The sequence below is a fragment of the Watersipora subatra genome, chromosome 7 (genome assembly GCF_963576615.1).
Source record: "Watersipora subatra chromosome 7, tzWatSuba1.1, whole genome shotgun sequence".
Classification (NCBI taxonomy): Eukaryota; Metazoa; Bryozoa; class Gymnolaemata; order Cheilostomatida; family Watersiporidae; genus Watersipora; species Watersipora subatra.
In genome coordinates this window covers 62,612,669-62,684,757 of record NC_088714.1, presented here as the reverse complement: position 1 = coordinate 62,684,757, position 72,089 = coordinate 62,612,669, and the positions used below count along the sequence as shown (strand labels likewise).

At 33.0% G+C, this 72,089-nt stretch overlaps 4 protein-coding genes across 4 annotated transcripts; 1 reads left to right on the top strand and 3 right to left on the bottom strand.

The window, feature by feature from the left end:
- Positions 1–2,628: 2,628 nt before the first annotated feature.
- LOC137400263 (growth hormone secretagogue receptor type 1-like) lies at positions 2,629–10,864 on the bottom strand. Its single transcript, XM_068086590.1, has 3 exons — positions 10,124–10,864; positions 3,917–4,126; positions 2,629–3,001 (listed from the first exon to the last, which is right to left on the bottom strand). The coding sequence occupies exons 1-3, from the start codon at positions 10,805–10,807 to the stop codon at positions 2,882–2,884; spliced, it is 1,014 nt and encodes a 337-aa protein (XP_067942691.1). The 5' UTR covers positions 10,808–10,864; the 3' UTR covers positions 2,629–2,881.
- A 5,047-nt stretch (positions 10,865–15,911) lies between these two features.
- On the top strand, positions 15,912–16,283 carry LOC137400971 (uncharacterized). The gene has a single exon (XM_068087309.1). The coding sequence runs from the start codon at positions 15,912–15,914 to the stop codon at positions 16,281–16,283; it is 372 nt and encodes a 123-aa protein (XP_067943410.1).
- A 16,732-nt stretch (positions 16,284–33,015) lies between these two features.
- LOC137400970 (somatostatin receptor type 1-like) lies at positions 33,016–42,325 on the bottom strand. The gene is made up of 4 exons (XM_068087308.1): positions 41,642–42,325; positions 36,753–36,962; positions 34,983–35,161; positions 33,016–33,178 (listed from the first exon to the last, which is right to left on the bottom strand). The coding sequence occupies exons 1-4, from the start codon at positions 42,323–42,325 to the stop codon at positions 33,016–33,018; spliced, it is 1,236 nt and encodes a 411-aa protein (XP_067943409.1).
- A 26,508-nt stretch (positions 42,326–68,833) lies between these two features.
- On the bottom strand, positions 68,834–71,940 carry LOC137400123 (substance-K receptor-like). Its single transcript, XM_068086435.1, has 3 exons — positions 71,223–71,940; positions 70,393–70,602; positions 68,834–69,268 (listed from the first exon to the last, which is right to left on the bottom strand). The coding sequence occupies exons 1-3, from the start codon at positions 71,928–71,930 to the stop codon at positions 69,107–69,109; spliced, it is 1,080 nt and encodes a 359-aa protein (XP_067942536.1). The 5' UTR covers positions 71,931–71,940; the 3' UTR covers positions 68,834–69,106.
- Between the last annotated feature and the right edge of the window lie 149 nt (positions 71,941–72,089).

Genomic DNA, 72,089 nt, shown 5'->3' with positions numbered 1-72,089 from the left:
AACGCAAAAACTAAAAGTTTACTTTTTTCGCAATAATTTTTCAAATATATATATATATATATATATATGTATATATATTTATACATATATATATATTTATATATATATATATATGTATATCTATATAGACTTGATAAATATATATTAATATATATATTTATTTATTTATATATATGTAAATATATATATACATATATATAAATATAGGTCTTTGAATATCTTATCTTTATAGTTGTCAAGAACTAAGCAACTCTAATATGGTTTACAGTAACAGACTAAATAAAAAATATATTATTAAGAGCAATTGCATAAAAGAACTCTTGTCATGAGAGGCTAAACATTTACTACCTACATACATGTATATATAGCTAAAGTTGGTAATCTAGAAGCAACTAAAGAGCTTGTACAACCAGCGGTTTTGCAATATTATTTCAACAGTTGCTTATTGTTAAGGACGTAGTATTGTCTATATTTATTTTTGTTGTTACCAATGCTTGGTCATTCATACTTTTACTTTTTGCCTATACTATTTAATTTTTAACAAGAAAATGCTATAGAGATACATTCAGAAACTCTGGAGTCATTTCCTATATTCACGTGACCATTTAATGTCAGTACACCAAATGACCACTTGCCCAAAAGAAAAAACTTTTGTTCTACACCAGTATAATTCTATAAAAGATTATAACTACATCTATTAGTTTCTAGATAGCCTAACAAAGCCTGCTAAAACAAAAATGCCAATTTTATTTGAAAGAAAAAGAGGAAGTAGGAGTTACCATGACAGTGAAGGTCTGTCAAAGTTATCCTCTTTCTTATTTCTCGCAAGCGAAGTAACAATATAAAATGATCAACCTGAATAAATTTATGACAGACAATATAGTGCTATGGGCAGAGGTAGTTAAAGATTAACTTTCACAATATTTCTAAGAGTTTTTTAGATTGTGTCGGTATTTTTCCAGCATTTGCAATTGTTTCTTTTGTTTGGCGTGGTCTGATTGCCAAGAATATTTAGGATTAAAAATGATAAAACCTGATTAATTTTGCAACATTATTATCAATCGAAAGTACAAATGTGATGTCAGTCACTGCAAAGAAACCTACAGAATTGATATGCGTAACGCATCAATTTGAATGCAATAGCTGATATCAGGTATTGCAACCATAACAAATGTTGAGATCATTTTGCATGTGTTCATTTTCTAAGAGTTTTGGTTGTGAAAAAGTTTTAGCAAGTTTAATCTAGAAAAATTTTGGCAATCCGATCACTTCAAACATCAAAAATCATGACAGAGAACAGAGAAGTGTTAGTTCAACTTTAAAGTGAGAAAGCTCTGTTTGCAGCTAATTATAACATAAGGAATTTAGCAGATGAATGGGCATGGGCACATCGCCAGGCATAATACCTATCTGCACAACTACTAAGAAGTGCTAGAAACCAGTCCCTTGGCGCAGGTGTTACAGACCTCGTCTAAAATGTTGAATGTCTGGATTTTAAATCGAATATAATCGCATATGTTCTTAAAAATCAAACAATGGCTTTGTGGAGGCAGACGGATGGACACACATTTTAATATACATGTAGAATAGGTTGTTCCTAAAGTATTTCTTGATAGCTTGAAGACAAAAACAAGATCTTTGATGCTATTGAACAGCATTGCTGGAGATACTGCAACGACATAAACATACTCACCTGTTAGAAATTGACACCATCTTTTGAAAACAACATATTTGTTTAATGTTTTACTGTCACTAATGTGCAAGATTCCAGGCCTAATAGTGCTCACTTCATAAAAATACGTCAATTTTCTGATTGAAACTGTCGGTATGTTTAGAGTGGCACATTTTATGACCTTATACCATATTGTTTGAGACAGATTATCTATGGTTAGATGGCATGCCCATTAGCAAGTGCATCTAGAACTGCGCTGAGTTTGTTGTTGAATGTTACAATTCAAGAGTGATTTATTAATGTTTTCCTTGAGCTGCTTCTCATTACTATAATGACCAGAGACTTATAATTTATAAACTGTATTTTTGCTTCTAGTCGGTTAAACAGTTGTTTGTCTATCTGGCGGTTATTAATTATTTGAGCAAAAACAATGTTGAGCACGAATGATACTGCCTTAGAAATCAAATAATTACAAATAAAAAAAACTGAAAGAATAATCAAAATGTAAGTCCAGAGATAGGTTTAGGTATCATGTAGCTTATTGGTGAACGGTGAGTAAGATGTGTGATTCCATAACCTAAACATAACTGCTAGAGCAAAATAGTTGGATATGAACTATGAGCTGTCACGAGTGTTTACTCTATTAGAATTGTGATTGGTCAAATTGTAGCCTTTAGGGTTGCACTTGAGACATATTTGGTTACAATAACTTATTTGAGATGGTAATCATGCCACAGAGCTGCGAGTTTTAGTTTACGCTGTCTTTTGGCAACAAGCAAATTACAAAAAATTGACTTAAATGTCAACTGTTTTCGTAAGAGTTTGACTCAATTGTAAACATACATTTTAATTTTAAGCACATTTTATTCTTCTAGCGCAGTAATGCACAAGAATCAAATCACCATACAAAAAATTATATACTTTACAGTTATAGCAAATGCAACTGTGTTGTTAGATTAAAAATAAAGAGGCAAATTGTCTACAGCTTTTGGAATTAAACTGAAACTGGCTGTATCAACTCTTTTGTGTTCTCACTAAAAAAGATTTATCACAAAATATATATTTTTCTTTTTTCATAAAGAACAATAGTTAAAAGTTAATGTGCCCAGAGAGTTTGGACTAAATAACTTTGATATACTTTGTTATGTGATGACCTTTGGTCACACTTGTGGCATTTTTAAACTGGTGTAATACAGTCAAGTTCAATATTTAGGTGCTCCTTGTTTCAAGCTCGCTGGAATTCATCTGTTCCGGCTTTTCCAGTGATTGAGAACTCTTAGTTGCTGTATTGTAGCAGCAAATCTTTCGGAAAAGTTTTTTCACATCCATCTGAAACAGACCCAAAAAAATTCAACTTCGTGTTCTAAAGAGTTTTTTAAAAATTCTGTAAATATTTTACAGACAGTTTTTTATCAGTTAGCAATACTTGACATTTATTGTAGGTCAAACAATGATGGTTCATTTGAAGCAACAAAACACCAAGTTTGTACATATTATATTCTCTTATTCTGTTGCATATTAAAGTCTTGGAATCTTATAGTTGAAAGCAGAGCAAATTTTCTTGCGGAGGCTAAAATGAAAGCTGTTTAGGTTGAGAACATGTAAACTTATTTGTAAAGAATATATTTTAAACAAATATCTTTAAGAGAAGTAAAATGTGCAATAAACATAGTTCTTAGAGTTTTTGCGATTGCAAATAGTCTATTTTATTATTCATGAATTTGTCTACTGTAAAATTGTGTTACCACAAAACTGTGAACACTTTTTTATAATTGATTATCCCAGCTATATCTTCTCTATAGTTTCGTGATTTCATTTTATAAAAACCTCATTCTAATCTCCTTGTACTACTGCCACCATTAACAATAACCTCAGAAATTTTGAGCATCTAAAACTCAAAATTCAGGCATGAAGCACTGTTTAATACTATTCGAGCAACGTAGATCTCATACATACTAAGAAAAACAGTGTGTATAAATACATACTCACAAAACTTTATGAAACAAAAAAGTTTAGACAGCCAGTTTTAACATTTACTGTGCATGCTGACAAAAAATTTCATTGTATTGCAGTTCAACAAAAAACAAAAAGAATCCAACAGTGATAACAAAATACTATAGAGCAGAAATCACCAACTATTTTTTTTCTTAATTACAACAATTTAACTGCGTAGTTATAATTTTACAATTGCTTTCACAATCATCTATGGAGTACATGTATACGAATAAATTAGTTTTAACATACTCGGAAATATTTGTTGAAAATGAGATACACTACAGGAGTAGAAAAAGCATTGGTGCAAGTGAGAGCGGCTAGAACGACATCTGTAGTGAGAACATCAACGCTGTATGTAGATAAATCAAGCCCAGACGATTGTCGGGCAGCATAGTACAGATCATGAGGAAGTAGTGTCACCAAAGAAAGAAAAGCGTCAACACTCAGCATCACCTGCAACTGTGTGCCATAGTTTTGTTACAAGTCAGGCTTAACCATATCTTAAGATTAAAAGTAGCAATTCATGAGCTATAATTAAGGATATACTGTAATATTACTAAGTACCCACACTACCCATACTACCCACACTAAGTACCCATAGCATTGTCCCCATATGCAACCAATGCCTTTATGCAAATTACTGTGTTGCAGTCTCACTTGTTGGGATGTGAAACACCCACGTGATGTGCCATTTTTGTGCTGTGGAAATCAGCCCAAGTTACGTTTGTGCAGGCAAATAAGTTTTGGTTTCTTATTGCTTTTTATGCAGGTTTTTTGCATTGGCATAAGGAGTCACTCAACTATCATTCTACTATTGCGCCTGATGAAAACATGATGGGCTTGTCGGCCCAGCATAGCACTTTGGTACAGGAGCACCGGGTTTTGCTACACTATCGCTCTATAAAAACTTAGTTGATGTTTAAAATTAAAACCTTCTTTCCGGAAACATTTTAAGCTTTAACTGCTACCTATATTAAAAGTAGTTTTGCTTTTGACTGAAGTTTCCTGATAGCCAGAATTTAGTTTCAGGACTTACTATGTGTGCGTGTGGCTCGATAGCTTGTGGTTAGTTTCTTCATCGCTTTATTATGTTATAGAGTTAGTGTAGTAAAACAACATTTTTCACTAATCGCGTTTAACGTTGCCTGATCGCTGTTCGTTTGGATTAAAGTTGGTAGATGTACAGTTTTTTCAAGTTTTTGGCCGAGGGAATGAAATCTTGAAATACATGATGAATAACTCAGTAAAAAAATACTAAAAGCCTATTAAAATTGTCAAAACTTGCTCAGTGTGCATTAACAGCCAGTAAAACTGTGTGCTCTAGCTGAGGTTAGCCTTTGAGCAATTTTCTATGTAACGGCTAATTTATTTTGTGGAAAGAGCACATCAACCGACTTAGACTGCTGATCAATAGTGCTGGCACAAATATATCCGGCATTACCGTTGAAAAGTGAAGCCAAAATATTTCTGCTAAAGTAAATGGAACTACACATTATCTACCTTTGTTGGTTGCAGTGATTACACTACCACCTGCCATTTGGATAAGATCAAACCACATCGTGGCCATTTTGTTAAAAGAAGTCAATTTGTACGATGTAACAATATTTTTGTCACACTGTGCAAACTGTTTTTGCTTTTAATGCTATTACAGTTAAAATTTGTAGACTGTTATAGCAATAAAAGGGAATACAGGAGAAAAATGTTGCTGAAAAGAGAGGTTAATTACTGGTCTTTTAAAACCTACTTATCTCCTCATAGGAAAAACAGAAATAACAGTGTTAATCCCAGTAACTCGCTAAACATGGTAAGAGTAAATAAAGGCAAGTGCGTTCTTTTGAAGAAATAAACAAGATTTAGCATCATAAAGACAAATAATTTTCTCCTGCTTAAGTAGTATTTAAACCCATCTAGTACGCTTATAACTAAGCTGCTTTAGATACTTGATTCCTAAAACAGAGTCATTAAACCTTCTCTTGATGTCGAGTTTAGTGCTTTGCGAGCGCATGAATACACAATGTACAAAGGATACATGCATGTCAGTTTTTAAAGAGTGCTCAAGTGTTTCTGTAACTCTTTCAGTGTCAGATGCTATAGCTTGTTGATCTTTCATAATATTGCCTTGCTATGGAACTGAAGATGCTACCTTTGTAAATTTACTCTTGTGGACGTTAATTTGTAATGCTTACATTCTGTTGTTATAAAACTTTAGCGCTGTGCAATTGTTGTACTGCGCAACTTTTGTTTGTTGCAGCTGTAGCAAACTAAACACCCAAATATATTGATTATTGCTATGAATCAGTCATTTGTTACAACAGCTTTTTAGCAGTCAGAGTTATTTAGCTTTCAAATGAAGAATTAGTTGTTTTATAATTGGAGGTATCTTACTTTGATGAAGAATTAGAAGAATTTAAAAGACAATTCTGCACTGCTTCATCATTGTCATAAATCAGTAGAACAGACAGACATCAGCTCACGTAAAACGTTTTATTTACTACTTTTGTTTTCTAACTATTTTTCACACCTACCAGCAGATAGATGTTTAGTTCTTTTTGAGTCAAACTTAACAAACTTTTTGTTTACTAAAAGCTTTGAAGAAACAGTATTACACTAGTGCTTCAAAAAAGGGACCGGTGATTTTTTTTGCAGCATGCGTGTGTGCGTCCGTGCGTGCGTGTGTGTGTGTGAGTGCGTGCGTGCGTGCGTGTGTGCGTGTGTGCGTGTGTGCGTGTGTGCGTGTGTGCGTGTGTGCGTGTGTGCTTGTGCACGAGTGAGCATGTGCACGTGTGCATGTGTGTGTGTGTGCGTGCGTGCGTGCGTGTGTGTGTGTGTGATTTATTTCATCAAATACATAGCACATACCACAGCATACATACAAAAATAAAACAAAAGAAACAGAAGAAAACAAAGAAAAGTTTGAAACAATTGTATATCAACAATAAAACAAAAGTAGAGATGATGAAGCCAGTGCGAAATAGCTGAGCTAAACCAGTCGCAGGCCCAAGTCAACAGCATAAAGCGTAGACACTAATGTTCGATAAACAGAGCTAAGGTGGAACCTTATCTCCGCCTTAAACTCACCAATAGGTTTTATTAATTTTAACGACGCTGGCAATTTATTCCACAGTGCAGACATCAAAAAGTTAGGTGTTCGTTGACCAGCAAATGAAGAATAAAAAGGAGTAGAAAATGAGGATGATTGAAATTGGGTGTTATAATGAGAAGGTTTTTAAAAGGTTTGTGAATGATACAGTTTGTGTGCTCTAATAAGTGATTTGTAATGATACATTCTATCAGCAGTCAAAATCTTAGTCGTGAAAAAAATCAAAAGTTGGGTAACCCAAAGGCTTTTAATAAATAATACACAAAAGTTTCTTTTGAAACTTAATTAGTTTGTCAAGGTGAACCCAAGAAGCATTTCCCCACGATTTTATAGAGCAGCATAATTTAGAGTGAATAAAAGAGTAGTAAAGCATTATCAGGATCTTTCTTGGAACAGTAGTGCTTAATCGAAAAAACAGTCCTGGAACAGGTCTTAAGTCAATCAGTAAATTGCGTGTGTGTGAGGACCAACTCAGATTGTTATCAATTGTAATGCCTAAAAATTTAATTTCATCAACTTCAACAAAATTTTTATCATTTAAAGTTAATATGTATTCAAATCTAAATCTGTTTTGGTAATTTTTGAAAACAATTTAAGCTGTTTTTTCACAATTAATTGTTAGTTTGTTTACTTTTCACCAGTGGCTCAGTCTTTGAAGATTAGAATTAATTTTTGTGTAAGATTCATGTAGATCAGAAGAAGAAAAATAAAAATTTGTGTCTTCAGCATACACAATTGGAGTTAGATACTGCAGAGATTGACAAAGATCATTTATATATAGTAAGAACTGAGTTGGCCCTAACACAGAACCTTGAGGCACACCGCATGTTATATTGCTGGAATTAGAATATGAATCATTTATTTGTGTGACTTGAGTTCTATTCGACATATAACTACGTATCCAATTCATAGTCAATGGATTAAAATTGTTATTGTTCAACTTGTTAAGTAATATATTATGATCAAGGGTGTCAAATGCCTTACTGAAATCTATTAAAATTCTAAGTAAACATTCACTTTTATTGAAAGACTCAAGAATTCGATCAGTAAAAGATAAAATTGCATTTGATGTGCCTCTTCCCCGCCTAAAGCCAAATTGATTTTGATCGAGAAGGTTTTTGGATTCTAAGAAATCAAGAATTTGCTGATTACAAGTTTTTCCATTATCTTACTAAAAATAGGTAAGATAGAGATAGGACAATAATTAGCAAATTCATCACAAGATCTTTTCTTATGTGATAGAATAACTTCCAAAGTTTTTAATTGTGCAGGTAATTTCCCAGATTCAAATAAAGAATTTATTATTTTACAATGTAGATAGCGGCTCGGCTAGAGCATCAGATACAGATTTAGTAAATTTAGCAGAAATATTATAAAGTCCAGAAGGTTTATTTAAATTCATAATTGATATTTGTTCTAAAACTTCATTTTTATTTGCATATCTAAATTGGAAAACTAAAGAATCGTTATTGACCTCAGCTTCAGGACTGCTTTTAAGCTGCGTAGCAAGGCTATTAAATTTAGAAGCCAAATGCTTTCTAATGCTACAGAAATATAAGTTAAATTCATTAGCTATAACATAATCACTTGAAGCTATACAAGAAGTATTTTGAAAGCTAATCAATTTTGATGGTAGTTTACGTTTTGCACAACTCGGTTTATTTAAAAGATTGTTGTTTATAACATTCCAAATATGCATAGAATTACTACTATGATCAAAAGCTTGTGAAAAATAGCTAAACTTAGCATTCTTCAATTTTACACTTACATGTAAATCATTTCTAAGCATGGTATACTTCCTTTTCAAATCAGGGTTTAGTGGAGCATTTCGTAATCTTCTATGAGCCTGATAATTCTTTTTAATCATCCAAGAAAGATCCCTAGTTATTCATGGGTTATCAGGCTTTATATGTTTGCTGGAATTTATGGTACCGTTGATTGTAGAATCTTCTAAACATTCATTTAACTTTTTCATAAAAACATCGGACAAACAAGAACTATCATCAGCAATGAACAAGGAATCCTAATTAACATTCAGGAGTGAATTACAAAAGTTTATATAGTTTTTAGGAGGTAAGTAATTAGAAGTCTTAGTCATACTAGCATCAGCTACATTTTTAAAGTTATGTATCACCGTAAAGGTTGGTAGATGATCGCTTAGATCTGAGAGAATAGTTCCAGATGAAATGCTGAAGTCAATTAGATTTGTTAGTATACGATCTAGACAAGTCAATTTATTAGATGAAATAAAATTATGAGTAAGAATATAGTAATCGTATTTGTGAAACAGTATGTTGCGAGCAAATTGAGATAATTATCATTAGGAAAATTATAATTATCAATGTTAATGGCGCCAGCGATGATATGGCTACTTGCGTGTGAGGTAGATATAAATTGCTCAAATTTTTTTAAGAACATGGTGATGTCTGCACCTGGAGCAGATTATGTTCACTGCACACAGAACATAGTGATGTACTGCAAGCATATATTATTTAGGCATATTATTTAGGCATATTATCATTCTATTAAATTAGGCATATTTAATATATTAAATGTACGACTGGTAAAAACCCAGTTTATTGCTAGATTATTGAAAATGCGCTGAAGTTAAATAAAGAAGAAACATAGTTTGTGTGAAAATATTGAGTACACATTTTCAAAATTGTAACAAAAACTGTAAAATGGTACCCAAAACTGATGAAACTTTATGGTGTTTAATTAATTTAAATTTATTGGATGAGTTTAAAAACACAGCTAGTCAAACTGCAAACATTTACAAGTAAATTGCCTTCACTCGTTATTCCTTTTTTTCAAATACCAGATATGTTCTTCATAAATATAAAAATCAGTTAGATACTAAGAGCTTTGTTTAAAGTTTTGTTTTTGTATACCACTGTTCAGAATGTCTTTGTGAACATGACTTGTATAAAATATTTAATTTAGATGTTGTATCCTTGAAAGGTCTCTATTTTTTCTTTAATAATTTTGGTCTTTGTAGTGAGTGGTAGTGAATTACTTGTTATAAATATTCATGAACTTTGCAATGAGTAAGTTTTACACAAATTAGAAGGCATCTTTGGAGGACACCAAAAGTGTTTTATGGGCAAAAACTAAAAGTAAACTCATAACATTTATTGCTGAATCTATATATGACGGTTGACTATTTTTTACTTTGAAAAGATAAACTAAACTTTTTTGTATATCTCAACTTGGTTTGAATTGAAAAAAACTTTGCAAGTAGATGACCAAATGCAACAAAAAGTTGAAACATATATTATCTCCTAAATGAAACAGTTCAATTGTTTAAAAATTAGAATTACTCAAACATAAAACTAGATCTAATTGCAACTACTAACCTTCACAATGGTGTTGCTATCAGCACTTGATGAATGCTTCAGCACAAGTTTGCTTTTCTTCCTTACACACAACTTTACGAGTACAAGTGTGTAGGATGTCACTATTATAGCAGTAGGTATAATAGACTGCAGAGCTTCCAACCATTGATAATAAGTCAAAGTTCTTACTATTCCAATTTCACAGAGAGTTGTGTTATCGGGTCTGTTTATTAGCACACTATGGCGTGCCGTTGAAATCTGAGGCACGGCAGCGCATGTCCAAATTAAAACGACAACCAAATATTTTTTAGTTTTAGTGTATCCAGTAGCTTTGAAAGGAAAGTATACAATAACCACCCTTTCCAAGCTTATTGCCGCATTGCAAAGTAAACTGGCATGAGCTGCAGATGCGGAAACAAAAAATGACACTGCGCACCAAGATAGTGACCCACGAAAAGGAAGAAACAAAATACTGTCTGACATCATTGTAGACGGAAATAATGCTGCCATTGCCAAGTCCGCTGCTGCCAGGTTGATGAGCTGAATCCGTACTTCTTTGCTGATATTACTTCCAAGGGCCAAAGCAAAAATAGTGAGAAGGTTTAAGAGGACTCCGACTATTGTCACTAAGATAAAGTAACTTGAGATGAGAGCCACCGTCTGATAAGGCACTGTCAATCCTGTAAAGTTATCTGTTGCGTTCATGGTGCAGCCAGTAAGTTAAAATGCTTAGATTCCGTGTAGGTGATAAAGGGCTATTGTACGGTGACTATTCCATGATTCAGTCTGCTATTCAACTAACTATGGTTACAAACCGACTTCTAATTATGGTGATTTATGATAACAGGGAATGTCTCATATAAACCAATTATAATTACCTAAGTATATGCCAACAGAAATGCAATCAACCGCAACGTTTTGCTTTAACAACTAAATCACCATTTGACTGTGTGGCTTGTTGCATTACTTCGCAAGAAACAGGTATTTAAAAGTTAAGAAACAGTCTGCAGTTTGTGTATTTTAGCTTATATAGCTGACATTTGCAGATGTTACACGTGTAACTACAATCATGTTTGTTTGCATCTGGCAATCAACACAGTCACTGTGTAGCAAGAAAATATAAGCATTCATCGTTTGGCTTCATTCTTTCATAATGGCAAGTAATTATTTTTCAATTTCTGGCTCCTAATTCGATGCAATGGAAAAAATTACCATTGGTGCAAGAGCAAATGTGGCTACACAAGCTTGAGCTTTTTTTGCCTATGAAGGTTGACACTACCAATGTGGTGATGTGTATGTATGTATGTATGTATGTATTTTTACTGCATTAATAGTGATCAAAAAATGATTTTGTATTACATGCCAAAATAAATGAAAAAAATGGAAAGACAGAGATCAGGACTTATTGAGTGAGATGAACAGACGTATTTTGAATGTTGGTAATTTAGTAGTTTTGTGGAGGAGTCAGGCAGGATAGGGTGAATTGAAGGGTGTAGTAACAAGAACTTCATAACCTTAAACATATGATGGCAGATGTAGTAAGCTGGTGTCACAAAAGAAAAATGAAATTGCTCATATGCGCAGAAGGATAACTACACATATTCTGGTCACCTGAGTTATTGAAACTATTATTGAAGCCTGTAATAAATACATGTAGATACTATTTTTTACCTAAATATGTAATATTGGTTAATACTACTTAAATTTTAATATTACAATTTGATTGATAGTATTCAGTGCTATGAGTGTATCTGTATCTCTCAGGCTCAAGGAACTTGACACAAAACTGTCATAAGCCTATAAGTTTCAAACGCTAAACTCTCCCTTATTTAGCTAGTAAGTGCATTAGACACGCATTTGGTGTTGGCAATATATGGATATGCTCATTTTACCTAACACGACATGCTGCTGTTGTGCCAAAATTAACTTATTACTTAATCCATAGTCTAATATAGTTCATGCATAAAGTTTGCTTTGCTGGTAGATGTTGCTGCTAAATGAATAATTAACTAGAATCCAATAACGATGATTGGAGTTTTTTTGTTTAAAAACCACTGCTTGCTACTAAGAGTGTGTTTGAGTATTACCTACTTGCACTTGGGTGTTTTTGTATGGTGTTACGAATTCTAGGTCAAACCTTTCCTTTGCAGAAAGTTGCTGTTTTCAGCAATAACTTGTTATGCAATAAAACATGAGACCGACAGGCTCTATTGACAACAAATAAGCTCTTGTACTCATTATAGTTAATGTCTGGGACCTCTGCAGCCATCGGTATTTCATGGTGTTGAACCACAGCAATCAGCCTATTTTTGTGTGAGATTTCCCTCAAAAATTGAACATGATGTATACTGAGCTTTTTGCAAGCAGTGGATGCATCTGTTTTAAGTGCACTGCTGCACAAACAATGGCTCTGTTATTTTGGTTTGATATGTTGGTGTGGAGTGGCAAGGTACCCTTAATGACTAAATACCTGCCTAGATATAGAGAACCATTTCAAGTTGGATGTCATTTCTTTCACTAACAGTAGTTTTTTCTAGCAATTCAACTCCATCTTTTGGTTTACAGGTTAGGCACTCTAAACCGCTAAGTCGTAAATGCTCTCCAATCAGCCTCTTGCGGTATAACAAACTTATTTCGTGAATGCTGAAAATGTTGTTATTGAATTTTTTTTGAGGTCTTCCTTTAACTAACAGAACATTTAATCACATGTCATGAAAAGCTCCTTTTAGTTCCTGGTTAATCAGTTGACTGATAGTAAAACTCAAAAATATTACAAAGTGCATGTATTACAATGATGATAGTTGAAAGCAAATTAATAATGCAACGGAACCAGGAACAATGATAAAAAACCCATTGTGAATCAGATATAAGTATTAACTAGGACCACCGTGATAGGTTTTCTAGAGCCAGTCAGTTGAGCAACTTACAATCTTACAAGTAACTAACTTAGAATTAACATGTTACCAAAAGTAGCATGTGTTTAGTTTTCTCATATTTTTCTCTAGCTTTATTAGTATAAATGGCCTTTGTGCAGCTTCAAAATATCTTTAGGTGAACACTGAGGCATGTCTTCACTACACCAAGCTGTTGCGTATAAGTTAATGACTCATCGTTATTATTCCACTGCCAAGGTCAAAAGACTATTCACACATTTTCATCCTGGCAGTGTGATCTCTTCATAACTTCTATTTTTCCAAGTTGCAAATAAGGCAGCTCCATTCTATTTTACCAAAACACTATCACAATAAAGTACTTTCAAACAAGCTAAGAAAAATACTTGTTTAAACACTTTTGAGGCGAGCCTTTTTGTAGAAGGGGACCACTTCCAAAGATGTGACACTAAAGATTGAAGGCCCTGTTAGTATCAATCAACAAGAACTATAAACCGCAGGTAACAATTGGTATCCACCACTGCATGAGCTTTGATTATTTTAAAAACATTGTTAAGAATTCCCTCACCTCTGTATCGATGTGTCAAGAGTAAACCACACACGATTTAAAATTTAATCTATGTGTGCTTTAGAATATCGTAATGCATTGAAAAATGACAAAACTGGTGAATTCAATAGCTTAATTAAAGCGTACATTTGTAAGCAATTGCTGATACTTCTAGTTTAATTCATATAATCATGCATTAATGACAACCTTGAAATTGCTTGGTGTAATGTGAGTTCATTGGAGGGCGCTCGCAATTGCAAACAAAAAATGTTTTGATCTTGCAAAATATATAAATATTGTTGTTATAGGTTTGCCCAGCAAGCATCTATTTCTAGTTTCTGATCCCACCTAACAACAGCAAATGGTTTTACACATTTGTCGGAAAGGGTGTGTATGGAATGTACATACATTCAAACTGGCTGGTACTTCTTTCTAGTGAACTGTCATAATAAAACTAAAAACCTATGCACTAAGCAGGACTTTTAACTGCTGACAGAAATTGAAAGAGTTTAAACACTGTTTGACTTCCAAAATTTAGTAGATAGTTAAAGGTTGACATGAGATATCATTACCAATATGAAAACATACTTATCAATTTTTCTTCTATTAAAAATAAACAGTTCGTAAATGACTTTGTTGGTTCTTTAGTAAAAGTTATGCCATTAAAAGTGTAAGCCAATTGTTTAACTGATTCAATACAATAAATTTGATTTGCATAATTATACTGTTTTATTGATTTGTAAAAGTAAATTGATGAGCATGTAGAAGTTGCTTTACTTTTGCTGCCAAGAGCTGATAATTTCAATGTCAGTAACAACAGAGGATGTGGAAACTGCATGTGTGTATCTGTGTGTATCTTACAGACTTACAGGTTTATATGAAAACAACAAATATGAAACTTACATGTATACAGAAAGATTTGTAAGCTATTAGCTGCATTGACAGCCTTCCACATTATATTATTCAATAATATGTCAGTTGATGTTTTTTCTTTTACAATACGTTGGATAAAAGCTTTTATGGAATATTTTTGCAGCATATCAACAGAGTTTGACTGGCGAACTCAGATGATGCACTCTAGCTAGCAATGGGTCATGAACCAGACCAGCCAAATGATTTTGAAAGAGGAATTAAGATAAGCTGGAAGGAGAAAGAGAAGAGGAATTAATGCAAGTTGTGTTGTGACTTTTCAAAGCAAGCTTTACACGTAGAGCACAGGTTTAAAGATCCTTCTGTTTATTACTAAAATTACTAATTCAGCATAACTAACGTTGAGTTGCCTCATTAACAAATATTTTGAAACCCATAAATCAATCGAATGATACTTGTATAAAATTGATTAAGGTTTTGCTTTTTTTCAAAATCCTTATTGTTGAGAGCAGGAGGTGCACATGTTTTTTAATTGAAAAGTACTTTTACGAAATATTCAGCTACTTGCCAGACATAATGTAAGGATTCTAAAAAGTTATGGCTTGTTTTCTTGTAAAAAAGGCGAGACGTTTGGAGTACCAATACTCAAAGGCTAAAAATGCGAAACAACTCAGTAAAATGATTGCTAGCTAGTGACGAAAAGTTAATTAAACCAAAAATGATATATTCAGAATACTCTTGAGATGACCTTTTTTTGTTTATTTCTCATGCACAATTTCAAAAGGCTAAAGTTTTTCAAGAAAACACTCAAAAATTTTGGATATTGTCAGATCTTAGTCAAATTTAGCCAAAGTCTCCTTTTTTATTTTATAAGCAGTAAATAACCCAGTTTAATGTTTAAACTATAAACTATATATATATATAGTTTTATAAGGTGTTCCATTTATTTTTCACACCACTGTATATATATATATATATATATATATATATATATATATATATATATATATATATATATATATATATATATATATATATATATATATATATATATATATATATACAGTGGTGTGAAAAATAAATGGACCACCTTATAAAACTTGATCATTGCTAGCGCTCAGCAATCAAGGTGATTAAATCTCTCATTAAGCTCTTGTTATTGAGTAGAACCTATACATAGTATACATCAAAAAAAAGCTTAGAATGAGTAGAACTTGATGAAATTAATTTAGCTTAAAACAACAATGTTAGATAAGTTTTAGAGAGAGTCAAAGTTAGCAGTTATTTTTGCCATTTTCACTCATTTTGAATAAAAATAAACCTCTATTTTATTTATGTTCAAACTTAAAGCAGTGATGCTACTCAGATCAAAGACGTTGTGTGAAACAATCCTCATGTCGTTATGTTTTGCACAACAGAATAATTTGTCTTTGAAGTTGCTAACTTGCTATAAAAGTGAACTTCTAGCGTTGGTAGATTCATTCAGTCAAACATCGACATCATGCCTCGTCATCTTAAAGAAGCAAAGCGAGCAGTCATCGTACACCTTTACCAGGAAGGCAAATCACAGCGGGATATTACCAAAGAAGTAAAGGTTGCTAAAAGTACTATTTGTAACACCATCAAACGGTTTGGTGAGCAAGGTGACTTACAGGAAAGAAAGGGTAGAGGACGGAAAAAGACAGTTACGCCACGTGCAGAAAAAACATTAGTGCGGCTTAGCACAAGAAATCGGCGCCTTAACAGTGTGGAATTGTGTAGAGAACTGAAGGAGTCTACTGGTAAAGACGTCTGCCCTTCTACAGTCAGAAGAGTTCTACTAAGAAACGGACTCAAAGGCTGCAAACCATGCAAAAAGCATGGCCTCGAGTAATCACTCACGACCGCTTGACGCGATTGGTGGAGAGCATGCCAAAAAGGTGTAAGAAAGTTATCAAAGCTAAAGGCATGCCTACCAAGTACTAACAGCATCCCAAAACCAACCCCAACGGCCCTTTTCAGGGCCACCAACTTATGCAGATTTTGCTCAGAGCAATTTATATCAAAATGAATAAGTTAAAATTGTAGCAATGTTAGTACGCTAGTTGACAAAACTATTCTGATTTTTAGTATTTGTGCTACTAAGCTGCCCAAGCCTGAATTTTAAGTGTTAAACTACCTCAAATAAGTTTTTATAGCATATCTGAATAGAGGAGAGAGACTCTCAGCTTGATTTTGATATATAAAAAAGTTAAATTTGAACACATTGGCTGGCAGCTACTACAACATATTTTTTGAAAGTGCTCAAAATTCTAGGGCGGTCCGTTTATTTTTCACACCACTGTATATATATATATATATACATATATATATATATATATATATATATATATATATATATATATATATATATATATATATATATATGTATATATATATATATATATATATGTTGAAAGCTCAGCCAATCCATTTCTTTATCACTACTTAGTGCACTATGAACTTGGTGAGCAAACCCTTGTTTGACATTCTATCTCAAGCCGCGAAGAGCTTGTTGGAGGCGAGCAACAGTCACGGTCTCATGGCTGATGAGATCTACAGGTATCTGCCATTCTCCATCTATTCTTGTGCAACTGCCCATACGACTATAGGATGTAAAGCCGGAGGAGGTCTTTTGGTGAGTCAAAATGACAAGAATACCATCTTAAGGATGCCCTTTTTGGTAGCACACAAGAGTGTGGTAAAATTTCAACAGCTCGCTGGGTCTGTAGATAGTCCACCTTTACCTGCACAGAGACCCATGTTGTTGATCAGTATATTCCAGGTGTTACGAGACATGGTGGTGCAGGCAAGGACCAAAATAGTCATTTCATGTCAAATGAATACGATGAATTTCCACCCATTACGTGTGATAGAGAGAAGGGTTGGTCATTTTTACCCAGAAGCTTAAGTCAGCCTAGACCAAAAAGAAGCAATGGACCAATCCCTCATGGACCAATTCTTACATTTTCTAGCAGTACACGTACACAGGAGTGCAGGACTACTAAGTGAAAGACAAACCCCTTTTCTCCTTCATGAGTGTCACACTTCAGAATGTAAATACGGTAGATGTGAGGGTGCCAGCTTACTTGGAGAACATACATGTATTTACAGCAGCTCGGTGATCCTGCACAAAACTTGAGCCGGCTGAGGGTCTGGCACCGCAGCTGACACACTACCAAGGCACATTCAATACTGGCAAAAAAGATTTGGGACAAACCTCCAAGGTAGAGCATTAGAACTGGCATTCAAGGCAAGCGTAAGAACAGTGTAGTCTTGTGGTTAGATGCATGTATAACAATGCATGGTTACTATCTTCATGAGCTCAAATCCAGCACAAACCAAGCTCTTCATTACAAAATTTTAATAGCTATATCTGGACAGACAGTTAATGACATACAAAAAAAACAATCTCAAAGGTTTCTTTTTTAACTTGATTTATCCTTTTAGCTAAGGCAATGTCAAATAAACCATGGCTCAATAGATAAAAATAATTCTTCGAGGTGTGAGCTGTGTTCAAACAATATAACAAAGGAAACAAGGGAAAAGTTGACACTTATTTATAATTCTATCTCTGATCCTATATACTTTTTACTGACATTATCAATAATTTATCGCTAAAATCTTAGTTTCCACTAGCAACTACAAACATGCATTTTAATCTACAAACATGATAATAATGTTCAATACAAAATATCATATTTTCTATAAAGCCTGCAGTGACTATCTTTAGGCTACTTGAAAAACCTCAGACATGATTAACCTAAATCCAACTGTTTAAATTTAGAATATATATATATATATATATATATATATATATATATATATATGTACTTGCATACACACACACATATATATGTATATAAATATACAGTACATCAGCAGGATACGATTAGCCTGATGTACGATTTTTTTCACCTTACGAAGTTGAACATGGTGAGGTTTTCACTTCATCATTCAAATTTTATTTCACCACACAAATTCAAGAAGATTTTTGCCCCAATTCAAATTTGGCAGTCGGTGTGCTTACGTTATTATGCACGTCGAAATAATAAAGACGCCAAAATGTGGTTTGCCGAAAACATTTTCACAACGTTTAAAAAAGGCACGATGACCGACTTTTCTCAGGTCAGCATTTTAGTTGGGAAATTTTGTGAAGAGTGCGTAAGTGCGAGCAAATATTCATTTTCAGCGTTATACTCACTTTTACTATAAACTTTTATTCAGCGTACGTATGTTATAATTTCAAAGGGTCTATATTTAATTCATTGGCTATGGAATCTGCGACCGACACAAGTGTTACAAGACAAAGGAAAAAATTATTTCCACGACAACAAAGTTGGTAACCATAAACAAATAGGAAGAAGATCGCCAAAGAATATGGTCGCAACCAATCAACAATCGCAATTATTATTAAAAACAAAAACCCATTATAGCAAAGACAAGGAAAGGCTTACAACTGATGACTTGAAGGAATTGGAGTTCATGCATGGAATCAGCATTTAAGTGGGGCAACAATTTAGTGGTAGAGAGGAAGTAGAAGAGACTGAAAAACCTACCTCGACCAAAATCAAGGAAGCTATAAGTTGGAATTAAATCCTTACTAGGTTCATTGAAAATAAACATCCAGAAAAGGTTCTCACGAGCATTGTCTGTGTTATGGACAACGTTAATGAAAGGTGCATGAGCTATATTAGAGAAATTTTGAGGAGTCATCAGAAACAGACTTCATTGGATGGAGTTTTATTCAAAAGAAAAGTGTTGTAAAGCACATGACAGCAGTGAATCTCATGAAAAAACTAAAGATGAAAGCGCACCTGAAGAAGTGCTATTAGATTAAGTTGTTTAAAATAAATTTTAATTTCAAGTGTTTAACTTACTGATGTGGACTGGTGCATAAAACAATACTGTACAATGCATGTGTATGCTGTATATCATTATCTATCGATTTTTGTGTGGCATGTTTTGCATGTTTTATTTTATTTCATGTTAATTCATGTTTTATTTATTCCATTTTGATTTAAAGTTTAATTTTCTTCTTTAAGTATGTCTTTGCAGGCAGGCCTGTTTTTTATTACGTAAATACCACTCATGGTATGTATGTAACTCATATATAACTAGCTACTCAAGATAGCTGATGTATCCACATTACTTTCTAGAACTTGCTAAAGCCCTGCCCTTTAGGGTATGAATACGTACAAACTTCTGTATGTATGGTTCAGTTGATTCTTGTGCACATATCCTACAAGGCTAACCACAACCTTTTCTGGATCATTTTACAAGCGTTAGCTAGCCAGCAATTTTCTGCATTGCACCAGCATTTACAGTGAGCCAGCAAGCATCATCCTCAATAAGAGATCAAGTAGGCTATCTTTTAAATTGCACCAATTAGCTTGTTTTTAGAGCACTTTTTGCACCAGCAGGGAAGCTGTGTGTTCCTGGCCAGTTCTGCTTTTCAGGATCCAAAAGTGGTACTTTTTCTTTTAAAACCAGTAGAAAAATTGGAGTTGCAATCTCTTCGACAAGACTAGACAACTTCTTTTAGTCTGCTAAAAAAATTCCATTTCATTACGTATTAAGTTTATTTTCAAGTGTACAGTAGCATACATGTAATTAGCATTGATACGTCCTTCCCTCCTCTCTGCCCTACTCGCTACATGTACCAGCTCAAGTCATGTTACTCCAATGGTATATATGTCCTGTATAGTAAATAAAATTTCAGTTTTTTTATGGCCATTAGATTATCAATTGTGTGAGAGGTCGCTTTCGATAACTGCATCGCACGGTTTTCTTTGTCGAATTAGGTTGAAAAATGTTTTAACCAGACATATTGAATGTAATACTGAAAGTAAAGATTGATACTGATAAACTGATAAGAGATAAAATTTTAGCGATAAAAAGTTGAAACTCAGTAAAATAGTTAAAAATACATGCTAAAACTTAGTTTTAAGTGGGAGTTTAGTAAGCTAAACTTATTTGAAGGGATCTCAAAGTTTATGTTATACGGTAGGAGCTACTGTACAAAAATTACCGTACATACTGCATTTGGTACACACATTATAGTGTTGCATTTTATTGCAGATCATAACTCTTAAAATACACTAAATACAATACAGTTACTGAAGGTAACTGTAGTTATAAAAGTTAACATACTACATGTATTTTATTTTGTTACTAACTTTCAATATGTAACACATTTTTATAAAAGTTTGCCAACTTTTACCAGGAGTTGTTTGCATTGTATAATTACAATGGTCTCTATACCTCCACATACAAATTTTCCACCATACAATGCCAACCCTGGAACGGATCAACATCGTATCCTGAGAGTGCTCTGTATACGCATTTTATTGCCTAAAAATAGTTTTTGTGGTTTTAAGAAAAAAATCACACAAAGATCTTTATGCGCGTCGTCACGCTATACATCACTGTTAGATTTAGCTCTGTTTACAGGAAATATAGGCAATGACGTGCATCCCTAATTATTCATGCAGTTTAAACCACTTGAAATCTGTCATGCCTGCTTGATAAAAGTTTCACCACATTCAGCCCAAGGCTCCAGTTTATCAATTACTGCCCACCTTTAAACAGGGTGCAGTGTGCAGTGTGCAGCAAACAAATACATTTAAACCTATTGCGTTTTTTAAGGTCTCCTCTACAACTACCAATGAAAACTCTATAAAAGTCATTTTTGTTCCTTTAAAAACTCAATACAAAAAAGTTAAGTTTAAAATATTTTGGTTTGCTCTTTTAAACTACCTATGAATGGGAGACTTGTGATTGGAGCACAGTTGAGAAATTCAAGTGCATTCTAATTGTGTAACGATCAATATTTTGAAGACCTAATGTATTTTCTGTGATACGAACAGTGCACGAGGGTGTATGAAATCTGAGTATTATAGTGCTTATTGCGATTGAATGAATACGCTAACGACGACGCATCATTAGAAGGCACCATCAGAAACATTTGTTTTGTTGTTTTTTCAACGGTGATTGCAAAATGCTTGTCTTGTCAAAAACAATTTGGTGTGTACTGAGAGGCTTTACTGGATTTACTCAAAGATCATTGCTAAATAACTTACTGCACTATTTGCATATTGCAAAAGACAGAAAGTAGATAAAAAAGTATATACTATCTGTATACCGCCTATACAGAAAGTAGATATTACCTCTGACTTCATAAATGTACAATGTAAATCTGAATAAAATTAGATAAATGCTTATCATGTACATGTATTTCATTCATTTTAACATATTTCATAGATTTTTTCATTTGTGCTTCTAATTGTCATGTTCAACAACAATTGTCATTGTTTTTGAACATGACCATAGATAGCAACATCACTGTTATCTAGTATACCTAAATATATATAACATGGCTAAACGGGACAACGTTTAGCAACTGTAACAGAAAACAACAGAAAACAAAAGCAACTGCAACAAATGCATTACATTTTCTAATAATGATGTAAACAAAAGAGAGTATGTATCAAAGAAACTCTCTCTCTCATTGAATAGTAAGCCTAAGTAACTACAACTAAGCTGAACTTCTATAAATAGTGTGAAGCACGTGAAAATATGCTTATTTAATAAAAGGCAAGCTTAACTTTTGAATGACCCATGTGGCTAACACAGAGTGTTAGCTGATTTGCTCCTCAATAGTAGAGACTTATCGATATAACTAACCTATTCTGCAATGTTTACTACAATTAGTGTGATGCCAGTCATATTTACATATATTATGTAAGATGGTTAATTAAGATGTTGCTGACAGAATGAACCAAGAAAATTGTTTGTGTGCTGTACTGTTAAAATTACTCACTGTAGTCACCACTCTTCAATGTTAGTCTTTAATGATATCTATTGTTTCAACCGGTAACAGGGTGGCAAGTGTACGATTATTCTTTACCATCAATGTTTTTACATTTTATTGGTTACTGCAATAGAGAGAGTAAAACTTAATAAAAGTATTTGATACAAGGTTACCTTAAACTGAAGCAAAATGAATTTTTTAAAGCTTGTTGATTATTTAGGATCAGCTGCTTTCTATATAGGATACATGCATTATGCCCAACTTGTATATTCTTGTTTTTGCGATTTTTAACAAACTATGGTAAGATTTTTCCATTATTGAAGCCCAAGGATTTTTTCATGAACTTAAGCGTAGGTGCTACAACTGAAATAAGTATGATTTTGCATATGTGCACAATTAGAAAGAGCTCCATGACATCCACATCCACGTCCGCTGTAAGATGCTACAATAACTGACAGTAGAAGTAACCAAGCCACTATGAACCGAAACTCACAAAATTGTATGTTATTGAAACTACCAAGCAATGGTTATTGAAACGGTTAGCAATTACTAAATTAAATGCTAAAACTAAAATATGTGCAAAATTTATTGTTCAATCATAAGCAACATTGACCACTTCAATTTATAAAGTTATTTATTTTGAAGACCTTCTTTGCTGGTCTTCAGTGTACACTTTATAAGTACTCTGAACCAACACCTGGAGCATATTTATTTAGACATACTAGAGCAGGATATCATTTCTCAGCTCCTTTTTTTAGTTTTTGATTCTATATATTGGTTTAAACAGACAAAATGGTCAACTGTAAGATAAATGAAGATGGTCAAAATTATGACTGTATTATTAAAACTTTAAGTAAATGCAGCGAAATAAAATCAAATATCTTAATATCACTATGTTATCCAGAGCAGATAGGCATCCTTCAAAAGAAAAGCAAACTATTTGCAGCCTCGTAACTAGGCGGACCAAACTAATTGCTATCAAACTGATTAAGGAAGTATAATTACTATTCAACACAAACATGTCCCAGAAAGAACTGCTTTTGCGCAATGTTGACATGTGAATGTCAAAGAAGAGCTGCGGAAGTGCCAATGCTGTTTCAGCAACTGCAGAAGAATTAAATAGCAGTATTTAAGCATTGATAATGTCTACTACCGCAAAGCGTATCTGTCAGAAGTAACAGAAATTGAACCAGGACGAGGGAGGAAAGAGACATCAACGGTATCATCGTGCTTATTGACAGCCGTTATTAAACCTATAAAAAATTTTACACTTATTTTGCTTCTGACCATGCCCACTATATGACTCAATGCTTTAATGTTTTAAAACTCATTGTTGACAGACTCAGGAGGCAGTTCATGCTGACTTGAGAGATATTCTTATTTATCAGTTACATGTAAATTAATTCTTCATTGCTACTTTACTTGCACTCCTAGGCAGAACAAAATAACTTTAATGAAAAAAATCTTTGAGGAAAAAATTATTGAATAAGATACTTCAATAATACTTTAGAAGGTGCTTTGCTGAAAATACTTAAGAATAATACCTTACAAGGCAACAGGTTATAGCGGATAGGCTTTTCCAGGTAGCCCAGTTAGCTGCATGATCTATTGTGACCATTTCACTAGGATTCTATGGGTGCCAGAAATCAATAGCATCATACAAACAGTGCGTCTGTGGATGATAAACAGATAGGCCTAAAATTTGTAACTTGTTGAGAATTGTGTAAAAAGTTGCAGAATTAAAACTTTGCTTTGCTTTGTTTTGCTAGACCAGAAAGGCTAAGGTTAGTATTATGATTGTCTATGACTAATAAAAATAATGATGGTCTCATTCAACCACTTGCACTACTGCTAGAGTGTCTTCAGGTGATGCTTTAGCCGTGCTAGGTAAAGAGCAAGTAGTATCCAACTTGAAGGATTTGCACCTCTTATAGAGCAAAATGGTGTTCCATTATCACTGCATGAATCAAAGTTCTCTTTGTGAATGTCAGCATGCAAACTATGAATCACTGCTTCAAAAGCACTCACACAGACAACTATTGTAATAACTATATTTCTTTCTGCTGATATTACTTTAAAGCTTGTTAAGTGCAAGCATTTAGCTCTTATGCATAGAATTGCTATAAAATATGGGTGGTTCATTGAACCTCTATTTCCATGGTGTGCTGTTTAATCTACACTAAGCTGGTTCTGTTACTCTGTAAGGGGGGTGATTGGATTGAAATGATAATAAAATCTTACTGCAGCAAACTTAGTTGTGATTGTTAGACATAACCATAAACATATAGTAGTTATTAACCACTGCTTCTAATTTCATAATAATTCTTTACATGCAGAGTCTTTGCAAAGCCTAGTTTATTGAAAAATGTGGTTAGAAGCACTTTAGAAAAAATATATACTAGTTAAAAAAGCGGGGCTGTGTAGAAAACCATATACATTCAGTAAGGAAAATATTAAACAAGTGCATGTATGTGGGTGAACCAAAAATTGTCCTTAAAACTGGTTTAGGTTTTTTGCTGTTGGTGATCACAAAATCTTAACCCTTATTTACAAATCTCCATGTACTATTGTTATATGAAGCTGATTACAAAGACACCAGCATATGCTTATAAATCAAAACAGTTCTGATTTTCTCTGCGCATGTTAAAACTAAAGAATATGTTGAACAACCATCTAGCAAAACATGTTTGATAAAGAGGATGCATGATGATGTAATAAATAGTTTACTAGCTTATTGGGCACTTCAAAACAGCTAAAGTCATTAAAAAGAATATTTTTTTTAATCAAACACATTTACCTCCTCATTAGACATTTTTCTCTCATATTTTTTGCTTAAATAAACAGTTGACAGATGTCTTTAGTGATAACTCACTAATAATTTGCTTGAAACAAAATTGTTAGAAAACGGAAGTTTAAGAAAAAATGTCGCAGGCGCAGTGTTTAGAAAAAGTCAAAAATAGGAAAAATTGGCATTCCGTTTACTAAGCTATAAAACTCATTTTTAACTTTTAGATTTCATCTGCTAATCTGAGTATAATATTTAGAAAATGTTATCATGCTAGAGAGTATTCTATATTTGCTAGGAAGATCGTGAAATTATTCTAGCTGATATTGATCTGTCATTAAAATCGCACAAATATGTGATATTTCTATGTTTTTTTATTGAGCACCCCTCAACTTTTACCACAACATCTCATGTTAATTCAATTCTAAAAATTCAGAAAGCTAACGAAAATTGGGTTCCTGTTCCAAAAGAGCACTTTGCTAGTTTTAAAAAAAACATAACTGTGATAGGAATTAGATTTGAATTTAGCATGACTATCTAATAGCTCGCAAAAGCTAAAAAGGTTTTGTTTCAAGCAAACAAGATAGACAGGAAAGAGTAGAAAAGAATGGTTTGTATATCAACATGCTAAGAAATTTTTAACTAGAGCTACTTTGTTTGGTAGCTCGTTGTGAAAGGCTGCTCTTCTGATGAGGCATTCTGTAGAAACATCCCAACGCTCATTCACTGCGTTGGGATGGCAACATCTTCGGCAACAATCTTCATGACTTCTGAAACTATCAGTTGTCGTCAGCTGTAGTTTCTGTTACAGAACTTAGGAAAAACAGGTGGTAATCAGTTCAGCAGAAGTTATCTATTTGTAAATATTAGTCGAAAAGCAAGGATGCGTAAAAGTTCACAACAACAAATGGTCTGTTATTGAACTTTTACTGGTATTTATTTTAAGGAAGTCACGCAGAAAGGTCTTTTTAGACAGCATGTTTAAATATATTGAATAAATAATATGATGCAGCATTGTCCTGTTTACCACTATCAATTCAGCTTTATATTGAGAAGTACACAAACTGGCATAATTCTCCAAGTAATAATAACAATAATCTACCAAGTATGGTTTAGGATATATACAGACAGTAGTAAAAGTTTTGTTACGGTTCACACCAAACTTTTTTTCAACAGTATGGCAGGCTTTAAAAGCTGACTTTCAATAACTATCCAGTTCTAAATAGAATTGTTTTTTGTACCACGGAAACTTTCTCACTACTAATAGAAACTAGTTGTTTACTATCTAATAAATTTGCAAACAACATTCAGTAAAAGAACACCGCATACAATTAATTAGATGATTGAAAAAAATATACTAAAGCTTTTTGCCAATATCATAGTTATATGGAAAGAAGCGTTTTTAAGTGCCACTTTAAAATTAGGCCCTGAGTTTGTTGCAACCTTTGTCTTATACAGCCAACTTAAGTTAGGCCATAATAAACTAAACAATCAGTGAAACCACTCGCAGGCAACTCAGTAGCATGGCATAATGTCATAGTTTTCATTGTTTAGATCATGTAACATTTGTGAAATAAACCACCGGTCTAATAAAGCAGCTTTGATAGACCTAGCACTGACAGAGGCTTTCTTTCTCCTCAATTTCCATGAGTCCAGACAGGCCACAACCAATACAGCTGAAGGAAATTTCAGGTGTAGGATCTACTGAAGAAACTTGTATGCAAGAATACAACAACACCTTAAGGGGTCTCTAACTTCATGATATGTTGAGGTAAAAAATACATTTGATACAATACACATTTTGTAATATACTGTGGTAAAGCTCAAACTACTGACCTGAGTCTTAGTAGTTGAGTGCCAGTGTAACCTGCATCATTATCTCACCATAAATGTGTTGCTATTTCCATTTATATTGAAAATCGCTTACAATCAGCTCAGTCAATTATGGACAAAATATTAAACTGTTTGCAAAATCAAGCAATACTATACAACAATTTTGCTTTTTAAGGTTTCGATAAACAAAAATTTAATGACAAGCATGCTAAATTTATCGTAAAGTAAAAGCTGTTATTCAGAGATATCAGCGAATGCTTGAACAAAACATTCATTTGACCAAAAAGCTCAAGTTGGAATGAATACATTATATGCACACGTGTCTGATTTTTGTGTTATTTTAATGCAGCAACATAAATCCAAACAAATAGTGGAATATTTAAAATATTTTCTAAAATCATTTCAAGCTTTTGAAAATTTTTGATGGTAAAGCTGTTGTTTTAATCTGGTAGATAGTAGGTTAAATCAACATTATCCATCACTCAAAATAATTTAATATTTTCATCTTTCATGGCAATATGCAGTTTTATTTCTTTCATTAATTTGTTTTATTAGGTTTGTGCATATTCTGGTAAACATGATTCTCTCATTTGTATGTGTTGAGGTTGTGCAAGTTTTGCATTGACGCAAAATATGTCTGTTGAAAGTCAAACCTGTGCAGGTTTACAAACAATAATGTACTGGGTGCAAAGAAATCTTTTTTATTCTTTTTCAAGCAACATCCTAGTTTATGTTTGCATTTCCATTTTGCTGAAATACAAATAGAACAACAATGAATAATAAACATAGAGAATAAGACTTTTGGATAAAACAAAACTATAACTCAACAATTATTTTTAATTCTTTTTGTTTGATATTCTTGCATTAAAAGACTTCAAATTCAGTATTTCCTTGACCTCTACAAATTTTACTAGTGCAATAGTCATTCAATGGCAGCTTTTCTAAGACTCTCGACTCCTAATAATACTTAACAATGTGAGTAAGTAACAAAGGTAAGAACATAGAGTGTTAAGTTGATTGAGTTTATACCATAGCTAGCATTTGCTGTCAGAACCAAGTATTCTAACAGTATGTTCCACACTCACAGCAGAAGTAGCGTGAGCTGTTTTAAATTTCCTGAACAGCAAATAGTGTTTTGTCTTTGTAGTGGCAATTTGCAACCTTTTACTTAAAGCACTTTTTATTCTAAAATTCAAAGGAATTATATTTGTAATACTGTTTGTACTAACTCGAGTTTCTTACATTCCAACTTTTCAATTTGATGACATTAAAAGAAATTTATGTCCAGCTAACGACCTTGTTTATCTGAGCTCTGACATTATCCCAGGTATTTAGGTAAGTATCGCTAAATTTAAAACTCAACCAGGTAACTGGGATAGCTTTAGCTATTCTTGTGCTCAAAAACTTATGGCCGTGATTTTATCTTTACTCCATAGCATAGCGCACCATGACAGGCATATAATTGCCATGACAACAACCCATTTTTGTACACAATTTGCATACGACACTAACTATTTCACTAGCTTGTGGTTTGTATTATTGTAAAAAAGCTAATGGCCAAAAATTAACTGCATTTCGCTCCAAAACTAACAGCCCTTTAATCAGCTTTCTAAATATCATAGCTTAAAAAGCTGCTGTTAGACATGCCAAAAAATACCATGTAAAATAAAGATAGCAGTTTGGAATAAAAATGTACATTTTCTGAAACAGTTATGGCAAATATCATGGACGATAGAAAAAAACAAGAGTTTGATATCTAATTAAACTACATCACAGGTATGTTTTTGTTTCCACAGCATTAAAAAAATTCAATCATTGTGAGAAATCAGGTATATTCTAAAATATATAAAACAGTAATCTTTTAGTGAGTATGTCAAAGTCTAATGATCATTGCTAAAACTGATTTTTAAAATGTTGGTTTGTGAGTTATAAAAAAATTTGAGAGTAAATTTTAATTAATGCTACAAATTTAACTGCAAGCATAGTGGACCATGAAGTTGAAAAGCTGATAAAAAAATTCTTGATTGATCATAGTTGTATATATAAGCCGTAAAAATGATGGCCAACTGTGTGAAAGATTTGCAATAATCAGCAAAAACATGACAGCGCAGACATACCTTTTATATATACATGCATTTGTGACATTCATGCAATCTCGTTCAAAATATTCGCTTATCTCTCAATTGTTTTTGTGATCTCTTGAGTTTGTAGACTATGAAACGCAATAGAATTACTCTTCCATATATCCGCCAAATTGTGTGAATTTTTTTTTCAAGGTAGAATCCCTCACATACATGTACCTATGCAGCAACTCTTCAGCCAATCGTTATTTTTTCCAGTTTTTAAACACTAACCACAGCCTGATTTTGCTTTTCACTAAGCAGTGTTAACTCCAGAAGCAACGAATGCCTGAAGTTTTTACTAATGTAGAAAGAAGATGCAAATAAAAACTTATGTTACTCATTACTATACACAACAAGGGTTTTGTAGATGATATATATCATTAGCTGAATTTGCCATTATTTATGCTAGAGTTGATTGAACTCATTACTGCTCATGTTTTCTATGTTTCGAAGGGTTTCCAAAGTTTTCAAACTGCTCTGGTTCAATGAGTTTTTTTACTAATCTCATGTCCAGTAATCATGCGTTTGAGTTTTCACAATAAATTGTGTCATTATCAAGAGGAAGCCATAATGGTTTTCAATACCCATTATGGTGGTGTGCGTTTCAATATTTCTTGATGATATTTCTTTAGGTTGGATCTGTTCCAAGTCACGTTCTCTGGTATGCTCTTGACTTGCTCCTAATCATTTCCACTAATGACTTCAGCCTAAAAGCAACAAGTGTTAAATAGAAATCTCCCAAACTGGAACAACTTGATTCAAGGATCGGTTTTGTCAAACATAGTTTAACCTACTTACCCATACAATTACACCAAACTACATGTTGATAAACCTACTTCAGAACATTTAATATGATCATCATTTATTCTAATGTTGCTAATATTACGTACACCCGCCTGCAGAGATGTGGTAAGAGTGAGCAAGTCTAAGTAAGGCGAACGTTTATGTTGGCATTGCCTCAGATGAGTCTTTTCATTATGTCACTGATGACGGGTAGCTCCTACCAGTTTACTATCAGTATACAATCACCAACCAAGATTAGAGCGCTTTGAAATTTTGATTGATAAATATTGTTAACATAACAGCTATTGCTACGGAACTGTTGCTAAGTAAGTGCATAACTTTTAAAACTAAACCACAAGTATCTAAATTACCACAATGATATCTAGATCCATGGTTCTATTATGATGTAAGTGCCTCGCAAATGGGTTCTTACAACAGTAATACTTTTTACCTAAAAAAAACTGAAATTGCATGGTAAACAGTGATCAAATTTTTTGTGATAAGCATGATATTGCAGAATTGGTGGTGTTTGGTTTTATAATTCCATTTGATTGTGTCATACCCATACCATTCCAACTATTTTTTTCATTTTTTTAGACTTTGGTTTGCCTTCAAGTTGGTTAAACATTCAATCAACAGTTATCTCACAGATGTTTGTTGACACTCCAAATTAGTCCAGACAAAATATGAAACATTTGAGGAGTTATTTTTTAAAAGATGTTGATTTAACTATTCATTCTAGCAACCAAAAACCTTATATTTCTTTTACAAGAGTTGAAATTTTTGGCAGTATTATAATTTACCCATAGAGGAAGTGTGTTATTTTTTAAGTTGCTTTCAATAACTAAACTGGAATTCAAACCACACAATCTATATTGTTTCTCTGCCCTGTTGGTTTCTACACTCAAATGTGTTTCATGCACTAAAAATCTTCAAGTTAAAATAACTTGTAAATGGTGTGTTTTTTTAACTCAGTTTTGTTTAGAGGCAGTTTCACAATAGTTCACATTAGGTCGGTGTTAATTCCACAATATGTGAGTGACCAGTCATAAAACTGTTATTAGAGAGTGACAAACTGATCACTATTCAAACTATAACTAATCCGCAGCATAACGGTTTCATTACACAATGCGGTTGATCAGAACACATTCTAAAAAAGCTAGTAGTGATGAAGCTAATAAATATTATTGGACAATTATTATTTTTCAAAATTTAGGACTATCTTTTTCATGATCAATCTTTGTAATACAGTCATAAAAAATATAGTCTTTTACTTTTTACACCTGAGCATTGCTTTGTAGCAGACTGACTGATTATAATTGTCAGTACAGAAAAAATTAGCCAGTGTAAAATGACAACTCATAGTAATATCCAAAAAGTTTAATCTTGTCACCCATATAAAAACCCTTTTAGCATCAACTGTAGAATGAAAACGCCTAAAGGCCAGTTCACACTATATCGCCATTTGTCAGATACATGTATTCCCTTTCGGCGTTTATCAGCGATTATGTTAACCGTGAACTGATGGCATCGAAGAAGCATTACGAACACGTCAGGAAGGTGATTCGCAGTTGCAGATAGAGTGATTTATTCATATCTGTTTATGATAGTCGCTGAGGGGCTAGTTTTTTATTCTAGCACACAAAAAAAAGGTTTCTTCTCAAAATTTTTAAAAAGATAAATGAAAACACTGTCAGGGAGTATATTCTGGTACAAACATGGATAGGTATGTGATAGTGTGAACATGGTTATCATTGACAATCACCGAAGTATTGTGACATCAACGGCGAAATGTGGCGATATAGCGTGAACCAGCCTTTAGTGTCTTTCGATGCATAGCTTCATAAAAAGCTTAGCATTGACTACTTTTTATTGATTTTATTAAGGTAATTGTGTGAGAATCTATCAGTTACCTTAATCTCTCTGTGGCAGACAGTAAAAATAAGATCAATTTGTCTTCAGTAAGCAGAGGACTGTGATTATAGCTTAGCTAATGCCAGCTACTTACTACAGATTAAATATTTGTTGCAATGTAGATTGCAATTTTTGAACTCATGTGAGTTCCCATTTGTTAAAAAATGAAAAAAATCAGCAGATGTAAACATCTCAGTATAAAAACTAGTGAACTTAACAAATGTGAATAATGTGAATAATGTAAATTGCCCATTTAATAAAAAGTTATTATATGAAACTTTCAAATGTTCAAAAATGTTTTAATAACATAGTCTATAGGTGTAAACTAGTTTTCCTTTGCTGGTTAGCATTATTTAAAATTGCTTTGCTCAATGGCTGTGCAAAAGTAATGAAACTCTCTACTCACTATTCTACAAGGCTTTACAAAAATATCTGTTTACTAATTTGTGTCTCCAAACCAATTAAAGATTTTTTGCTAATTCATTGTTGGCATTTGAACGGACATGTACACGTTATTAAAAATTGTTTTTGTTAACTGACCTAAGCAACCATACAGGTCTAGTTACAGGTCTAGCAAAACAACTTATTGAATTAAACGCACATACAAATCATTACCCTCTGATCAAAACTCATTGGCAATTGCTCAGCTTGTAATGGGATTTGCCAACTTGTCAATCTAGCAGAATGGTGACAAATGACAGTAAACAAAAAAATTTTTGCTAACCTCAAAAATCCTCCAAGAATGAAAGTTTTTTGTTCTTTTTTTTATCTCTCATGATCATCCACGTTTCATTTTTGAACCTTGAGCTCTACACTTGTCCACTCTTCAATTATTTTGTCATTACATTACATTACATTTAACAGTATTCTGGAATTTAATAGCTTGAATGTTCCATAAACCCAATTTTTAATACTCATTACGCAGTATCAACTATTCAATGTATAGCAAAAGATTTACTCTTTGCATTTTAGCATACCAATCCTTGTAATAAGTGCGCACAATAATTGTTGTTTCCTCTAAAAATTCTTAGGTTTTTAAAAACCAAATATTTTTATAATTAAGCTTATTTTATTTTTTAGGTTTTGCTCTTCAGATTTAGTATAGAAAATTATTTCAGTAGTCATTCCATTGCTCTAATGTAAAGGAAACTTTCAGGTTATTTTTATTGCCTCGCAAAAATCCAATCCTCTGGGTGCAGAGCGATAAGACAAATATTTTTATCTAAAAAATATATAGGTATATATATGAATAGATATAATTCCGCATGTGCACATGTAAGTAATGAAATGCAAAAGACTGCCAGTGATATCTGCCTTTTCGCATCATCAGGTCTTCTTATACACCGTGACTGTCTCCGCTCCATGAGTCTCTCAGTCTTGTTTTGGCCTCGATAACAGTCTCTTGGCTGACCCACTCCTCTTTGGCAATCAGGTCTCCTGCCGAGCCAGTGCTTATTCCAGTAGTATCATCAACCCTAGGGTTGGCTAGATAACTAGCCCTAGCCATGAGAATTTTCCACCACACTAGCTAGTTTTTATGGTTTGATTTAGTACTGTTATAATTTGCAGTAGCTATTGTCCTGTTTAACCAATTTTCTACCACATAATTTGGTTGAAGGATCGAAGTTTTTTTCAAAACAGTTTAAATACAGTTCAGCCAACTTTCTCAAAAGAATTTCTATATATTTCTTTTGCTTATTTAAATGTTTCTTTTGTGGGAGGAAAGTAACTAATTTAATTTAGTATTTACAAACTAAATAGTTGTTTATCTGAATAATAGCCTTGTTACTTTTGCTATTTAGAATGCCATTTTAAATCAAATCAAAATCTTATTTATTTGAATTTTTTTGTAAAAACGGACTAAAATACTTCAAACAAGCAAAATGTGGTAGTCCTCATTTGACAATTGATTCTCGCTTGGGTGTCATGAAATAGACAGACTATCTAGGAGACTACCAGTAGGGTAAACTGTATGTGATTGTAGCTTTATCTATCTTTTTTATATTTCATGGCTAGCTTCCTAGAAAACACAAAACATCCGCTCAGTGTAAAGGAAGAATTGTGGAGCCCGCATGTTTTTGAGCAACTTATTGCTTGGTGTTAGCTATAATAGGGTTCCATCCTACATTCATTAGCACTTTTCAAAAAATTCAACAGTTAGTTCTTTAACTCAGTCATGTTATTAAGCCAATGGGTGTGTATGGTTACTGCTAAAAACGTGGGCACTTTCAATTTTATAATTACTCATTCTGACGCCTGATATCCTTAATCCTAGATAACGTGATGATTAATTTTATAAATATAACTCATGAGTGAAAGTGCTGTATAAACTGCTAAACTGTAAAATTATTGGCAACAATAAGATAAACCAAACTTTATTTTTGAATTCATGAAAAAGCAAAGGTTTAAATGTGCAATGACTAGTTTCTTATAATAGTCATCAATAATGAAATTGCAAGAATAGTAGTCCATTTTCTATCTGGTGCTCAAGCTGCTGCCTTAATTTAATAAAACTTTTTGAGATAGGCGCACAACAAAATTAATGTTTTGATTATGGGTAAGCGACGAGCTACGAGCATGTGTCGAAACGTGACCGTACTCATAAACTGAAAAAATGTGTACATTGTATGCAATGTTCAAAACTATGTACATGTAATTAGCAAGGCAATCACTCTACATGTTAGATAAATGCAAACTGACGTATTCATAAGTTACCAAAACCAAGAGCTTTCAGTTTTTCATTCATTTTAGAGTTTTATTAAATAGATTCAAAACATTATTTGTCTTCATAATATTAACCAAAACTACAAATATGCATCATAAGATATTACTAGTATCCCGATTTATAAAACAAAATATTTCTTTCAGTAAAAATATATTAATCCTTCATAGGCTTAATCAGACTCATGTCATGTCTTCACAAAAAATTAAAAATACATATGTAGAAATCAAGATAATAATTTAGTACATATGGATATTGGCTTGTTGAGCACACAGACTTATCTTAACTGACAAAGAACGACTAAAACAAACACATTTCTTAATTTTTTGAAGCGTGATCTGATCAGCTTGGTTATGTCACCTAAACTCCATTATTAAAGATAATAATATAAAAATTAGTAATGTTATAATTTCAATGCAAACATAAAATATTTTTTACATTAACATTTAAGGTTAATATTTTTCAATAATAAAAAATATTAACACTCAAACATTTATATTGCTAATATCATGTTAGCCAAACCAGCACAGGTAAGGGATTTTACACAGTTTTATCAGATTTGTGCTGTGAGTGATAATCACATCGATTGTTTTTTGTCATCATCATAAGCAGATAATTCATTTGAACTGCTACGATCACTTGTTAAGACTGTCATGCTAGTTGCGTCGAATGCGTTGGCTTCCACAGCGGGAGGAGCAGTTTTGGCCTGTTGAGTGCTTCGCCAACAAAAAACTTTTTGGAAAAGTTCTTTCACATCCATCTACAAAAGTTCATAAAATATCAAACAAAACTCTCACACTAGTTTTGCTCTAAGTCAGTTAAAAGAAATACTGCTTCAACTAAACAAGAAAGTAACTGGGAATGGAAACTCGACTGATTAAGGCAGTACACCAAAAGTACTAAAATGTAGTAATTAGAACCCATCAGGCTCACTGACTAGAGTTCATTTGATCAATTCATTGGACCATTTCCCTGACCATTTTCTATATGCAATACTTTTAGTATGTTTTTCAACTCGTTTTTGTTTGATTCTGAATTGGCATTTTACACAATAGATTTTGTCAGTGCCAGACACTCTGAATTTAAGTTGTGCTTTTTTTTGCTTTTATAGTTTGAAATAGCTGAATTCCTGGCGTTGCACAACCGATAAAAAGAGTTTTCAAGCAACCTATGAATTCAAATGAGTTCATGAAAATGAGTTCAAACAAGTTGAACATAAAAATTTCTGAATTGTTTGAGTAGCATAAACTAGTCTAAATCTTTGCTATATTAAGAGCCGTGTCCACCCCTTCAACTAGGGGATAAGAAAAAAGACTGCACATCACGGAAATCAAATCTGTGCATTTGACAGATGCAAAATTGTGACGCCAAACACACACCACCTCTAAGCCAAGCAACCAGCTTATACAGCTACATACGCTAATATAATAAAAAGATGGTTCATGATTTTTTAGTCCCATATGAGAGTACATAAGTAGTTAGTGTGTACGCTCAAGCAAAAACACTGAAATATAAAAGTAACTCAAAAAAGTGCATTAATGCTTTGATTAAGACTTTTTAATCTAACAGCATTTGCTTACTATGCGTAGAGCTAAGCTTTATAAGCAATACAATATTAGTGCAAACCGGCAATAATATTCACTAGCTTTACCTGCTACAAATTTTTGTCGTGTTTTTTATCTTCTTAGCATGTAAATGGACTAAGCGTCACATCTTTAGTTCTTCAAAGCAATTAAAACTTCCTTTTCAAGAGGGTATTTTTTAAAACATCGTAGCAAAAATAAAGTGCTGCGTACTTTGCAAACACCAATATTCCTATTATTGAACAAATCTTTGTGATCGGAGGTTGGATTTTCATCGTCTTTGTTGGTGATGTCCTTACAGCATCCCTAGACAAGTTTGCTTTTACGCTAGTGTTTTACAAAACATTAGCTGCAAAAGAAAAAATATTAACTCTGAATTTGAAAGAAAAATTTCCTCTGTGATTTGACATTGATATTTGACCTTTGACGCATATTAGGAGTGTCAGTCGCAATATGAAATATGCGCTTCATTGTAGCCAAAAGCGCGACAAGCTAATATAGAAAATACACAGTTGTACGACAGTTTCTTTGTAGCTTGTGAACTTGTCAGCTGCCAACAATTGGGAGTTGTGCAACCGCTCCTGAGTATCACGTAAATACATCATACTCATTAATACGTTTAAAATCACAACTTCAAAGCTCAAAATTTCGTAGCATGTAACACGTATGATTATTACCTAGGTAAACAAAAGTTCACAAACAACAAAGATCTTTTACCAGGTTGATCCAAAGAAGCAGTTTATACCTCAGCTTACAGTTGCTACTTACTCTGAAATACTTGTTAAACGCAAAGTAGATGATCGGAGTAGAAAAAGCATTCACACAGGTTAAAGCTGCCAGTGATGCCTCTAAAACTGCTGCCTTCATGCTGTATTTGATCAGGTCAACATTTCCATAGGTCAGCCATGCGGAGTAGATGTCTTGGGGAAGCCAAGCTATGAGTGTAAAAATGGCATCTACCACCAGCATCAACTGCAACTAGAGTACGCATGACACTTTTTAAATATTTTTTTGAAACAATCTTCGGTATTTGTCTGTGAGATAATTAATAAAATCTTAAAAGGCTTTTATAAAAATATAGTGTATTTTGCAACTAGCAAATCTAAAATTTATTTTGAAACACTTTAAAACGTTTAGTGAACTAGATTCTTGTAATTACATAGCTTGCTTGATGACAGATGACAGTTACATATATATAAGAACATGTTTACATATGTAAATTTATGAATATAACCAAAATACTCGGCCAAACTTGTATATGCTCTATTTTGCTAGATACTGCATTCAAGTTTTCCCTGTTTTATCTTTTTGAAAGTAGCCATTTTAAGCTTAAAATGACAATTATGTGAAACTTTCAACACTTTGAAAAAGTCCCTAAAACTGCTCTTATATGTGCAGAATCATTTTACTTCACTCTAATACTCCAGCTAAATGATCTTTGGCTAGACTGACCATTTTTAAATGACATCATTAATACTTTTTAGATATGTTAAGCAATGCACCTTTTAAAATATATTTCTAGGTCTGTGCAAGCTATTTTACTAAAACAATATGTATTTGTAATGATTACTAATTGAGACAATTAATTGTGTAATAATTAACTGGAAGAATTAATAGTTTCCCATAACCACGGTGATGATGTTATTTAGGTGCCTGTACATATCGAGTGCTTTTGACTAATATTTTAAGAAATTCTTCGTAGCTTGCTCACAATCATTCCATCCAAAAACACAAAATAGCTAATGTCATTAGCATAAATCTGCTTAATAACGGTGATTCGGCAATTTTTTATTTTCTTTAAAAAAGTTTTATTCTCACTATATGGCAAGACTTTCAGAGATTAAAGCTTTGACACTCTTTCTTATGCAGAATAGCTAAAGTACACAGAAAACTTTTTGAAGTGTCACATTAAGGTATAAAGATTATACAGGTAATCCTAACATTAATCTTGCTTTTTTTCTTACTAAGTATGTTTATGATAACACAAATTTTTAATCGCATAAATTTGTTAATATCTTTGACTCGTACTGTCTATTTGTCATTTTAACTGTATAGGCCATTTTCTATCAATCATTAAACTTTTGCGAAAATAAATGTAACAGCTGCAATTGTTATCAACTGTTTAGAACTAAACTCAATCAACATCTAGTTCAATGCTGCAATCAATGCCTATACCGTATTTTTAAAAAACCTTCAACAAGTATTTTATTAAAATGCTGCTTTGAAGTCGACTATATGTCAAAGTAAGTGATATGTAAAAAAATCATATGATATGTGACCACGAAAAAGCCTTTTCCGCCAAAAACCAACTGAAAAGATTAGACTCTGGTTAATGCTTTGGTTTGATTGCACAACTTTGCAGCTCATTTATTTAGTGCTTTAAGAAACAATCTACTTCACACCTCACTAATAAAACAATCTTTGTCGGCTAATTACAAAAAACATAGAAAATAGACAAATAGCATCCAGATTAACTCAGCTATATGTATGAAGTCTCCATAAATTATATCAATATATGCGATGTTAAAAGTCTATTATATCAAGATTAGCGTGCATTAGAAGAAGATAACGAAAAGCAAAAAGTTGTGCGATATCTCCGCTAAAAAACAACATTGGTTGGCAACCAATCAATTTAACCAACAATCTTACGAATGACATTTACCATTTAAATACTTAGTAAATGAGGCGTTGACATGGTTTTTGCATAGTTTAATAGTTACAGACGTAACCATTTTTATAAGCCAACCAGGCTCAGTAACGGTAACCTCATAATGGCTAGTTAAGGCTTATTGTAGTTCTTATTAGTGCTAAATGGTAATGCCAGTTTGACTGCAGATGCTTCTGAGATTTAAGCAAAAGTTTTATTAGACAATTTTTAAATAGCACGTGACCTAATCATGCCGGTCTTCAGTATTTCTTTAGCAACTTGTATCCCACATTTGTGTTTATATGTGTAATACTTGAATTCAAATTCTGGTTGAGGTCTGAATGATTAAAATTGAGTCATATAAGATTTTTAGCAGCATTTATATGGAACATTCATAATCAAATATTTGTCTGTGAACCATTGACTCCTGTAGCAAGCTTATTTTAACCAATAGGTTAAAGTTTAATATTTTGTGAATTCTCGTAATCAGCTTTAAAGTGTACTATTTATTTACTAAAAAGCAGAATCTAAAAATTCAAGAGAGCACCTACTGTATCATAAAATACACTAAACAACAAACTCACTTGGAACCAACTTGGAAATATTTTCAATTGGCTTGGGAGAAATTTTTTTCACCAACATATATGCAGGCTAGTTTGCATTGACTTCAATATCAATAAAGTTAAAAACAATCTATAGCTACTCTTCTTCTCAAGTATTAAGTCATACACTTAATATCCTCGGTTGATCCATTTTTCTTTTAGATAGTGAAGTATTTATGTTTTATAGAAAAACTGAAATATCAATAAATTCTTTTTTGAACATCACTTGCATAATTTTTGAGCATATCTGTGCTATTTTTTGTAAATATGTGTGAGCTTTTACTGAAGCAGCTGTCGTAATTCTCGACTATCTTTTAGTTCATTTTTGCGAAGCTCTATTGTATTTTCATAGAAACCCTGTCAATATTTGAATCATATCCCTTCCGATTGACTAATTCCTAAATTGAGTATATCTTGACAATACTCCGATCTTGATGTCGGGTTGCTGTATTAAGATGAAACTGCATTTAGACCACTAATCAGATCAGACTTTTCATTTGCAATCACCAAATCTTGATCAATTTTTAATCATGCAGTTTATAATTCTTACCGATAGAACAGAGGTTATGGCTCCACCTTAAACTTTTTTGCCCATAAACAAAACTATTGTTAAACAGATAAAGAAAGCTAAAACAAAAAATTCAAGGGCATTGAGATTAAACTTACAAGAACAGGCATTACAACAAACTTTTTGTGCACAAACAAAATTGCGAATTTTAAAATAATAAACGCAAATTGTAAAGGAACTACACAGTAAGCAAGCTTTTACAAATGTTATTTTCAGAGATTTGGCCATAATAGCCGTCATATCATTCATGACCATACAGAAGCAAAACTGGATAAACTCTCCTCTTTACCTTTTACTACAGTAGATGCATTTATGCATTTTTTATTGTCTACTGCCGTAGATGCGCTTTTGCAACTTTCCCAGCAATTGTGTAGTAACTTAATTTATTATTCATTGACAACATAACCAATGATCTTTAGGACCTCTACGGTATTGAAAGTTTTGTCTGAAGTTTATTTATAAAATTGACTTAAAACAACCAAGAAATTTTAAACTTCTGTTCGGGAATTCCCAGCATAAAAACAAACATTTGTTGGCTAAATTTTGTAAGTACCTGCCAAGTTGGAAAACAGGTAATTACTTATGTTGATGACATTATAGCCAATTCATATTCAGTTTTTTGCAATTGCACAAATAGTTAAAATTGCAGCACTGACTCTGATGGTGATAAAGCAGTAGTTTTGTAAGGTTATGGAACATTGTAAAGGATTGTTTTACATGTAGCTTTGCAGCGGTCGTAGCTTCACATGACTTTAGTAATGCGCAGAGTACAAATACATTGGATTTTTGCCTAGCAGTATTTATTAATATGTTAGCAAAATACAATATATAAATTTTTTTTTTAGATAGAGTTTAAAGTGAACAAAATTGTATACATATCATGAAGCAAAATTGGCAATTTTTGGTAAAATTGCTGGCAGCAGGCCGATGGCTAAATTAGTACATAGACAACAATGAAAGGGCCAATACAATTGATCATGTACAATCTGTAAATATCTCATTGAAACTCTAGTACGTAGCATAACTGACTAAGTACCACAAATGCATCAACCAACTTTCTATTTGGTTGAGTTATTCAAGAAAACTTTCAAAACCTTTCAGGACGATTGAGTTTATCATATTTTGTTTGACACGGATAGTATGAATACAATTGGATGAGGTGTGATCCAAAGTTTCTAGCAACAGGGTTGTGTACTCTTGCAGGTAACTGCTACGAGAAATCCCATTTCAATTATTTTCGGTAAATAGCTCATGAGTATTGTGACAATATTTCGAGCTACTAAAACAATTTGTTCTTGTAGAAAACCACACTATGTCAATGTCAGTTGGTTGCTTCAGTGAGTTCTTAATAAAGCTACAAATATGTGTAATTTATCGGAATAGCATATTTGCATTATATTTTTTATGAAATTATGGAAAACCGGTACCCAGAAACTTGAAATGTCAAACACCGATTTTGGAAAGGCTGCACTAAAGAAAATACATGTTTTCAAATGGCACAAATATTGTTGTGAAAGTAGAGCCAGTAATACGGCTAAGTCAAGGTTTAATAAGTTTTAGAATCTATATGAATAAAACCTATATTAATATTCAAACTTCAGTAATTGTTCTGAGAAACTACTTCAGTAGAGTAAAACTTTTTTCTTGATTTTTAATCAGTTGGTTTCCCAAGTTACAAAAACTAAACTCATTTTTGAATCAGCCACTTCTACAACAATACAAGACCTCGCTGATATCAAACTCTCTAGAATCTATAGAAAATCCTTAATTTCATCATTTTGGTACTACAGCAAGGAATAGACAACTCTCTTCAAGTTTAAGAAAAAGAAAGCTTACTAACTTTGTCAATGGCGTGGCTGTCCTTACTGGTAGAGTGTTTCAGTACAATCTTGCTTTTCTTTCTGACGCAGAGCTTGATAAAGACCAAGGAGTAGGAGATAATGATAGTAGCGGATGGCGCTATGCATTGTATTGCTTCTATCCAAATATAAAAGCTCAGTGTTCGTATAATTCCAAACTCACAGCGTTTAGTGCCATCATCCAGAGTTACTAGTCGACAGTGATGAGCTGTCACTATCTGGGGCGTCGTTCCAATAAGCCAAATAAGCACAACTACAAAAATCTTTACTTTTTTTGTGTATCCAGATGCTCTAAATGGAAAATATACAAGAATTAGTCTCTCCAAGCTAATAGATGCACTGCATAACAAACTTGCATGAGCTGACGAAATCGCAATGCAAAATGATATAGCGCACCACGAGAGGGTTCCTTTAAATGGAAAGTAAAAAACGTTATCTGACATCATTGTAGTCGGAAAGAAAGCGGCCATTATCACGTCAGCTATTGCCAAGTTGATGAGCTGAATTTTCACTTCTTTGCTGATATTACATCCCAGCGCTAAAGTAAATACAGTCAATAGGTTTAAGACAACTCCGACTATCGTCACTAAGATGAAGTAACTTGAGACGAGAGCTACAGTTCGATAAGGTACAAGCTCCTTCGTTGAATTGCTTATTCCTTCCATATTTAATATTTTCAGGCATATATGTATCTGTAATAAAAAATTCAGCAAGACGAGAGTGCGACCTCCTATGTCTGTTGTGTAGTAATCATCTCATTCAAAACGCAGGTCAAGAGATAAATAAAGATTCTGCAGTGCTGTTCATGCGTGAAACACTCGATAGAATTTAGTTTCATCATCAGTGCTATAACACTTATTATGATTGATTTAAATAAAGCTATATTTAACTATTGAGGTAATACAAGCTATTGAAGGAAGTGAGGTCAACATCTTCAAAAAGAAAATTAAAGCATTTTTGATCGCTGATTGGTTGAGGAACGTCATTACCTGGAAGTAAAATGTACAGTAAAGCCAGTAACGTTTTTTACATTTTAGTCTCAGCTTCGGTGCCTGTCAACCACCAGTGATGTCAACAGATTGGTTATAACTGCGATGACATAAAATATATCACAAAAATTAAGAGCTTTATTTTGAGACATTGTTCAATGAGCTTCATGATTATATTAAATTGCACTAGATCAGATTGTTTTCTTTTCTTATCATTTTTGCAAAGTTAAGTATTGAGTGTGTGAATGTAATAAAGGCAAAGGTTCTTCACAAAGTTTACACTCTAGCACATTGTATATATCATCGTAGTTTTTGTAGTGGCCCTCAATGCAACCTACAATACTCCTTATTGACATTAAAATATTACAAGCTTTATTTAGTTGGCTAGTCATGTCATTACTTGTGAGCATAAATTCTATTAATTTTGGAGTCGAATCTCTTCATAAGTCATCTCAACAAGGAAAAAACAAAAATAATGATGCCACCAGAACCTTTAGTGAAGATGGAGAGTGTGATGTGTTTATCAGTGTAGTACAACTCCTACTATAACAGAATGCGAGTAAACATATTGCCTGTGCACACTGTGATAATGTCTAAACACATTATCTATGAGAAGGCCACTTGTGCAAAAATACAATTAGGAGCGTAATTATATGTAGTTAGTAATAAGGAATAATAGAGTTAATTCTAGCAACTTCATCAGTTGTGCTGCCAATTAAGGCAAACAGTTTTAAATATGTTTAAAGTATTGCGCATCATATCAGGTAAGTTTGCTCTAATGTTCCTATAGTTTATTCTATAAGATTACTTGTGCCACACAATATGCATAAGTGTGAAGGTGCATGTATACTAGTCAATAATCCAACAGTTTTTGCTGAATAATACTTTTGCAAAATAATTGTTTCAGCCAACTAAAATTGTGCCAAAAGTCAGTCATACTGCAGATTGAACTTGTTGAATTTTTGATTGGCTGAGACAACTTACCCAAGCAGATCAAGTGTTTAGTTTTATGTGATCCCAATGAAAGTGCTCATTTTCCATTTGCAAGGGCAAACATCAGTTTCATAATCTTTGTATTGCAACAATTACTAATAGATTTAATGACTGTTTTGGGGAAACTAACGTAAAGGGTCAATGTAAATGCAGTTATATCAAAAAAACTGGCTTGAAATTCTGATTAGTTGCCAAATTATTTCTCAATTGATTGTAATAGATTATCAGATAATATACAGGCAGCTTTTGGTCAATTCAATCAGTTTCCATGCAACCGCTACTGTGCCAACAAAAATGATGTTGAGTAAATCATCTCATCGATGTGTTTAAGTTTCTAGCTTGAGTTACTCAAACTTGTTAGGTAAATAAGATTAGCCAATGACAACTACAATAACTGCCACTGTTTATGGGCTATTTTAACTTTTGAGTATATCTGTAACATTAAAAGTAAAAAAGGTTTTACAAAAATATGTTTTAGCTATGCCTTGAGCCTTTGAATATTGGAATTTTGCATGACCAGACAGTTGCATAAATAAACAAATACCTTCATTTAAAAGCTAGAATCAAAAGTATTATGCATGTTGATTAAATATAAAATTCTTCTGGAAACCATTTTTTACTACTTTTGCAATGCCAGGCATTCATTTAGTTTCATCATGTGTATGCAAAGTTTCACATATGTTAATATTGAACACAAGCTCTTTTGATATCTACTTGGTGTGGTGCATCATATGGGGGTATTTTTGATTCCTTTAGCGTAGTAGTAGTAATCACATAATTAGTAATAGTCGTAATGGTGGCAGCAGTAGTAGGGGTAGTATTAGTAGTAGTAGTAGTAGCAGTAGTAGTAGTGGTAGTAGTAGTAATAGTAGTAGTAGTGGCAGTATTAGTAGTAGTAGTAGTAGTAGTAGTAGTAGTAGTAGTAGTAGTAGTAGTAGTAGTAGTAGTAGTAGTAGTAGTAGTAGTAGTAATAGTAGTTATAGTAGCAGTAGTAATAGTGGTATTAAATATACATGTAGTAGTAATATAGTAGGGGAGGAGTAGGATAGATGGTCACAGAGGATATATCATAGGCCACCCCTTATTGTTACAGTTGTGTTATCTGTTAATGTAGTCCACTGCCATAATTTTTTTAGCCAATCAACAATGATCCCACAGTTGCAATTTTTTACAATTTTCAACATTCATACAAAGAGCTGCAGGTGAGTTGCTTTATGTTTGCAAACTTGGACTATTTCTAGTAAGTCAGTGCTGGTTGGGTTTTTGTAATAATTAAAAAGATGTTATGGATTTCAATTTTATATATATCCTACATGAATGCAGATATATCCCTGAAAGATTGGGAAGGTGTTCCATCTATCCTATTTTTTTATTTTTCTAGATAATCATTCCTCCAATTTTACAAAAAAAAACAGACAGAGAAGCATTACCCAATATTGTGATGAGAAAAGCTGCCAAAGAAGTAGCAGAGAATAAGAATATTCTGAATATCCAAATATTCTAGGGTAGCAGACTATGTATCCTCCATACCGGCTCATGTATCTTCTTTGAAAGGGTACGTGAGCCACAATTTCAAAATTCATGTGTCATCACATGTTTTGTGCAGGAGTTTAATGCCATTATAGTACTGTATTAAATACTTTAAATCATGGCGACATGAAGCAGGAAATTGTTTTGGCATTTTTGGCAGAATATATTCAGATAACTAATTATTAGTACTTTTGGAGGCCCACATATCCTACTCTTCCCCTAAAAGTGCATGTAAGTAGTGGTTAAATTAGTACACTGCAGTACTATCCATTAAGATATGTGTTATGAAATACCTCAACTCTAATTAATTTCTATATTCATTACCACCTCCAAGGTTTGTAAACTTTGTACACGATTAGAGGAGTTGCTTTATCATTTTACTGAAAGATAAGTTAACTCCTTGATTATTTTGTTAGGAGAACTGCTAATAGTGCTTTTCAGATAGGCCTTTAATGCTAATCTAGTTTAAACTGTAAATCATTAATCTAATAATCAATTCACTGCGTTTTAATCACCAACTGTATCTTGGTGTGCTTATTAATAGGCAGACCTCTTTTAGTAAAACCCGCCGCTTTTATATTATATTGGTAAAGTAGTCCAGTCGGTCCACAGTCTCACCAAAACTACAAAAACAGAACAAGCTTATAAACATTAAACCTCTTCTATGTCAATAAGATACAAGTTTTAGACATGCTCTCTTATTCATTTATCTCATATTTTAATCTTTTTTTTTCAATAAGAAGCGTACCAGTCTTCTTTTTTGAAAGTTCGACACTTTTGACACAAGTCTAGCCAACCTGAGCCGGCCAGAGCCTAACCAAAAGTCGACCTGAACACCGGGCTGGTTTGTGTCTACCTCAATACTACTAATACTGCTAATGATACTACTACCATTTCTGCTGTTGTTACTAGTAGTGCTGATGTCGCTACTAGTACTGATACAACTGCTATCGCTACTTCTACTCACGTTACTACAACTGCTTCTATTGTTGTTAGTACTAAAACTACCATGACTAACCAAAATCAGTGATACTCAAGCTTGAGTCTCCTACCAGAAACCTGGGCATTTAAACACTCAGTTCAAGATCTTAGCATTTCCCAATAGCGCCTTTTCTGTGACTTACTTGTGCTGATTGTTGCCAATATTTGAGAAATCCTCATTTAATGTGCAGGTTTCATTGCACCCACCGCTCTAATGACTATCAGAATTAATGTTTTTCTTGCATGTCAGCACGTTTCAATCTATATACTCATACAATATAAGAAAATCAAAATAAGACTTGGTTGCTTATGCTAGCGTTGTGAAGTCAATGGGAATGCATTTATTGTCTTTAGATTTTACAGAGAGTGGATAGTTCTAATGAAACTAAAGTTTGGAAGTTTCTAAACCAATCTTATTTTTTTACATGTTAAGCAATATTTTCAAACAGAAAACAATTTCTGTCAATTTGGCATGATGTATTTTTTTGTCTCATCAATATAATCTCATAAAGTTTTAATTGCTGAAAATGATGGCTCTATTTGCTCTTTGGTCAAGGATGAGCTTCTATACAAGGTTTTCAAGAACTTGTGGTAACATTAGGAAAGTTGCAAAATAATTGCAATAGTCTTTTAAAAGATCAGTGCAACACTGCCTAGAGCTTCAGAGAGACAAAAAAAACTACTTTCTAGCTGACGGCTCTTTGAAATTTTAACATGTGGTTAAGCGTGTACCGGTTAGACAATGTTACACGTAAAAACAACAACTCATAATAACATTTAACAGCATGATGGGGAAGTGCATCAAAAGGTAATTCCTAAGAGATGAATCATAAGCAAAAACAGCAACAGTGATTAGTTTGACAGCTGAGAGATTGTGATAGCATACCATATCCGTGACAGTGCAATGGACTAAGGCTGCAGTGATTTTACATGTGCACCAAATGACCTTGTTTAGGGGTGTTCAGGGTGCTTAACACTTCAATAGTTTTTGCAGAAACTAGCATGATATGAAAAAGCAAATTTAAACATTTATCGATTATTTTAATATAAAGTTAATGAAAGCTGATGTCACTTTATGAAACTAAAATTATCCTTTTAAAAACATGTAATAGTCATAATTTGCCTTATTTACGAAATGTGAAAAAACTTTGCTATGATTAGCTGACTAAAGTATTGACATCAACGGTTAGTGTAGGACTTTTGAAGGTCAGCCTTCAAAAGTTTAGTATGGGTACAACACAGCAAAAGATTAATTCAAGTAACCCTGCACTGAGTGTCATCATGAAATTTCATTGCGTGTACAATGTGAACACTTTATTATGAAGCCAAGAATTAAAGGGCTGAGGAATAGTTAGAGAAGTGATATAAAGAAATTAATTTGAAATGGTAAAATAGACCGGGCACAACATTATTGCTCAATTAATATTTATTTGGGAAGTGTAATGCCAGAACTATGTTGTACAGCTTAATTCAAGTAGTCTACCTCAAGTAACACAATAGACTACATTTATGTGTTCATGGAGATTACTCGATTATGTTGTTCTAAGTCTGAACACATTTGAAAAATATCAACATCAGTATGAAGCTTGTGATATCCTACAATGGCGCCTTAGAATACTGTGTTTGATGTGATCGCTAAAAAACAGCCAATGAAGTCAGTTGGGCTAGTATTTACTTGTGTTTGTTTAGACTAGAGGTTCCTTCAATTCACCAATCATTACATTTATCTTAGTCAATCTGGTCTGCAGTTGACAGCTGCTCTTTTAAATTCTCAGGTTTTTCGACTCAGCTGCTTTTGAATTCACTCTTGAAAAACAAAGTTACCTCCTGTTTAATGCAAGTGCTAGTAGATTATTTTGTTAAAAATTATGCATAAAAATTTTATTTAATGCTATTAAATTCAAAAATTGATTTTTATCTGTACTCATAAATCACATTTACACTAAAGTATAAAAAACTTATAAATAGGGACAGAAGCATTGTGAATGATGTGAATCCTTTAAAGTATCTTGCCAAAGAAATTGTTTGTGTTTGAAGAATGTGTAAAATAGGATCGTAAAACTTTGCAACTTTTCATACGCAATCGTTGAAATTTGGTCATATATGTACAAAGTAATACACAAGTTAAAAGTAAAAAACATATTGAGTAAGGTTATTTCATTCAGATCAGTGATTTTCCATTAGAAAGCTCATGTTTAGGTAAGAGCGGTATTTTTAGGTGAACAGCAAAATAGTTCTACAAAAACAATAGATGTTTTTTACTTATGATTAGGTTGACAGAAGCTGAAGTTACATAGAGCTACATTTTTACTTAGTTGAATTGTTGTCGCTCAGATGAAAACAATGTTAATAAAATATAAAAGTAACAAAAAAGAGAAAAATAGTAATTATAAATTATGAGCTATTGGTTGAGGTTTCACAACAGCTAATCAATAGCTATTCAATAGCTATTGCTAATTGATCAATAGCTAGTTTCTGCTAAACCTCAGTCCTCACAAACAATCAAAAAACTACTCAGCTGGAGTATTTGCGCAATAATGAAAAAACATCGATTGGATAAGATAGACCATGAGTGAATCAATAAAATAATTTAGTACGACTAAGAAGTTTGTGCTTACTGATTAAAGTGACAAGCGACTGCCAAGAGACATTCAGTGAATAATTATAATAAAAAGTAGAAAGTGCATCAAACTTTTACGGTTGAATGAAAGTAATTATATCTGTAGTACGTGTAAACTGCAGTGGGTTTATTGAACGTTGTTACTTAACTAATACCTGCAAACATGGATTTAAATTAATCATGAAGAGCTTGTTTTAAAACTTTGTAACTGTCAAAAAGTTATTCAGTGTAAAATGTTTGATGGTGCTAGGATAATGAGCCAAAGATATACTGTTATTAGTGTTCCAACTCAAATTAGTAGAATACCAAAGAGCTAACTAGTCTCTGAGTTTATGCATTGAATAACTAATTTTTATATAGCTACTCATGCAGACACTGCAGTCTCAGAGAATTGGCTCCCTGCCTTACCAGTAAAAATTAAAAACAAGGAGGGTGTCTCATTGATCGATATAAGTACATTGCCTTCTGAATGTATCTATGTAGTTGGATTGAGTTGCTAGCTACATAATATTTTTAGGCAAAATTAATATTGTATTGATTATGTAGTTTAGTTTTTTCAAAACATGGCTTGAGGCCTGCCACACTTGTGCATACAAGACAATTTTGTATCAAAAGCTTGTTTTAGTAATTGAGAGTTCATTTTACTAATGTCATATATTTATATCACTTTCCTTGTTCTGCTCAATATATAAGTTCTATAAGTTCTCAAAATATTATTAAAATGCATATAGTTAACAATTTTATTAGAGAGCTATCCATTTTAAAGATTTTAGTATATGGACCATACACTTCTTCTGTTACATTATTTTTGCATTGCAACATGCAAGTGAGTTTAGCAGAAAAGTGCTCTGTTTTATTAAATCACACTGGAAATTGACCTTTGGCATGTTATTGACACATACCAACAGATAAAACAATTAGTTATTAGTTAAGGCAAGATTTGTGGACAGAGGTTTTTACTGCCTGTGCAAATCACTTAAGCCAGAAATCAATCTTTAAGAATTAAAAACGTCACCTATTACATGCTGTAAACATTTAAAACAAGTGAAATGCTGTGGTTTGCATCTTACCTTTTGTGCCTGGGAACATTGCTAGTTGATTGGCATAATTTACTTAAGTTATCTTTGGCTGTTGACCTTCACAATTGTAGTCCCTGCTGCTATGTTTTAGTTTCACATACAAAAATAAAGCAAAAAAGTATAGAAATTTACAAAATTTTATCTGTAATTGTCTAGGTATTAGCTAGAAATAATAAAACTTATCTATTGTCTTATATTTCTATTAATTTTAGATGGATGAAGGTAACATGTAATGAAGATTTTAGCAAGTATGTTTTCAGAAAACTAATCAGGTTTTAGTAAAATTAAACCTGCTACAGGCGATTGTATACATAGCTTTACAGCATATGAACCATTATGATAATTGTGCTATACCACAGAAAAAGAAACAACTTGCCAACGTTTTGTAGTATCCTGAGATCTGTACCAAGTTATTGCAAAGCTAATTTTAAAGAATTTCTTTGTTTAGATGAAAGCCTATAAAACAAACAAAATTGAATTTTTCTTTAAATAATCTGAATATCGTTCTTGTATTTATTTGTGTAAATCAACAAAGATAATAGTTTTGAAACTTTGATCAGTAAAGTTTTAGAGAGTTAACACAATCAACATACTTTAGGACATTTATGTATTCGCGTCAGCTAACTTTCGCATTTTCGCGGAGTCATCCTCTCGCGAAAATTTCATTAGCCAAATTATACTGTCGTAACAAACGAGGGAAAATGTAAAATTAAATTGCTTTGTTCATTGATAGTCCAAGAAACAAATGGCAGTAAGCGATCAAGTTTCATTATCAATCTCACCCACACATTTCTACCTGTGGTTCACAAATACAAACTAGTCCCAAATTGAAAAAAAAGTTTTTACCAGTGAACTAGACCTGAGAAATCAAATAATGTTTGTTCCAATGCATTTATTTTTCCATCACTATATTTTCGCACTCATCAGAGCCGCAAATAAAGTTGCACCAAAATTTTACTCTGTATGCTACTCACGAAACTAAATACTAGCAAAATATAAGTGTCCTAGGGTAGACTATCAAAACACCACACTCGGGCAATTGCAGCTAATAATAAAATAATTACACAAAGAATTTAGGTAACTTACCTGGTAAGCCAGTAAAGGAAAGCTTACATTTACTAAAACAGTTAATGTTTGCAGACGGCTTAATTGTTATGTCGCAGTAAACTGTCAACCTCACTAGTTAATGACTTCAAAAGTTTCAAGTGTGATTATTTTAATCGGTGTAATGAATGCGCTAACAGCTTGGTTATTGTAGTGCAGTAGATTAGATCGCTTGTCTGCTGACTGATAAGTTCTCAGATCAAGTAATAGGCTATCTATCAATTGGCTAGAATGACTAGACATTCGATACGCTTTGAGATTTATATATATAGACTAGGTGAATGCCCAACATAGCTTGAATAATAAAAAATGTCCGCAGCTAATTTCTTTTGCCTTTAACATATACAAAATTGACCATTCTAACTTTTAAACTTCATATCAGGAGAAAAAAATGATTTTGTGCATTTCAAATAAACCAAGAGAAAAAAAAACGATTGAGTTTATAGAAATTTATAAATACAAAAGGTTAGTGTCGCAGTCGAAGCTCATTGTATTCAAAGGTTCTATTGCCAATACCGGTACCTCTTGATGCTGGTGCAAACATAAAATAAGATATCAACCTTTCTTTGTCAGATACTTTGTTCTATTAAATGGAAAGAGAATGTAGAGACAATTCTTACCCTAAAGACCACAATAGTTCGTGTGAAAAGTAATTAGCTTTTACAGATTTTCCGAAAAACCGGATTAATCAGATTACCGGATTGTTCAGCTATGCTGGATTTTACAGAAATGAGAAATATGTGTGTAATGGCACATTTGAAAATCAAATGAAACATTTGAAAATTACAAATTAAAAAAGTATGATGTATATGGTTAATACACTTTGCTTCTAAAAACATTTCCAAATAAAACACGTGTAGACCCTAGCGATATGATTTTATTTTTTTCAAGTGCAGACATTGCAAGGCAAACTTTTGTATAGAGGGTTATAAAAACCCATAGTCATTATCTAATGAAAACCCTTCCCTTAATAAAAATCATCAAAATTCTATATACGTACTGTGCATATTAAAAATTAGTAACAAAGAAATATGTTAATCTAAATAACTATAGTTACCAAACACTAATTTTAGTTTATTCAGCAGTTATGATCTGCAATAAAATGTAACATTACAATTAACTTGTGCAGTATGTACCATAAGTAATTCTTACCTTTGAGACCTATGTATAACATAACCTGTAAGTTCAATTTAAACAAATTTAGCTTACTAAACACATTTTTTAAGCTAAGTTTTAGTATATGAATGTTACTAAATTTCAACTTTGTCTTCGGTTAAAATTTTATCACCTGTTTTTTTCGTTCAGATTTTACCACTAATTAATATCAATGATGCTGAACTGAGACAAAGCAAGCATTGTAACTCTTCGATGTGTTGTGGCAAATTTTGACAAATGGTATATTTGTTATTTTGAGGTATTCAGCACACTGACATCCACATCTGATATTTTTGATAAATTTAACTTGATATTGTACGCCGGGGACAAAAAACATTGTGTTCCACATCGCAAGGCAAAAGTGTTGTATAGCTGTCATTGGAATGTGAGAGCGCACCTTGTAATAAAAAGGGCACATTTACTGTGGGCCAACCGAAAGGAATGTACATAGAGTATATTGTAAGAACAATCATGGGAATGATAAGAAAGCCATAACTTTGTGGCTACATTCACTTTCTAGCAGACTTTTGATTTTGACGTCAGAAGTTCAAAACTACTTCGAAAGAGATTTCTGTGGCTAAAACTTTACCCTTTTAACTGGACAGACAAACGGCAGACAGACAAACACTGAGAGTTATATATATAGAATATTATAAGATCGTTAGATTTTTAAATGGTTAGCACTTTCAACTGTTGAAATTTGAACTTTCAAAATAAGTAGTCCCAAAAACAAAGGGAACCCTTTATATGAATTTTACAGAGATCACAAAAGTTTGAAATTTTCTTTTCAATGCGGCAATGCGCAACAATTATCTATTCATTTTCATAACTCTTCAAACTTGAAAATCAGCTCAAGTTAAGCAATAACTTATATACAACTTGCAACTCATTTTGAGGGTTAGAAGAGGTTTGTCTTAAATAAAAAATAAAACTAGTAATATTTACCGCTCTATTTTAATATTTTACTGCTCTATTTACTGCCCAGATTTTTATACGCTTAAAGCTGGTTGTATTGAGTAAAACCGTATCTAGGTAGCTAAATTTTGTGGTATTTATAGCATAGCTAAATGGAAAAGAATGTGAGTGCTGCATAAACATGCTCATGGTTATAAAAAACCGAAAACCATTTTTTTTAGTGTATGTTGCCTTTTGAAATTTTTGCAGTCTGTTTTATAAATATCTTGTAAATGACTTAACTCCAGAATTTAGCAATAACTCGTCTTGCAGCTGTTTAAATTGTTTGAAATAACACACAATGTATCTTGCTGTCAAAAACAAGTGGCTTTATTGGTTGATTGCTACAGATAATCCTCATTTGTTCCAACTAATACAATCTGGGTCATGACGAACATTGAAAAAGTTTTGACATTGGGAATTCAGTGCTTTTGCTACTGTACTGCACACTAAACAGCCTATAGGGTCTTGTACACATACTTCTATGGTACAATATGGTACAATTATATACATGTGCATGTTCAGTATCTGAGGGAGTACAATATGACTATACCTGGAAAATGATGCAGTATAATATTATTAGCAGTAACAATAACAGACCAAAATTGCAGTAAAATCCTCTGGCTAAATGCACATACCCATACATTGCTCACCAGAAAGAGCGCAGAAAGAAAGGTTGACCTATCAGTCAAATTTGCCATTCTTCAGCCAGACATGGCTGCATCAGACAATTGTCCGGTGTAACGATTATGATAATGAGATTATTTAACTGTAGCATTAGCAAATATACAAGCATTATAAAACCTAACAATACAATGCAAAAGTGTGCCTTTGAAACCCTGTCTGACTACATATTACTATAGAGCTGAACTGTTGATTTGAAAACGCTCTCCTTGAAATAATAGATTTTGATTTGACCAAAGCTCCTATATTGGGTACTTACAAGAATCCACATCTAGTGAGTTGCATGTTCTCAACAGCTATATACAAAATACAAATGTACAGACTGCTAGAGATTTATGGTAATAATCTTCTAGCTCAGTAGCCAAATTTTCACGTTGGAAGCTTTCACGTGTTGACATATCATGTCTAACCTTTATAAAGAGCGCCTTAAACATAGAAAAATTGAACAGACAGACAAAGTGTAGTAAGTTTCAAATAGATACATAAGTCAATTTTAATATGTAATATACAGAAGGCTAAAAACTAAGATTAACTAAAAAGTCACTTTCAACAATGAAAATACAAAAAATAGTCATCTACAACAAAAACTAGTTTGAGGCAATTTAGAAACACTGAAAAGTAATTCTGAATACAAAAAAATTGGCCGTTTTATGCTCGGTGTTAGACAATCCAGCCCACTATGGAAGGCTACATTGTTTGGTAATAAACTTCTACACATGCTAATTGACATGCCAAAGAACTGAGAATCGCACTCATTGCTGGTAGAGTGTTACAACTACTTCACTAGAATGGGATGTATCCCCTGAACAATGGTCTGTCTCAAGTTAACTCTAAAAACATTCCTATCTTTGAAGCAAGGCTAAAGTTTGTTATTAATGATTTTAGCAAATCTGAGTTTGTCTAGCTTCTATCTATAAAAAACACATTAACGGAGGCTTAAGTAGTTAATTGCAACAAGTTTTGCATAAACATTAAACAAACATGTTTTTCTCTTTGACAACTGTGGCCAACTACAGTTGATCTCCATTTCTTTGGGCCTCACTTACAAGTGTTTAGACAACTGTCTAAACACTTGTAAGTGAGAGGAAGTAAAGCCTAAAGAAACGAGCTTTTTCATGGATACATCCATTTCTAGTAAAGTAGTCGTAGCCCTCTACCAGCAATGAGTGTATTCCTCTAAACAGCTGTACCAAAGAACTAACTATGCTTCTGAGTTTATGCATTGAATAACTGATTTGTTTCAAACAGCTACTCATGCAGACACTGCACTCTCTCAGAATTTACTACCTGCCATACGAGAAAAAATTCAAAACAAGGAGGGAGTCCCATTGATCGACATAAGTGTGTTGCCTTCTGTATGTATATATCTAGTGGAATTGAGTCACTAGCTACATAATATCTTTTTCAGGTAAATTAATATTGTATTGATTAAATAGTTTTGTTTTTTCTAAACATGGCATGAGGCCTGCCAACTTGTGTGTGCAAGACTATTTTATATCAAAAGCTTGTTTTAGGAACTGAGAGTTTATTTTACTAATGCCATATATTTATATCACTTTCCTTGTTCTGCTCAATATATAAGTCTTATCAATTTTCAAAATAATATTAAAATGCATATAGTTAACAATTTTATTTGAGAACTATCCAATTTAAAGGTTTTACTATATGGACAATAAATATACTTCTTCTGTACATTATTTCTGCATTGCAACATGCAAGTGAGTTTAGCAGAAGAATGCGCTGTTTTATTAAATCGCTTTGGAATTTTACCTTTGGTAGGTTATTGCAGCACATATACCAACAAATAAAACAATTGGTTTTTAGTTAAGGGTAAGATTTGTGGACAGAGGTTTTTACTGCCTGTGCAAATCACTTAAACCAGAAACTAATTTTCAAAAATTACAGAAGTCACCTATTACATGCTGTAAACATTTAAGACAAGTGAAATGCTGTGGTCTGCATCGCACTCTTTGTGTCTGTGAACATTGCTAGTTAATTGGCAAAATTTACTTAGGTTATTTTGGGCTGTTGACTTACGCAATTATAGTCACTGCAGTTTTTTTAGTTTCATTTCGAGCAACAGAGCAGAGAGGTATAAAAATCTATGAAATTTTACCTATAGTTGTCTAGACATTAACTGAACATAATAAAACTTATCTATTGTTTTATATTTCTATTGATTTTAGATGGATGAAGGTAACAAGTAATGAAGATCTTAGCAAACCTGTTTTCAGAAAACTAATCAGGTTTTAGCAAAATAAAACCTGCTATAGGCAACTGTATACATAGCTATATATGAACCATTACGATAATTGTGCTATACCGCAAAAGAAGAAATCACTTGCCAACGTTTTCTAGTTTTTTGGTATCTGTACCAAGTTTTTGCAAAGCTAATTTTGAAGAATGTTTTTGTTTAGATAAAAGCCTACAAAACAAACAAAATGGAACTTTTCTTTAAATAATCAAAATACCGGTGTGGTTGTTGTTAGTGTAAACCAACAAAGATAATAGTTGAAGTGTACATTTTGCCTTAACAATTATAGCATAGGCATCCGTGTTGTTGGGTAAAAACCAGTTTATTAGCACTTTTAGGTAATTCTAGTGGATGTAAACTTAGACAGTTTTTGAATCTTTTATTGACGAATTTTTAGAGAATTAACATAATCAAAATGGACTATCCAAACAACATACTCGAGCAATTGCTGCTAGTAATACAATAATTACGCAATGAACTTGGGTAACTTACCTAGTAAGCCAGTAAAAGTAAGCTTACATTTACTAAAACAATTAGTGTTTGCAAACGGCTTAATAATTGTTATGTCACAGGTAACTGTCAACCGGCTAATAAATGACTTCAAAAGTTTTAAGTGTGATTATTTTAATCGGTGTAATGAATGTACTAACAGCTTGGTTATTGTAGTGTAGTAGATTAGATTAGGATCTTCTGACTGATAAGTTCTGAGATTAAATCATAGGCTATGTAGATTTTTTTCTCCTAGAAATCAATTGGCTAGAATGACTAGACATACGATACGCTTTGAAGTTTATATTTATAGATTAGGTAGATGCTGAACATAGCTTGAAGAATGAAAAAATTTTGCAGCAATTTTTTTTATTTTTACTGAATACAACATTGACAGCTCTAACTTTTAAACTTCATATCATCAGAAAATAAAGGATTTGTGCAGTTCAAATAAATTAAGAGAAAAACTAAACAATGAGTTCATGGAAATGTATGTATACATAAGGTTAGTGTTGCAGCAGAAGCTCGTTGTACTCAAAGTCTTTATCGCCGATACTGATACCTCTCAATATTGGTACAAGCATAAAATGACATATCGACGTTTTTTGTCTGATACTTTGTTTGACTAAATAAAAAGAGAGTTTAGATGCAACTCTTACCCTAAAGCCTTCAATGGTTCATGTAAAAAAGCATTTAACTTTCACAGATTTACCGGAAAACCGGATTCATCAGATTACCGGATTGTTTGGAAATTCCCGATTTTACAGAAACCAGAAACATAAATGTAACGGCACATTTGAAACTAAAATGACACATATTACAAATTAAAAAGTAGGATGCAGTAGTTAATAAAACTAGCTCCAAAAAATTTTAAAAAAAACACATGTAGACCCTAGTAATATGATTTTACTTTGTTCAAGCACTTGCAAAGTAAGGCAAAAAATTTTTGTAGAGAGATATAAACCCATAGCTTTTATCTGATGAAAACTGCCCTCCTGATAAAAATCATCAACAATTTATGTATGTACTGGACATATTAAATATTTGTAACAAAGTAATACGCTAACTTTAGTAGCTATAGTTACCTACAGTAACTTTAGTTTGTTTAGCGGTTAGGGTCTGCAATTAAATGTAGCATAGCAATGAACCTGTGCAGTACATACCGCAGGCAATTCTTATCTTAAACAAGTTTAAAATTTAAGGTTCAAATTTAAACAAATTTAGCTTTGTAAACACATACTTATAGCTAATTTTTAGTATTACTGTTACTAAAATTCAACTTTTACATTGATTAAAACTTTATCACCTGTCTTGTTTTAATGTCAATTTACTATAATTAATATCAATGATGCTGAACTGAGACAAAGCGAGCATTGTAACTCTTCTATGTGCTGTGGCAAACTTTGACAAATAGTATATTTGTTATTTTGAGTTATTCAGCACACTGACTTCCACATTTGATTTTTTTGATAAATTTAACTTGATATTGTATTGCGGGACAAAAAACATTGTGTTCCACATCGCAAAGCAAACATTTGTATAGCGGTCATAGCTACCCGAGGACGCATCGTGCAATAAAAAGAGCACATTAAAAATGGCAAAGTTAACAGAATATACATACATTGTATGGTAAGAGCAATGCCACTAATACGAAAGCTTTAGCTTTGTGGTTACACACACTTACTAGCAGACTTGCGACTGTATTGTCACAAGTTCATAACCACTTCGAAGGAGATTGTTGTTGCTAAGGTTTTATCCCTATAACTGGAAAGACAAACGACAGACAGACTAACACTGAGATATATATATATATATAGATTATTATAAGAGCAGTTGGATCTATAAATGATGTAACATTTTCAACTGTTGAACTCATTCAGAATCAGTAGTCTTAAAAAAAGGATCGCTTTATTTAAGTCTTACAGTTATCACAAAGGTTTGAAATTGTCTTCCCTATGCTGCAATGCGCAAAAGTTATCTTTTTATTTGCGTAAATTTTAGACTGAGGAATCAGCTCAAGTTAAGCAATACCTGATATACAACTTGCAACTTCTTTTGAGGGTTAGAAAAAGTTTCTCTTAGATAAAAAATGAAACTGCTAATATTTACTGCTATATTTCTCAGTTAGCCTTTCACAGACTTAGTAATTGTTGTTCGCCATATTTTTATACGCTTAAAGCTGGCTTTATTCAGTAAAACCGTATATAGGTAGATAAAGTTTCTGGTATTTGTAACATATTTAAATTAAAACGACTGTGAGTGTTGCATAAACATGATCATGTTAATACAAACCGAAAACGTTTTTTCTGTAGTGTATTTTACCCATTGAAAGTTTTGCAATCTGTTTTAAAAATATGTTGTTAATGAACTAACTCCTAACATATTTGCAATAACTTTTTCTGTAGCTGTTTAAATTGCTTGAAAAAATATATCTTGTTTTTGTAGATGAGTGGTTTTATTGATTGACTATACCAGACAATCCTTGTTTGTCAGACTAATACAAACTGATTCATAAATGAACACTGAAAAAATTCTGACGTGGAGAATTCAGTACTTTAGGTTAAACAGCCTATATCGCCTTGTATACGTCCATGCTTCAATATGGTACAATATAGGCAGTATGTGCAGTATACCTGAGAGGGTAAAATATGGCTATACTTGAAAGAGAATGCAGTATAATATTAATAGCAGTAACAATAACATACCACAATTGCAGTACAATGATTTGGCTAGATGCATACACACATACATTGCTCACCAAAAAGAGCGCAGAAAGAAATTTTGACCTATCAGTCAAATCTGTCATTCTTCAGACAGACACGGCCGCATCGCACAAATGTTCGGACAATAGACAGTTGTCTGAACAATTGTAAGTGAAAGGAAGTAAAGCCCGAAGAAACGGGGATCAACTGTAGTTGGCCACATTTGTTAAAGAGCAAAACATGTTTGTTTAATGTCTCTCCAAGATTTATTGCTATTAACTACTTAAGCCTATGTTAATGGGTTTTTATAGATAGAAGCTAGACAAACTCAGATTTGCTATAAGCCTTAATAGCAATCTTTAGCCTTCCTTCAAAGCAGGAATGTCCTTACAATTAACTTGAGACAGACTATTGTTTATGGGATACATCCTTTTCTAGTGAAGTACTCATACCACTCTACCAGTAATGAGTGTGTTTCTCAGTTTGTTGCCATGTTCAATTGCATGCGCAGCAGTTTAATGCCTAAAAATGTTGTCGTCAATAATGGGCTGGATTGACTAACACTAAACATGAAAAGGTCAACTGTTCGTACTCATAATTACTTTTGGGATTTTCTAAATTGCATCAAACTAGTTTTGTTGTAGCTCTGTTGTTTTTGTCTTTGTTTTTTGTTATTGTTGAGAATGGCTTTTTGATTGGTCCGAGTTTTTAGCCTTTTGTATATTACAATTGGTTCGTGTATGTATTCTTATGTATGGCTTATTTTGTGAAAACTTATTTCTTTGTACATAATTGTTGAAACATACAACTCACCAGTCTGGGATTTTTGTAAGTATTTACTATATGAGCTTCAGCAAAATTGAAATCTGCTATTTCAAGGAGAGCGTTTTTAACTCAACAATTCTCGAGTATTATGAGGACAGAAAGCGCTTCAAAGTCATACTTTTGCATGAAATTGTTAGGCTTCATAATGCTAGTACATTTTTAATGCTACTATTAAATAGTCTCAATACACAAACTTATCTGGTTCTTGGAGTTATGTAAAAAATAGTACTGTATATTCTAACTCCTCTAGCTCTTAATAGATGGTTGATCTCAAATGCTTCAACACCACCAGTTTTTGCAGAAGCAATTAAAATTCCAAACATTTTTTATGTTTTTCTAAACCACATAAAGATCTGACCGTTCAGTTAGTGGACTCGGGAGCAGTTATTTTTCCATAAAATCAGTTAGTTTTAACTCGCCAGATTTTACGCTAACTATGTGAGCTTTTGATTAATTGGCTTTAGTAAGACATGTTACAGAACCCATCAGGGCACTGCCTAGTGCTTTGAGGATGTTGGTGTTTGGCGACAACTTTAAATAGTTAATGGTAAAAAAAGAGCTAACTCACACAGTCTACTATAGCTGCGAGATCACAAATAAACAATTTGCTCAGCAGGCTTGTAATACTTAAAGTGATTTATACTATAATAAAAGCCATGTATGTCTGTTTGTTCAAAACCACGAATAGATGTTAAGAAAAAAGATTGTGTCATGTGGTATTTAGACTTGCGGAATAATGCTTGCGCTAATAAAGATGCAAAGATGATCTGCTGTTAGGTTAGTTTTAATTTATAGCTTGTGTTACTAGGATTGGAAAGTAAGATGGCTAATGCTGTAACACTGTTCAATTGCTGATTTCTAAAAAAGAGGCTCTATATTTATTTGTTGTGAAATTAAAGTTGGTAGACATTCATTAATATGATGATTCAACTAATTCATGCTAATGATTATTTCCGATTTTCACAATCGAGAGCAGGTACTTAGCTTCAGATGATACAAAACACGGTAAGGAGCTAGCCCTAAGGCTCACTGGAATGTTTGACAAATCTTTTACTTGGGCTAATGTAATATTATAAGAAAAACGCTGTTCCAAAATTTGTGATGTGTCATTACTTCAAAGTTGGGGTTATGGATACTATATCAGCAAAAGCCAAAAGTAATTTTTGAAAAAGTAGTTGAGGCATATTTCCGCAATAACCAAAACAACTTCAAGCCTTACAAGTATTGTCCCTGCATTTCTTTTTTAAAATAAGATAGTATCTTTAATAGCCTTAGTCACTTCCTCCTTTAGAATTATTCAAAGGGCTTTGGTTACAAAGCTACTTGTTCTAAGCTCTATTTACTTCAAAGCAGAGTGAGCATATATGAATAAGATTTGAAATAGAAAACAATCAAACATACGACTACAAATTCACAAATGTAAACCAATAAAAATAACAATGTTCTCTAAAATTATCTATACAACCAATGATACAATTATTTTAAGTACATAAATTTGTTTTTGTGTGAATGATTATTTTCAGTATAATTTAGTCGCATACAGTAGCAGTGTTCTGATGCAATAATAATTTTATTGTAAAGGTTTCCTCAAGTTTGCACAATAACATATTAATGTGAGCTTTAAAATGTGTAGTTATCCACTCATAACTTTAGTGGGACATAACAGAAAAATTGCTGAAAGTAAAATGATATGAACCAGTTTTCTGTTCTCACAAAAGAAATGATTATTTTCTGAGCATCATAGAAATTTACACTGTGAAATAAACTAGGCGCACTCTAACGGGCCGTGTTTGCAGTAACACGTTTGCAGACATTAGCGATGTAAAGAGAATTTGTTCTAAATTTTATTTCTTTAGATCAAACATAACTAAAACTTTTTATCATCAACAAATATTAGGCAATATGGGTCAACTCATGAATTAATAGCTGTAGCTACAAGTTTGTTTATTTAAACAGATATCTAGTTAAACAATTTAACTGAGTTCAACTTAAATTCAAATGAATGAATTACGGTAAGTAAACCTTCTGGTATCAACAAAGTTGAGCAAACAAAATTATTAAGTACAAAATAGAAGTTATAAAACATTGAAAATTGTAAAATACAAAGCTTGTTTAACTGTCTTTCATAAAATCACTCAAATAAAAATCTTCAATTGTATAGGAATAAGTAATTATAATATCATTTTGACTAATTGCTTTAACTTAGAAGCGACTAGTTATATGCTACTAACCTACAGAGTACAATGGAAACGGCTGATTAAAACAATGAACAGCTTAAATTTGTATTATGTGAGGTCAACAAGCGTTGCCGTCCACATACTAATGTGTTCAAAGTTCCCCAGCAAAAATAGATCTATGTTTTTTTAAATAACAATAGTTGTTGCTTAACCTGGCCTGCTGCCTAATTATGCTTTTATTTTTTGCAAGTCGGCGGCTTTATCTTGAATAACATTGAAATACTAACCACAGTTTCACATTACAACCCATCAATTATTAGTGGTTGCCATTGAGCCAACATTAATGTCGTAAAAAACTATTTAGTGGTATGGTGTTTTGCTAAACTTATCAAAGGAATTTCTGTGCAATAAGCCAAGAAAACCAACACCTGCCATTATTTTAAAATATAATTTGCCATACAAGCGAAACCAGGTGTTCCGAGTCTTTGTCTTGCAGCATTGCCAACCAATAACAACAAGCATTAATGATAAAAAATTAATGATGTTCGGTTTGCTAATGTGTTGTCTCTTTTCTATTTTTAAGGGCTTTGATATTTATTTGATCAACTATTGTCTCACTTGCGAGCAGCCTGTCATTGAAAGTGCAATTCTAAAACTTCAAAAATAGATTTGTGTAGACAATTCAGAAATATTGAGTATGATTTCCGTTTTACTCATTTAAAAAAGTACCTACATGTATGAGTGTTTTAAGTGTTTTTGCACAAAAATTGCTCTGTGATTTTGGCTAGATGTGTTGGAGCCTACTGGCAAGGACACTCCGACAACTGGATGCATGCCAAATTGCAAAGAGTGATTTAAGGTTGTCACTATCGGTGGTATTGTTTGTGGGAATTTAACACCAACTTTGGGTTCACAGGTCTGGCATTCACTATCATTAGGCTCCAGCTGTTCTTTGAAGCTCTCTAGAGTTACAACAGCTCTCCTGAGAAATACAAGTTAAAAATGCAATTGTAACTATTTAAATGTGGTTTGTAATCCACAAAATAAAAATCTATATTTATATGAAATGGTTTAGGGTATTTTATCAGTTAAATTTGCCTTATTGAATCTTAACAGGCTTAAAAAAAAGTTCTGAAACATTTGAAAGCTTAAGAAATTGTTTAAGTAATAATATAATATACGAAGACCAGCTGAAGCAAACTAAAATTTGGTCAATTGGAAAAGACTCTCATTGCTGCTTTTGACTTATCCATGCATTCCTGTGTCTAGCTATAGCTAGCCTTTTTTGGTACACTCAAATTCACTAGCATGGTGTAAAACTGAAAACATTAATACCAAGATCTAGTAAAGCAAACCAACCAAAATTCACTAACTAAAATTGCAGCTTCCAATTGTCTGGGTTATTGAACAAAGAGAGATTCTCAAATTACAGCTTAGATATGTAAAACATTGATGACATGTAAATTTATTCTACCAAAAACTGGTCTACAATCAATAAGCTGATAATTAATACTTTTAATTATTGACATGCAAGAAACCTTTTTTTCTAATATTCAAAAACAATCTTTTTAATGTCACAAATTTCAGCAAAGTTTTGTTTACACTAATATTCTTTAAACTTGTACCACAAACATGAGATACATGTACTTAGCACTTGTAGTCTAGATGTAAAAATATTGGATTAAACAATCCCATCTTCAAGGTTTCAATTTCAAAAATACTGATGTAAAGTTTTAAGAAAGCAAGGAATGCTCATTAGCAGAATTTAACACCATTTCTAGAGTGTCGGAAAAAATTCAAATGGGCATTGGAAACAGTCATTTGTTTTAACAATGGCTTGCTGCATGCAAGACATAACGATTACATTAACATAATAAAAAAAGAAAACTCTCGGCACTCAAGACGGTAAAACATTATGCATATAGCTGATATCGTTTTGGCTACCATTGGAAAACAAGTTTAGCACCAAAGGTATACAAGACCAAGTCTGCTGTATAACTTGTGACTTGGCTGTTGGCACAATAAATCTGGAACAAATTTATACAAATTTCGAGAAAATCATAACAATTGGGTGTTTGTAACATACATTTTTCTGAAGCGATAGTAATCAACTAAACATGATAACTGCAAATAAAACCAAAACAAAAAACAAAGAGAACACTAGCCAGCTTTTCAATAGAAAACAAGCCAAACAATTGAAAAATGAGCTTTTTGCTCATAATCCTGTAATTACCAAAATAATCTGGTCCTACACCAAGGGATTATGACCAATATCCAAAGCAATTTTTTATGGTTGCGATTGGTTTAGCTGGCCATATTGTCGTATTATGATCATTTATTTTAGGATTTGTTTTGTTATGTTTGAGTTAGATCTATTATATATGAGATTAGAGTTTTTCTCATTTATATGAACTATTTTAAATATTTAGAGTTAATTGACTTGACAAAAGACTGAACTTTGAAAAATAAGCAGGCAAGTAATTTGCACAATTCAATTTTGTAGAAAACTTTGCAAAGGTCCAAAAAAGGAAAAAGAAAGCGGAAGTTTGTTTTTGCATATCGCTTTCTTTGGAACAATACAAAAAAAAAGGATTACTATGATTAAAGGTCAGCTTGCCAAATACTGTTGAATAATAATGGAAAACCAAAACAATTATATCTTGTAAAGACTAAACACTCTTTGTTTTCACTTTGCTGTCACTTGCACAACAGACATACATCACTTCAAAGATAGACCTAATGTGTGAAAAGATATAATATCCTGATATATTGCTTAGTGAGCTTGTCAGGGTAGATTATGGTATTCCTTGTTTTTTCATATCTACATTTAAACTTAATATAAACTTATATTTGTATTCCAAGTATTCATAAGTATTGTTTTCACTTGTAGAAAAAGTTCTTTTGTTGAACTGTATGACATATTTTGGAAGCGATCTAAAAAGGAAACATAAAAAATCAATGACAATTTCAATAAAAATTGTGATTGGTTTTTTAAATTAAGATATTTTGCATGCCCTAAACAAGAACAGTGGCACAAAAGACCAAAAGAAAAGCAAATTAGTTTTTGTTGCTGAGTTATTTCTTACACTTTTTGCTTAACCAACTTAGAACAGTCATGCTAGTTAACGCTAAATCTTATAGTAAAAGAGTCAAAGCAAAATAAGATGATATTTTGTACTAAACTTAAATGCCCAACTTTCTGGATATATTTTACTTTAGCATAATGGATATTGGCCTACATATATAATAGCTGTGCCAAAGAATAGGAAAACACATGAATCTCATCTTTTCTGTGGTAGCTAAGGCGCTTGGCAAGCCTGAATGCACTCATACTATTCCTACTTTTAGTTTAGTTGCAAAAAATGGACTGATTAATACAAAAAACTGGAGAATTCAATGGTTTCTAGACTTGGAAAAAGAATATTACAAACTTCAATAAGTAAAAGCATCCTATTTAAAACAATACTTTGTGCTTGCTACAATTTGGGATATATCTTTACTTTAGTTCAAATGATAAATGGGAAGTTGGAACTGTCACAGTTTTCCATTACAGAAACTAGTTCTTGGCCTAGAGAGCCAGAGAGGCACAGCTGGTTTGGCTTATTTTATTGGCAAATCGGCCTTTGCTATGTGAGGTTTTACAGCCATTTTATAAGCGTGCATGCTCTGCCCTCAAAAGAGTTTTAGGTGTACTAAAACTACGAAAAAATGCTGAAAAAAAAAACAAAATGTGAATCACAAGGTCTAGCCTAGAATTGCACTTTATGCGCAGCTTGTGACAGACATGTGAAGACTTTTGTATTGATTTGTTTTCTAGATTAAGCATGAAAACTAGCTCTAGCTAAAACCAATATACCCACAAATCAACTCTCTACTAATCTAGTATGGCACTCAATTTCAGAACGCACCCTAATTTATGACTTTTAACCAAATACTGAGCATCAGCTTAGCACTTTACGCCCGCCGCGCATCAGTTAATTAATTAACCTAACCAGCTGCATGAAGCAAGTATTACCCTGGCAGTTTGTGACAGACCGATACCATAGTGCAGTATCTAAGGCATAAGTAAATATATTAGGGAGCCACAAGGAGTTTTTTACCATTGGCCACTAGCGCATGGGAGCTTTTGGGTAGTCTTAGAGGCACTTGGTTTAACGTATGCTTCTTGACAAAATGTATTTTTTCAAAGCGTATTGATTTACTGTCATAACTAAGCTTTGGCACAGCAATGATATTTTCTATGACTATGACTTCTTTTCAAATTTCTCTTTATGTCTTTTATCAAATACAAGAACCAACCACAACAAGCAACCAAAAATGTTTTAAATGGGTAGCTGCAAGTTACTGAAACCATGTTAGCAGTACCTAAAGCTTTAAACTAAGCTAAATTAATGTTCTAGCTGTTAAAAGTCGGTTTCCATATTGATTGCGAGACTTCGGGGGTAACTCGCGCAGCAAAACGCTTGTGACGCTAGGCTCAGCAGCATCTGTTTACATAAAAGCTGCATTGCTAAACATAAATGCAAAATTTAATAAAGCGTTTGCTTGCCATACCGCTTCTATAATGGTGACGTTTACCCGTACAGCGCATTTCGAGAAGGTTTTGCTTGCGACCTTTTGCAAAATTTGAACAGCGCTAAATTATTGCGTTGCCACCGGCAACTACTGGCGGACCTCGGCAGTACCCAGTGCCTAGGTTCCCATTTCACCTATGGAAACCTGGCTTAAGCTAGCAAATGACCTATATGTGACCTATTTGTGTTACTAACACAAATTAGTACCAGTTTAGATAACCATAACACGTGTAGCGTTGTTTTTCTCTAAACACGCTATCAAACAAGCTTATTTCTTCCCATCTAAACTACTCTTATACAAATTGGCTAAGCACTCTAATTAAAAAATCAATGCAATTCAATTAAGAAGTTCATATGTGTGAGTTCTCACCTATTGTCTACATTAGGCAAAAGGTAACAACACTCTGAGAGAGTATCAAGCATACTTTCAAATGTTGTTGTCGTTTTGTTTTTTCTTAAGTGATTCTCAGGCACAGATCTGCTTGTGAATAATTTTAATGCGATTATCTGAAGGAGTCCTTGAGGCAGACGCCAACTAATTTGTGTTGAGATTTCTACTTATTATGAATAATATGCTATAATCCTTAGCAGTGAACTCATGCCATCCCACACTCTACTACTAGCTAGAACGTTGAGAGCATTCACAAAAGCAAGACTTTCTAAAGAATAACTGAACAAAAATATATACTTTTTGTACTTAAAGTATTATAATTTTTGTATGCAGATGCATGTATCAGACATACATGTAGGTAGCTGGCTACGCAGCTTGGCATGTGCTGGTATCCATACTTGCACATAGATGCAATAACTCCACAAATGTTAGAGTTTTCAGTTTTATAATAATGATTGTGTGTAAAGGTCCAGCCACACGTAACGAATTATTTGTTTAATCTGACCGAATCGGAGAATTTCACAGAATTCACAGATTTATTCTGCCGATTATCATAGATTCGTCTGAGCTGTGCATGCACACCGAATTCGTTACCGAAACGCGTTTAATTGGCTAACCAATTTTTTTAGCGAGCACGATTCTAGTAGCTTTGACAAGTGGTTTAGTCCAAGACACGTACGACGACACACAATAAAAGTATCACCGCAATATGACTTGATACATACGATGCATCTGCCTATATGTGCTAGAGATAGCGACTGTTTTTGCGACGGAGCTTTTGCTGCATAAAAAGAAATTATTATTATTGAAAAAGAAATAATTCATAGGTTCTAAAACATCTAAAAGAAAATTCTGGATACACGATGAGAAGTTCCTGTCATGGTGAACCAACGAGAGAGAACCAACAATAGCGCATATAGGCCGTTGCATCGTATGTATCAAGTCATATCGCGGTCATACTTTTATTGTGGGTCGTCATACCTGTCTTGGACTATACCACTTGTCAAAGCTACTAGAACCGTGCTCGCTAAAAAAAATGGTTAGCCAATTAAAAGCGTTTTGTTAACAAATTCGGTGTGCATGCACAGCTCAGACGAATCTATGATATTCGGCAGAATAAATCTGTGAATTCTGTGAAATTCGTGGATTCGGTCAGGTTGAACGAATAATTCGTTACATGTGGCCGGAGCTTTACACTATTTCTACCAGATGCAAAAAGACTTTGTACAAGAGCTTGATTTAAAAGTTATAAGAACTTATTTAAGATAGGTTTTTACTACTATCACAAAAACAACAAAAAATCAAACCCATTTTAAAAAGACACTAGCACAGTAGACTGAGATTCTACATTAGTCCCACAGCCCCATCAAGCATGTTGTAGTTTGCTTGAATATATAGAATAAGTCTGTGTAGATAAACTTTAAAAAATGCTTTTCTTTCCAATCTTGGAGTACATGATAGGAGCTGTACTTAACTAATTCTTTACACCGAGTTTTGACGCACTATATAGATTGCACAATAGACCAAAGCATTGGTCGAGCTAAGGAAATTCAGATCCGCATGCATTATTAGCTTGCTTTGGTTAGGTTCTATGTAAGTGGTCATTCGTTTACTACTTAAAATCTATTGCTTCTAATGTTAACGCTATCATCTAACACAAAACAATCTCGATAGTTAAATGCATACCTAAAAAGACTAGTTCTTTTAAACTATGTTTATTATAATTAAAAGCAAACTTTTAATGACTTGTCTAAAATACTTTTTTATTTTTTCCACATACCAATTTTAGTTGTGTGCTAAAATTATACATAATACTATGGTGAGCTAAAAAACCAAATTGATTGTTAATAAAGCAATATAATCCTGGCGAAGAGTTTGGTTTAAGGAGAATCGGCCATTCAATTAATATCAAACTATGTAGATAGTTACAAAGTTCAGTTAAGAGTTAGTCAACAGTTTCTATCGGTGCAATATTCTTGACTGTTGTATCAGCTCGTGAGTCCTTTAGTGCGGACAAAGTACGCTTTGAAGAAGTCCGTCTTTTTTGTGTAGACTGAATTGAAAGCTGACAGCGAAAAAGTCTTCTCAAAAGCATCTTCACATCCATCTGTAAAATAGCACAAATATTATAGTTTCGGAAATTTTATAGCTAAAACTGGTTTTTGGTGGTTTATTGTAAAAAATGAGTTTCTAAATTTTTGGGAAAATTTGTTTGTGTGTGGCTGCAGCTGGTTTATTGGAATAGTAGAATCTACAAGAAAAAACAACAGTATTAGATGCTTTTTTCTTGACTAACAAGGATTTTTGGAAATTAAACACCAAAAGTATAAAATCTCCTAACAGAATTACAAAAGTTTAATTTTTACTACAGCAACAAAAAGAAACCAAATAAAAATGAGCACCATCCTGGTTCATCATAGCTATCTTAGTATAATTCAGCTCTTAAGAAGGTGCATACATAATAAGCCTAGTTGATTAGTCTGGAGGACCAATGATGAATGACATAAAAATTAATGGGACTATGTGAAAAATGGGGTTCTATTTGGAGTCTGTGGAGTCATTTCAACAAAAAAAGATTTTCTTTCTAATCAAAATTTTACGCTCTAAACTTATTTTAAACCCATCTGCTTCATGATTGAAAAAATACTCTGCCATGAACCAACAAATTAGTGTTAGTTGTAGAACATGTATAAAGTTTTTCATTAGACCTAAGAAAATGATAAAACTTGCTTCCCATAATAGAGTTTCAAACTCGTTGTAAAACTACAAACAAAACTGTTTTTTTTAATATTGCTTAGCTAAAACCTCTAGCGAAAGAAGACTAAGTGCAGGTTTCTGAAGCCAAAAGTTGTCTATTCATTTTATTGTTTGACACGTTTCTGAAAATATTTGTTTTTTGAACATTCTTGGCTTTGTCTATCATACCTTTCTCAACTTTACGATTGCTATTAAAAGCATCAGACCAGTTTTTAAGAATAAAGAATCTTATTCGTAAGACAGAATTGTTTCACTCCAAACCATAGGGACTGACAAAGGAATCCATTTTATTTTGCACTGTTGTGAATAAGGAAACTATTTAAAACCTAAAGAAAAAATAATCTTTTCAAGGTGAGCAAATTTGCTTTTCTAGACTAATAGTTGACAAGCTTTATTTTAGAGACCTAAACCTGGTGATCACATATCGAAATGCAATGTCTAAAATTTTGGTACCCAGCTAATCATGAAACTTACTCTGAAATATGTGTTGAAAATGAAGTATATTATAGGTGTAGAAAAAACATTGGTTGACATCAGCGCTGCCAGGGACGCATCTTGGATAAATATAGACATTCCATTCTTCACCCACTCTTTCTTTGAGTTGGATAAGATGAGGAAATACATCATCCTAGGAACCCAAGCTAGTAACGTCATCAGAGCATCTATAGCGAGCATGAGCTGCAGCTAAAGAAGTAACAAAGTAAACTGATAAAACAATTGAATGATAAAATTTAAAGTGTCAGAAGTTGAACCTGCTACAATGCTAAATCAATGAATCACATCTAATTTTTCATGTGGCTATCTTTCAGGATAAACTTATTATTGATGTTTATGCCTTCATAAATAGTTGTTGAAGCGTATTATGCTAGCGTGTCTTTGGTTGCCAAGTGCGTGAGAAATTAAACAAAGGGTGATATCTGCAATTTATTTAGAGGCATGACTCACACTTTTCTTTGTGTTGAAAATAAATCTGCCAATCAAGCGTTCTTTAGAGTTTCTGACAAGTAGGCCTGAGGAAAAATTTCTCTACCAGTGTTATTATTTTGCGATCAAGGAAATAAATAATAAAAAAACCAATTAAAATTAACAATAGTTCAGCAAAAAAACTATGAAGTGGCATGACAGAGTTACTATTGTGAGATTGCTAATGTACATATACATTCACATGTGTTAGGTAAGCAAATATATTCAGGTTTTGTTAGAGGTTTGGTAATACTGAAACTACGTGTGTTGGTCCTTTCTCATTTTTTAGGCAATCAGCTGTTTATTTTCGCATTCACACTAAGAATCAGATAAAACCTCACCTTGTCAATAGCATCACTGTTTAGAGACGAAGAGTGGTTGACAACCACGTTGCTCTTCTTTCGTACGCAGAGTTTGATGAATATCAGAGAGTAGGATCCAATAATGATAACTGTGGGAATTAGGCACTGAGCTGTAGATAACCACTGAAAATACTTAAAAGTTCGCACTTGTCCTATTTTGCAATATGATTTGCCGTTGCGATGTTCTACCACTTCGCTGTGGAGTGCAGTAAAAATTTCTGGTACTATAGAGAGTATCCAAATTAATGCTATGACAATACATTTCTGGCTTCGACCGTATTGAGCAAGCCGAAACGGATAGTATACAACAATAAATCGCTCAATGCTTATGGCAGCATTGCTGAGCAAGCTAGCTTGAGCTGCTGATAGAGATATACAGAAAGATGTTGCACACCATGCTAGATTTCCTCTGAATGGAAGATAAAGAACATTGTCTGTCATCATAGAAGTTGGAAAAAATGCAGCCATTATAAGATCGGCTACAGCTAGGTTGATGAGTTGGATTCTGACTTCTTTACCGATATTGTTACCGAAAGCTATAGTTAAAATAGTTAGTGTATTCAGCGTAACTCCAATAGCAGTCGCTGCAATGAAGTACGTTGAAACTAAAGCTACAGTAGAAGTCGATATTCCTTCCTCTGTAAAGTTATTCGTTTGGTTCATCGCAGAGCGGAAATCAGGATGCATGTCTGCAAGCCCAGCCTAACGATGCATTGCTAATGAGAAGACTTCTATGCTAGTCACAGTCATAACTTGCCTCAATGTCACAGTTTTATTGTGATTACTCAAGTGAAACTCTAACTAGTGATTACAGCGCTTACAGTGGGATGTAATAAGTGTAACTGC

Bases quoted from the DNA above. Each gene is read 5' to 3' on its own strand.
- LOC137400263 (XM_068086590.1), bottom strand. From the start codon at position 10,807: ATGAACGCAACAGATAACTTTACAGGATTGACAGTGCCTTATCAGACG. The intron at 4,127-10,123 runs GTTAGTAGTTGC...TATGGCACACAG, and splicing joins ATAGCAACACCATTGTGAAG to TTGCAGGTGATGCTGAGTGT. The intron at 3,002-3,916 runs GTATGTTAAAAC...GGTCTGTTTCAG, and splicing joins TTTTCAACAAATATTTCCGA to ATGGATGTGAAAAAACTTTT.
- LOC137400971 (XM_068087309.1), top strand. From the start codon at position 15,912: ATGCCTCGTCATCTTAAAGAAGCAAAGCGAGCAGTCATCGTACACCTT.
- LOC137400970 (XM_068087308.1), bottom strand. From the start codon at position 42,325: ATGGAAGGAATAAGCAATTCAACGAAGGAGCTTGTACCTTATCGAACT. The intron at 36,963-41,641 runs GTTAGTAAGCTT...TGCGTACTCTAG, and splicing joins ACAGCCACGCCATTGACAAA to TTGCAGTTGATGCTGGTGGT. The intron at 33,179-34,982 runs GTGATTATCACT...TCTCATGGCTAG, and splicing joins GATGACAAAAAACAATCGAT to GGCTAGTTATCTAGCCAACC.
- LOC137400123 (XM_068086435.1), bottom strand. From the start codon at position 71,930: ATGCATCCTGATTTCCGCTCTGCGATGAACCAAACGAATAACTTTACA. The intron at 70,603-71,222 runs GTGAGGTTTTAT...TTACTTCTTTAG, and splicing joins ACAGTGATGCTATTGACAAG to CTGCAGCTCATGCTCGCTAT. The intron at 69,269-70,392 runs GTAAGTTTCATG...GCTATTTTACAG, and splicing joins TTTTCAACACATATTTCAGA to ATGGATGTGAAGATGCTTTT.